This window comes from Gossypium arboreum, chromosome 10 (assembly GCF_025698485.1).
Source record: "Gossypium arboreum isolate Shixiya-1 chromosome 10, ASM2569848v2, whole genome shotgun sequence".
NCBI lineage: Eukaryota > Viridiplantae > Streptophyta > Magnoliopsida > Malvales > Malvaceae > Gossypium > Gossypium arboreum.
In genome coordinates, this window is record NC_069079.1 from 128,809,801 (window position 1) to 128,881,889 (window position 72,089).

The 72,089-nt window shown below is 32.7% G+C and overlaps 2 protein-coding genes, 1 long non-coding RNA gene and 1 pseudogene across 3 annotated transcripts; all 4 read left to right on the top strand.

The window, feature by feature from the left end:
* The first annotated feature begins 4,271 nt into the window (after positions 1-4,271).
* Positions 4,272-7,303, top strand: LOC108452282 (cytochrome P450 81Q32). The gene is made up of 2 exons (XM_017750058.2): positions 4,272-5,205; positions 6,468-7,303. Exons 1-2 carry the CDS (start codon positions 4,321-4,323, stop codon positions 7,074-7,076), a joined length of 1,494 nt encoding a protein of 497 aa, XP_017605547.1. The 5' UTR covers positions 4,272-4,320; the 3' UTR covers positions 7,077-7,303.
* A 10,503-nt stretch (positions 7,304-17,806) lies between these two features.
* On the top strand, positions 17,807-41,036 carry LOC108451602 (cytochrome P450 81Q32-like; annotated as a pseudogene).
* A 5,758-nt stretch (positions 41,037-46,794) lies between these two features.
* On the top strand, positions 46,795-47,362 carry LOC128281555 (uncharacterized). Its single transcript, XR_008271786.1, has 2 exons — positions 46,795-46,988; positions 47,080-47,362. It is a non-coding gene; the product is annotated as an uncharacterized LOC128281555 (long non-coding RNA).
* A 6,294-nt stretch (positions 47,363-53,656) lies between these two features.
* On the top strand, positions 53,657-55,433 carry LOC108452101 (uncharacterized). Its single transcript, XM_017749847.2, has 6 exons — positions 53,657-54,075; positions 54,265-54,292; positions 54,509-54,678; positions 54,815-54,890; positions 55,030-55,084; positions 55,194-55,433. The coding sequence occupies exons 1-6, from the start codon at positions 53,969-53,971 to the stop codon at positions 55,232-55,234; spliced, it is 477 nt and encodes a 158-aa protein (XP_017605336.1). The 5' UTR covers positions 53,657-53,968; the 3' UTR covers positions 55,235-55,433.
* The last annotated feature ends 16,656 nt before the right edge of the window (positions 55,434-72,089 follow it).

Consider the following 72,089-nt stretch of genomic DNA (forward strand, 5'->3'; position numbering starts at 1 on the left):
TATTTTATAATAATATAATATTTTATATATGTCATTGATTATTACAATATATTTTCTTATTATAAAATAAATTTTGATTGTTAAAAGGAAATTGCACTATAATATTTTATAACAATTATATTTATGTCGTGTTTGTTTTACAAAGAACGATTGTAATATATAAATTTATATATATAAAATAAACTCAATTAAACAACGAAAAGATGAGAAAATCTCAAATGTATGTTTGTTTCATTTAAACGACTTTTATGAAATATTTTACAGATATCTTCCAAATAACAATAAAATATTTTACACAGATTCGTTCAAACACCATAAAATATTAGCTTTACCGTAAAAGTAAGTCATTTTCCATAAATAATTTTCCGAAAGTCATTTTTAGTAAAACAAACGGAGTCTAAAAAACAAATGCATTAATGAGTAATAACCTTTTACCTAATTCAATACTTATAAAAAAAAGGTTTAATGATAAATTTGGCTACTAACATTTGCATGTTTTGTCAAAACGATCCTAATTGTATTTTTGAGCTTTTTTTGCCATCAACTTTTGTTCTTTTTTCCAATATGCTTTTTCTAACAGATTTAATGAATAAATTCAAGGTTTCAATTTTTCTTTTCTTTTAAAAGGTTTCAATCTTTCATACATATGTTTACTAGAAGTTTTTCTATTGAGTTAATTTTTTTAGATGATTATGTTTACTCTCTTTAAATTAAGAGTTTTTTTTTAATTTAATGTATTATTTATTTATTTTATTATTTTCCACATGTAATTATCTTATTGGGTTATCTTATTAATAAATTACATCGCATTAAAAATATTCCACATATAAAATTCCATATCATCCCGTTAATTTTTTAATGGTACTTTCATTAAATATGTTAGAAAAAGCATATTGAAAAAAGAATAAAGGTTGATGGTAAAAAAGGCCCAAAAATAAAATTAGGGTCATTTTAACAAAATATACAAATATTAATGGCCAAATTTGTCATTAAAAAAAGCAAATCACAACCATTTTCATTCTAACTAAATAAGGTTTCTAAACATTAATTAATAAATTTTAAATTTTTATTCTTTTTAATTTTTTGACACATGGCAGCGTACTATTAGTTACAAAATGATATTAATAATTTTTATAACGAAATTTGGAGTGAGGCGACAAAATATACAAAAATAGATTGAAAAAAATTATACAAATATCAAAGTGATAATTTAACTACAGGAGGCAAAAAAGATATTAAGCATAATAAATGTTCCAATTGGCAAACTATCCATCTCAATTTAAATTAAAAAGCGAATGCATTAATGAGTAATAATACTTTACCTAATTCAATACTTGTAAAAAGGAAAAAGCAAATCGCTGCCCTTTTGAGTTCTAACTAAACATTAATTAACGTAATAAGTTCACTAACCACCTAACTATTTAAATCAAATCATTACAAAACATAAATTGATAAAGAACTAAAATATAACCAGACAATATTCACACATGGAAATTATGCATACTAAAACTGAAGAAGTATAACTGGACAATTATAAAGTATAGCCCAAACGACATTACAATAAATAAGTTAGTGACGATAACGAACTTGAATGCCAACACAACCCATTAAATAATAGCAGTTAAGTACAAACATGCAGAACGTGTCTGCAATGAAAAACTCAACGAAAAAGAAATATAAATGTCAAATACAGTGGCAGAGCCACATTGAGGCCCAGGGTTCATGGCCCCCTGAAGTTTTTTTTTTTTTTCAACTTAGTCTTTTGTAAATTTACACTATAGCTCTCCAAAAAATATAAATAGACTTCTCAAAGTTTAAGATTTTTGTAATTTTCTCTTTTTATATATATTATAGCCCTCCTAAAAAAACAAATAGGCCTCTCCAATATTTTATAGGATTAAAATAATATTAAAAATTTATTATTGATAAAAATAAAGAGAAAATTTTATTTAAGGAACTAAATTAACTTTTGAATAATATTTTTGTTAAATAATAAATTAATGTTTATAAGTAATATAATAATATATATAAAAGAAAAGATGAAGAGACTTTTATCGTATTTCTTCTTCATATTGGTGCTTAGCAAGGAAAGAAGAAAAATATTCTCTTGATCATTTTTCCTCCAAATTTGAAGTATAAAGTATGTTTTTCTTCAAACTTTTTATAGATTTTGAATATTTGAAACTTGTTTTATATATATGTATCTAGAGGTGATCATGGGCCGGGCCGGGTTCGGGCCGGGCCCATACAAATTTTTAGGCTCATCTACTAGGCCCAGGCCTGGCCCGGCCCGAAATATGGGCCTAAAATTTTGCCCAAGCCCGGCCCGAAATAAAATTACGAAGCCCGAGCCCGGCCCGGCCCGACCCATATTAAAATTTTTTTATTTCATTAAATAAAAATTAAAAATATAATAAATCAAATATATTTAAAAACATAAAAACAAATATTAAAACAAATAAAAATAATACTAAAACAATTCTTAAAACAATACACAAATTAATAATATAATAAAAAATAGTTATATTAAAAATTTAAAATAATTAAAAATAAAATAAAAAATATATATTAATATATAATTCGGGCCGGGCTGAGCCGGGCTCGGGCCAAAAAACTCTTACCCAAGGCCCGGCCCATTTTCTAAACGGGCCTCGTTTTTTTGCCCAAGCCCATTTTTCGGGCCTATACTTTTACCCAAACCCTCCCATTTTTCGGGCGGGCCTTCGGGCTGGGCCGGACCGCCCAACCCATGATCAGCTCTATATGTATCAATAGTTTTTTATTTTATCAAGTATATTAAAAATTACCATTAAAGGATATTGATGGAACTTGGAAGCTTATAAAATTAAGTGAAATGTATGTTTTTGGATGGAAAATGATTAGGAGACGGTTTCTAACTTGTTAGAAGTGTAAAAATAAAAAAAATAATTAGATAATATTATAGTAAGTTTTGGCCAAAGTGAAGGGGAGGAAGAAAACCTTGGTCACTTTTTTAAAAATTATGTCAAACGATAGCTTATGAAGTAGTGAGCCTTCTTGTGAAAACGGAAAAAAAATGGTTAACCGAGTCAAATGATAGCTATTTTGTCTTAATTGTTGGAATATTGCTTCTTATGAATATATTTTTTATATGTTTAAATCGAATGTCATGTTGGAATACTTCTTCTTTTGAATCGATTATTTATACATTTAAATCTACTGTTACATAACAATTCTAATTTTAGCTTGCCCCCAAGATTAATATCCTGGCTCCGCCACTTTTCTCGTATATTTATGGGAAAATTACTATGATTTCAATACCCATAGTTGTTGAAGTTACTTATGATGTACTTCCTCTAAACATCTTGAGCACAGAACTAAACTAAAAAAAATTGACTTTCTATAATGCAAAAAAAAAAAAAAAGAAGAAGCTAAAATTGGTAAATAATGAAAAAAGTAGTTTAGAAAATAACAAGGTGCCATATTTCTATAACTTTATGTTTGGTAGAAGTATTACTTTCTAGTATGTAGGAATTAGTAATAAACTAATTTCGTTGATAATATTTAATCATTCTCATGTTTTATTTTTAATAAGGAGCTGAAGAAATTTTTTTGTTTATTTGAAGATGTATTATTTTTATAAGAGTTTTACTCATCATTTTGATATCGAGTTTAAATTTATACTAATTATTCTTTATTTTATGTCCAACCCTTTAACTTATGCGTATTAAATAAGCTTTTTTCTCGTGTTTTACATTAGAACCAAACATCACATAAAAAATTAAATAATCTAATTTAATGATTATATTTTATTTTAAATATAATTATAAAAGATAAAAAATAATTAAGATATAAAATTAAAATTTGGATTATAAAATTTCAAAAATGTTGTACCGACTAAAATTACAAAATGATATGCAAAGGTAAATATTGATTGAAATGAATTCAACTTAGTGATTTAAAATTGAAATGATAACACGGACTAATACGAGCATGATACTCACGGCTAATTACTTTAGTGATGCATACATGTAATGTTGCTAAACACCTAACATTTTGGACCATTACTCACCCCTTTACATGTGAGAAAAATGTACTATAATTTGCATTAAATCATATTTTGTTAAAGGTGGGTTTGGAAGCACAGTGGGTTGGGACGGGATGCGTTTAGTTTATTTTTTATCTTATATTATAGTATGGTTATAGTATTTAATTTTACCGTTATCGCTATTTTTACACTAATCACAAATAAATACACCACCCATCCAAACCCACCCTAAAACTTTATAAAAGGTCCTTAAATCCTAAATTGATCATCTCAAAGTCCCTTTCCTACATATCATGTTTAACATGGAATTTATTGAAATATATTTCCTTATATTTCTTCTTTTAATCCTTGTTATCACCAAGCTCTTGAATCGAACAAGATGTAAACACATGAATCTCCCACCAAGTCCACCAACTCTTCCAATTCTAGGCCATCTCCATCTGCTTAAGGAACCCTTCAACCGATCCCTATTTGCCCTCTCGCAAAAACACGGCCCAATCTTTTCCCTCCGGCTCGGTTCACACCTTGCGGTTGTCGCATCATCCCTGTCGGTTGTCGAGGAATGCTTAACAAAAAATGACGTTGTTTTCGCCAACCGTCCTTACTTCTGGGTCGGCAAGTACATTGGCTACAACTACACTACCGTCGGCTCGTCCCCTTACGGTGACCATTGGCGAAACCTTAGACGAATATGCAAGCTCGAAATCTTCTCCGCGAATCGTTTGAACTCGTCTTCGAGTATACGACGAGACGAAATCAAGAACTTGTTGCGGAAACTGTATTATTCTTTGAGTGACGATAACTTCGTCAAGGTAGAGTTGACCCCATTGCTGTCAAAGCTAGCGTTTAATATAACAATGAGGATGATTGCTGGCAAGCAACATAAACCGAAAGCAGCAAAGCTTCATGATCTCCTACAAGAGCTTTTGAAACTGGGGGTCTCACCAAATGTAGGAGATTTCTTTCCATTTTTACAGTGGGCTGATTTCTTTGGATACAAGAAGAAAGTGGTGAAATTAACGAGAGAAATCGATGGATTATTGCAAGGTTTGGTCGATGAGCATCGAAGGAACAAAGATGGTTTCGAGGAGGAGGATACGGTGATCAGCCATTTGCTTCGTTTGCAAGAATCGGAAGCTCGGTATTATACTGATGAAATTATCAAAGGGATTGTCCAGGTTATATACGAAATCATTTCAAAATCATATATTTAAAAAATTTAAAAATAAAAATACGTATAGGATTAGGGGTATAAATGAGATACTGGTCCTCACAAACTTTTCGAGTTCAACTTGAAAAAAATTCAAACTCGATTCGATAATTATCGAGCCGAGTTTGAGCTATCGATTGAGCCGAATTCGAGCTTAACAATACTTAACTCGAATGGTTTGCGAGCTTTATTAAGCTTTTCATATTCATATATTATTAAATTCCATTTTTGCCTTTAATATATATTATTAACGTTAAGTTTAATTATTAAACTGGGTTTGAGCTCAAGTTCAAGCTTGAGTACAAAAAATAGTAAATGAGCTTAATCGAGCTCAAGTACAAAAATTAGTCAACGAGCTTAATCAAGCTCGAGCTTAAAAATAGATGTTTGATTGAGCTTGGTAGTATTCGAGTTTGGCTCAGCTCAATTGCACCCCTAATAGGCCTAAATGTAAGATTAGTTATTTACAAATATAAACCGGCTTCGACAAAATTTCAGATCCACATATGAGTTCAGTCAAACTTGGGTAATTATATTTAGTGTTGAACTTGATGTCATAAATGAGTCGATTTGACTATGCCCAAGAACATCTTTAGTCATCGAACAACTTATGTTAAGAAGAGTTTAGTCACCAAGTGTTGGATGTGGTGGTAAGATATATTGTATTCTCAAGGAATGAACACTGGTCCGAATCTTGAATACGATATTGTTGCGAGGGGTAGCCATGAACCCTGAATACAAATCGTAAAATAAATATGAAAAAATAAAGTAAAGGAATTTTAAGATGATCCATGCAAAGTTTATGGTTTATGATTAGATTAATATTCAAGCTTGTAAGCATTAAAAATTTGGGTATAAGGTTTAGAATTTACAAAAAAATAAATAGATTAATTTATTTTTTTCTTCTATAAAAGTTGTATTTTTATTTAAAAGGTTACGAAGAAAGAACCATACCCAAGTCTAACAAGGGGGGACTTACACACACAATGAAAATAGATACAGGGAGACTTACGCTTTGTCTTATTCTTGTAATTAAAAAGTAACATTTTAAGATTATCATAATCTAAGTTAATATCGAAAAAAATTTGAGTTTAAAATTTAGAAATTCGGGTTACCTGAAATAGTTAATTTCCTTCTAAAGTTTAACTTGCTGAGTTTTATTGTCTCACTTAACCAAACTCTATTAATGATTTTCTCTTCTTTTTTTTTTTATATATAATTATCACGCAGGATATGTTACTTGGTGGAATCAACACCGAATTTATAACATTAGAATGGTCCATGTCTCATTTACTCAACAATTTAAACACATTGCAGAAGAGTAAATCCGAAATAGACTTCCACATCGGTCACGGTAGATTGCTAGACGAAACCGATCTTCCGAGACTAGATTATGTACAAAACGTAATCTCAGAGACCCTCCGACTGACTCCAGCGGTGCCACTCCTTATTCCTCACGTCTCATCAGATCGTTGTAACGTATTAGGGTACAACATTCCCAAGGGTACAATATTGCTAGTGAATGTATGGGCAATCCATAGGGACCCAAAGGTATGGGATGAAGCAACAAGTTTTAAGCCGGAAAGGTTTGAGAACGGTCGGATCAAGGGTTGTAAGACAATGCCATTCGGGTTAGGAAGAAGGGGTTGTCCCGGAATGGATTTAGGCCAACGTATTGTGGGGTTGGCTTTAGGGTCATTGATTCAATGCTTTGAGTGGAAAAGAGTAAGTTCAAAGAAAATTGATATGGCGGAAGGGAAAGGACTAAATTTACAAAAAGCTAAACGTTTAGAGGCCTTCTGCAAAGCTCGCAACACAGCAAAGGAGCTACTTTCATGAATAGTTATGGTATTAATTTTATGTCAGTCAAATTTTACTTTTAGTCCCTCTACTATATTTAAAATTTGGATTCAGTCCTTCTATTCTAATTTAGCATATAATGTCATTAAGTAATAAACATAAGGTTAAATTCTACTATTAGGCCCTGTACTTCGCAAAAATTGTGGGTTTAGTTCCAATACTTTTATTTTATCAATTTTAGTCCCTTTATTTTTTGAGTTGATCAATTTTAGTCTCTATACTTTTCAGTTTTTGAAATTTGAGTCCTGACGCAAACAATAGCAATTAAATTCAATTATTTGCTTTCTACTATGCATACAATTGTAAATTTTTTCCATCTTCTCCAATTGGAAAATTCTACGTCCCTATACTTTTCACATTTTAAAATTTCAATCTTGACACAAATGACAACCATTAATCTATTAATTAGATCTTTTTAGGGAGCAATATGTGGAAATAATAAGCCAACATGACATTACAATGATAATATGTTCAGCGCATCAAATTTTGGAAATGATAGAACTTAACTTAGGGTGTAGTTGATAAACTAAAAATTTAAGTATTGAAAAATTAAGTATTGAATTTTTACCGCTAAATTTTATAAGTGTTGAAATTATATTACAAAATTATTTGGTAAATTAGTAAATATAAGTTTTGAATATAACTATGTTGTATGATAAAAGTAAATATTGATTTTAAAAATTATTTATTTTTAATTTAATCTTATTAATATAATAATTTATATTATTTTGGGTAGTTCTGATGAAAAATAAATATATTACTTTGAATATTCTAATTTTTAATAAAACAAAATGAATTTAATATTTTCAGCATAAAGTGATTCGTAGCTACCTACCTACTTATCTTATCCAACACTTTTGTATTAAAAATTTTATATTAAGTAAAAATTAAAATGATTATTAAACACATTTAAAATACACAGAGTTTGAATTTTAGTCTATAATATGAACATAATACAAATTATTCATCAATTAGATTCGATTTTCAATCATTGATGTTTATTTTTCGTTTATACCGATTCTTTTATGCTTTTAATAACTCACTTAAATAATATATATTTTTATGAATAGCGGACTATATATGGAAAACTTTTACATTACTTCATATATACATTAACATAAACTTGAAGGTTATATATTAACATAAACTTGAAGGTTTTTTTCATAAAAGTATAGAGAACTTTTACATTACGTCATATATACATAAACATAAACTTGAAGTTTTTTTAATTTGCATTTATTAAACTTTGCTTTCATTAAATTAATAAGCATAAATGTCTATTAATATGGGAGTTACACACCTTTAACTAAAACCAATATTAAACAAAATTAATAAAATAAATTCTGGATTGAATCATGGAAAAAAAGAAGACCATTACTGGAGATAAAACTTAAATAATGGAGTTGATGCTATTTTTATAAGTATCTTAATCTTTGTACCTAACATTTTTTTTAAAATAATTTCGGTTCTGATCATATATATTTGTTTTTTTTTTACACAATGCTTAAAATTATTCATAGTCCCTCCCAAACCCATAAAATAGGAGGTTGATGCACTTCAACGAACTCGAATTCACATCCTCTTGCATTGATAATAATATACATACCAATCGAGACAAGACTCAACCGATACGTAACAATTATTTTTAGTCGATACTACTTGTGTGTTTCAATCCCATGCATAATTCTTTAGTAGATGATATATGTTTTTAATTGTAGATTTAAAGGGTTTTAGTCTTATATATTTGAGAGTTCGGTAAGAGATTTAAATTAAATCTTTGAAACTAAATATGTGTAAAAATAGAAGAAATTTTGATATTGAATAAATTGCTCCCTCTCAAAGAAAAATTGTTGTACTTTAATCCTTGTCAATTTCGAATGCGAGCAACTAAGGACAATTAATCATGGTGTTAATGTTTTCTGTTAATTGTACATAATTTTGATTTGTATAATAATAAATTTAGCCCTAAAAGTTTACACGTTCTGACAATTTAATACCAATTTAACAAATTTAGCCAGCAACATTTGTGCAAATGTGTAAATGTTGAGGCTAAATTTGTTGATTTTTTTAGAATCAAGACCAAATTAACAAAATATGTAAACATCAAGAGCTAAATTTGTTATTATACAAATCAAAAGTATGTACAATTTATAGAATACATTAACGTCGTGATTAATTGTCTTTAGTTGCTCACTTTCAAATTTGACAAGATCTAAATTACTCCAGTTTTTATAGGGCTAATTTGCTTAATATCAAAATTTAGAGAGACTAGAGAGGTCGCTCCACAAATCACTTATAATCAACTTAGAGAAAAGGATGTTCAAGTTCAAATGAACTTGGACAGCATTTAGTTCAAGTTATTTCGGACTTGATTTTTAATAACTTTTATTTAATTTATATTTTTTAACTTTTTTTCTGAGGTGGAACTTCTACTTTAGCAACCATTTCTGACATGGACTATCATGTCAACACCAAAATGACTAATTGAATAGTAGTTATCAAACACATCAGCACATTAACAATTAACAATGGAAACTATTAGTTAAAGTACTTAATTGATGTGTTGTTATCATTTGATAACTTAATTAGGTGTTTTTGGTGGAAAAGCTTAATTGATTCTTGATAATACTCTAAAATGACATTCTTTTATATGTTAATTGCATATATATATTGGGTATGATCCTATTAATTTGGGTTTTTTATGTTTTTTTTTCTGTAGAGACTAGATTGAAGGAAAAAAAAATTTGGGGGCAAAAAGCATGAATTTAAAGACAAAATGGGTCAGCAAGCGAAATAGGAAAGAAGTGGTGCCGAAAATGCAAAGTACGAAAGACTTGGGGCAAAAATTCAAAGAAGAGGTTTATGAACAGAAGACTCTATTCAAGTTCAAATTTTGCTTTTAGGATTATTGTTAGGATTATTATGATCTTATTTAGCTTTAATTTCAGATTATATATTTATTTATCTTTTAGAGTTCAAATAGGAACAAATTAAGTTTTCTATGTACGGTAAATAGGGGATAGAGTGACATGAATGTTCACTTATCATATTCTATAAGCACACCCTCTTCCTAAGGCTCTAGCCTTTTTGTTCCTTCTATTTTTCAATAAAAATTCCATTCCATTAAACTTATTTCTCTTTTCTCAAAAAACATGAGCCACTAAACTCATCTAGCCAAAGTTTGTTGAGATTCTCCAAAAAAGGTTCATGAGGCTTAGAATCGGCACTTAGCCTTCTCAACGAGTATTTATTGTTTCTTCGCAGTACGGGATTTGTAGCACCCCAAACCCGACCCAGAAGTTATGGCCGGATCCGGCATGCCACATCAAAAACGTAAAAAAAAAATTTCCATTCTAAGTCTAGAAAATCGTACTTGATGTTCAAAAGATTAATTCATTAAGGGTTAAAGTGAATGGAAGTCATGCACCGTAGGAAACCAAAAAGAGGTGGTGAGTCCATCGGATCGCTATACCAACCTCCTTCGGATCCAATCCTAGACATGCATACCGCCATTGCCACACCTTAACGTCATGGATATTTCTAGGAAACCGATTCGATTAAGTCATTTTTAGGAAAAGTGATTAATTTTGGAAAATACTTTCATTGGAAGCTTTGCTTGTTGTCGTGTTATTTTGGAATCAATCGTTGTTTTTGAAAACGCGCCTAAAGCTATCTAATTTCAACAGTTAAAATAAGTATTACCTATCTTAGTAATACATATTAAAACCATCAAAAATAAATAAGCGGCCTTATTACATTTAAAAGCCCAAAACCTCAAACGTAATTAAAAGGATGTCCAGTTCACGTAAGAAAATCAAACTTTCGAACGGTGGCCACTTGAATTCCCTCACGACTCCAAGCCCACTATGGTTGGGGATTTCTGCGTGGATGAAAATAAAAGGGTGAGTTTGGGCAAACTCAGTGTGTAAGGAAAACCCATTCAAAGCCCAAGTCACTCAAGCCTATTGGGCCTAAGCCCATTCAGTAATAGTGGTCTGGGCGAGCCCTTTCAGATTACAATAAACGGGCCTTAGCCCTTATTCAGATAATGATATGGCCCATAGGCCCATTTCAAAATACATGCAACATTAATAACATATGCAAGCCCATTTGGGTAACAGTGGTATTGGGCCCGAGCCCTTTTCAGATTACAATAAACTGGGCCTTAGCCCCTTATTCAGATAACAGTATGGCCCATAGGCCCATTTCAAAATACATGCAACATCAATAACATATGCAAGCCCATTTGGGGAGACTACTCAACCCACCAACCACTACACTCCACCCGTACCAGCCATACACTCCATGTGGGGATAGCTCAACCCACCCACCCAACACTCCACAGTTGCAGCTTGCTGTGCTCAGGTTAACAGTAAATTGAGGCAAAGCCTCCAGTACGTGGACAAGCCACTTTCAGTACTTCCTCCGTCAATATCCCAGTCCATGCATCAGATAATAACAACATGGCATGCAGTAAATAACAACAGTCAAACATGCATTTAGGTCAATTTAACCCTAGGGGTATTTCGGTAATTTATCTACTAGGGGTAAAACTGTAAATTTTCCACTTTTAAAGGTATTTCAGTAATTTATCTATTTTAGGGTTTTTCATGCATATTCCTACTTTTCACGTACTAACAGAATCACGTACCGAGGGTTCTTACCGAATTGGGCCCGTTGACCCATCATTCCAATTTTGGCCCATTAAGCCCAAAAATATCGAGGGCATAGAAATCATGCACTTTGCAGTCCAAACATTGCAACTTACCAAAAACATTAATCGATTTACCTCACGAGCATTCGCACACTCGCAAATCTACAAAATACCGCTTTTCGGCATTTCGCATTTCGACTTTTGCCGATCTAGACTAAGAAAGAGGGTGTTAGTTACACACATGCTTGCGACGATATCTTGACGAGATCCACACACGAACCGCCTACAATTGGATTACTAACACGTTAATCTAACTATTCAAATACAAACTACGATTAACCCCTTACAATATTCGCCAACCACACCTACAGATCATAGTAAGCTTATAAGAAATCAATAAGCAACTCATTAACAAATTTTTGTCAATGTTTACCACATAATCATAATTTCACTGCAAGCTGTCTTCCTGAGCAACAGTCACTAAATTATTTATAACTGGAGCTACGAAACTCCAAATCAAGTTCCGTTAATTTTCCTTGAAAATAGACTCATATATCTTCTATCCATAAAATTTTCAGAATTTTTAGTTTAGCCAATGAATACCAGATTTTTCTCAAAGTTTCCCATGTTTCACTGTTTGACTAATCTGACCACACTTCATTACGAATCAAATTTCTCATTGTGCAGAATTCAAAATATGTTCTCGTTTATTCCATTTGAAACTAGACTCATTAAGCTTTAATTACATAATTTATTAAGCTTCTAATTCATCTCCCACAATTTATGGTGATTTTCCAAAGTCACGTTACTGCTGCTGTCCCAAGCAGATTTATTACCAAATCACTCTTTCATACACCTATCTTGCATGCATGTTATTTAAACATGTATATCACCAATCAATCATCACATATCTATGATTTTTACTTAAGCATAATCTCCATTTCATCATTTTAAAGCACAACATGTTAGCCGATTTTTCCCTTTAGCATCTAAGGCACATGCATGCTCATTTGTTTGGCTCAACTTCACCTATCTTCCATTTTTCATCAAAAGAACATGAAACAACAACCATTTCCTTCATTTTAATTCATGACTAAATGCTCACAACACAACTAAAAATCAAAATATGCTTCAAGAGTTAAGATAGAATCAAGAAGAACTCATGAACATCAAGATAGAAGCAAACTACCATGAACTTACCTTCAATTTTCTTCCCCAAGTGACCGAACATTTAAGAGCTTTCTCCTCTCCTTTCTCTTCTCTAACTTTAGGCTAGGATGAACAAAGATGGACAAAACTTTGTTCTTTTCACCCCTTTTTCTTTTAATAAAACTTCATATTTCATCCATTTAATTCTTTAATACAAAAGACATGAATTTCTTATCATGAAACATTTACCTAAACCATTATCATGAAACATTTACCTAACCCATTATCATGGAATATTTACCTAATCCATTATCATGGAACATTTACCTAACCCATTATCAATTTGTATCAATTTGTACCATAAATTATGGATATCAAGTACTCATATTGTCTACAACAACATGATGGCTAGCCACTTCATGTAAAATGGGAGGTTTGTCATGCAAATCCTCCTATTTTGCACTCCTATTTATTTGGCCACCTCAATTTAGCCTATAGCATTTTCAAACATTTTCACATAAGTCTTATTTCATAATTTCACTCCCTTTTTCTTATGGAACAAAAATTAACTAAACTTGCCGGGTTCTATCTTAAGCTTGGGCCTTCTAGAGGCCCACTAACATAATTAAACCTATGCCAACATTCACAGGATTCCCGAAAATTGGGGCGTTACAGGATTGACACTTCCATCCATGTCCTTCCAAAAGTGATCTTTTCATCTTGTGCAAGGAACAGTCGCTTTGTATGTTTTGGGAACGTTGCACAGTCGATTCGCTAACTTACTGCGTCAGTGGTTGTCGAGCCCAAGAGACGAAATGGCGTGGTATTCGCCATTGAGAAATGATGATCTAGTATAAGACAATCCCACAAAAGTGATGGTTGGCTAGAGTCAGGTTCCTTTAAATCATAAGTCTAAAATCTAAGTGGAGCTGGTGGTCGTAGGCGTCCTCTTCCACTATAACTAGCTTATTTTGTTATAAGAAGGATCACCTAAAAACCAACCCAGGGAGAATCGAGACAACTGGAAGCTGGAATCCCTTAAATCAAAGAATCCCTTTCCTCAATTCTGTTCTTTTTTATAATTTCAATTTCAATTCATACAATTTCAATTTGTCCATATTTTTAATTTTGTCATTGTTATTTTTCCAAGTACGCCGTTTTTCTTGGGAATGACTGTGCCCAAGATTTCGATTAATAAGAATTTCTAGCAATCTAGTCCCTGAGGATTTGACCCTACTTCCGTTATATTATTCTTTTCGTCATTTCATAGGGATAGGTTATTTTTTGTGCTTTCAACGACACACCAATTCTTTAAAAAAACACTTTTTAAAAACTTTAAACCTATATAATACTATAATAACTTAATTAAACATAATAAAAAATGCATTACCTACTAATTCAGGATGATACAAAAGCGTTCCAATTGGCAAACTAATCATCTCAATTTTAAATTAAGGCTTCATTGTTTAACTCAAAATGATTTTAGGAAAATATTTTCTATACTTTTCTATATTTGTTTCATGGAAAATAACTTGGTCAATGAAAAATGATTTACATGTCAACGAAAATAAGCCATTTTTCGTAAAATGACTTACCTTTTCAAAAGCATAAATCATTTTCTAGAAAAGAGTTCCTTTATGGGTGATTTTATTTTATATAAAATTAACTTAAATCAAGCTTAATATTATAATAATAAATTTTATTATTTCAAAAATATTTAAAATTAATAAAATATTAATATAAAATATTATATTTTTCAATATTATTAAAGATAAATATTTAATTATCTATATCCAATCATATAATAAATTATTAATATAATTTTAATAAGTTATTTAATATTTCAATTTTATTTTAATAATTAATATTTATTACAATTATAATTAAATTAATCCCTATACTTTTATTTTCAAGAATTTAGTTCCTTTACTTTTCAGATTTAAAAATTAAGTCCAATTGTTAACATTGTTAAATTCTTTTGTCAATTTTGTTGATGTCACATTTTAAATAAAAATATTTGGTATTCATGTAACTAAAAATGACATTATAATGAACATGAATTTAACAAAATATTTTTAATAATCCTAACAAGTGAACCTGAATTTTGATATCTGAAGAGTAGATCTAATCCAAAAGAAAGGTACATGGACTAAATTTCAAATTTACGAAGGGTACAATGACCTATGGCATGTTTTAACCCAAAGATAAAAATATGATTATTTTAATTATATAAATATGAGTATTTGTTTAAATAATGCTTAGCTTCATTTATCCCTTACAACTCTAATGTGTCGATATGAACTCACATATATGTAATATATGTAATTTAAATTAAGTTTTAATTAAACATTATGATTATTACAAAATATTTTCTTATTATAAAATAAATTTCGATTCTTAAAAGGAAATAACACTATAATATTTTATAACAATTATATTTATGTCGTATTTATTTTACCAAAAACAATGTAAAATATAAATTTATAAATATATAATAAACTAAATTAAACAATGAAAAGATGAAAAAAATCTCAAATGTATATTTATTTCATTGTAAACAACTTTTATGAAATATTTTCAGTATATTTGCCAAATGATTAGAAAATATATATCCTGAAAATATTTTAAATATATTCATCTAAATACTAAAAATATTAGCTTTATCGAAAAAGTTAGTCATTTTTCAAAAATCATTTTTAGAAGCGATTTTTAATAAAACGAATTGTACCTAAAAAACAAATGCACTAATGAGTAATAACCCTTTACCTAATTCAATACTTTTATATATACATATATATATATATAAATATATATATATATATATATATAAAACAGATCATAACCATTTAATTTCTAACTAAATAAGGTCTTTAAACACTAATTAATGAAGTTTAAAAAAATTATTTTTTAACTTTTTTACACATGACAGCATGTTATTAGTTACCAAATGATATTAATAAATTTTGTAATGAAAATTTGAATGGAAGCAATAAAATATACAAAATTAAATACGATAATTTAACGATCCATCTCAAAAAAAATTTTATGAATTATAATAATAGGACGAAATCTAAACAACAAGTACGATCAGCATGACTCGAACCCAGGCAGACTATCTATCTCAATTTTAAATTAAAAAGCAAATGCATTAATGAGTAATAACACTTTACCTAATTCAATACTTGTAAAACAAAACGCAAATCACGACCATTTGAGTTCTAACTAACCATTTAAATTCTAATTTAAAGCAAGGTATTTTCTTGAGAGTTGCATTTATAAATAGAATATAATTATAAATATATTTTTAAATAATTATAAATTACAATCAAATCAAAATAAAATATAAATTAGTAAAGAATCAAAATATAATCGGACAATATTCACACATGAAAAATTGTGCATACCAAAACTGAAGCAATATAACTAGATAATTATAAAGTTAGTGAGAGTAACAAAATTGAATGCCAACACAACCCACTAAACAATAATATTTAAGTACAAACATGAAGAAGCGCCAAATTAAAAAAAAATGGCATTCAAAATTGTATATTCTCGTCATTTTAACAATTGCATGTCATGTCTGTCGTGAAAAACCTAACAGAGAAAAAATATAAATCACAAATACTATTCAACTTATGGTACCAAAAAACTACTAGAAATTCACCAACATAATCAAATAGTAATAACAATAGCCTAGCCCCGACCACTAATAACAACATCCTAATCTGCTTATTTGAAAATGTAATATTTTTTTACAAGAGTTTTACTCATCATTTTAATTTTAAGTTTAAATTTGTATTAATTATTTTTATTTTATGTCCAACCATTTTAATTTATAAATATTAAATAAAAATTTTCCTCATGTTTTTATATTAATAGCCAAATGTAACATAGAAAATAAATTAATTAATTTAATGATTATATTTTATTTTAAATATAATCATAAAAGATAAAAATTAATTAAAATAAACAAATTAAAATTTGAATTATAAAATATTAAAATTTCGTACCAGCTAAAATTACATGTTGGTATACACCATTACAAGTTAGTATTGGTCGAAATGGATTGATATTGCTGAAAGACATAGAAATTTTAATCAAAATGGAACTTAACGTATTTAATACTAATTTAAAACTGAAGTGATACTCACGACTAATCAAATAGCGATTCATACATTTAATGTTTCTAAATACCTAACATTTTGGATACACGTAATCATGGTTTGGGTCACCCGTCAAGGTTCAAAAGTCCGCTCAAAAAGTAGAAAGGTTTGGATAAAAATATATGCTCAAAAAATAGAGTTTAACAAAAAAAATAAGGCTGATTTACAAAACGGGCTGGGCCTCAGGCAAACTTTTTTTGCTCAGGCCCGACCCGAATTTGACAGAAAACAATTATGTTGTTGTTTGGTGTTGTTTACTGCTATTATGTTGTTGCTTTGTTACTGTTACGTTATTGTTTATTTAAGTATAAAAGTATTTTTAATTTTAATGTATTTTCAATTTGTTGGGAAATATTTATTTTAATATTTTTAGCCTATTTAATGTATTATATTTTTTAAATTTATTTTCATATAAAAATCTAAAAAAATTTAATACGGGCAGGTCAGACTCGGATTAGGCTTTGACAAAATTTTAGACTCAGGTTTGGCCGGACTTAAAAAATGAACCTGATTTTTTGCACTAACCCGAGTCAAGCCAACCTATGATCAGCTCTAATTTCAAACCTGATTTTTGCACTAACCCAAGTCAACCCAACCTATGATCGGCTCTAATTTCAGACCATTACTTATCCCTTTACGTGTGAGAAAAATGTGCATTTTTACAATTTTGCATTAAATAAGAGAATTTTCCATTTTGCTAGGTCTTTATAAAAGGGTCCTTCAATCCTCAATTGATCATCTCAAAATCCCTTTCTTACATATCATGTTTAACATGGAATTTATTGAAATATATTTGCTTATATTTCTTCTTTTAATATTTGTTATCACCAAGCTCTTGAATCGAACAAGATGTAAACACATGAATCTCCCACCAAGTCCACCAACTCTTCCAATTCTAGGCCATCTCCATCTCCTCAAGGAACCCTTCAACCGGTCCCTCTTTGCCCTCTCGCAAAAACACGGCCCAATCTTTTCCCTCAGGCTCGGTTCACGCCTTGCGATTGTCGTATCATCCCCGTCGGTTGTCGAGGAATGCTTAACCAAAAACGACGTAGTTTTCGCCAACCGTCCTTACTTTTAGGTTGGCAAGTACATCGGCTACGACTACACCACCCTCGGCTTGTCCCCTTACGGCGACCATTGGCGAAACCTTAGACGAATATGCAAGCTCGAAATCTTCTCCGCCAATCTTTTGAACTCATCTTCGAGCATTCGACGAGACGAAATCAAGAACTTGTTGCGGAAACTGTATTATTCTTCGAGTGACGATAACTTTGTCAAGGTAGAGTTGAAACCATTGTTGTCAAAACTAGCGTTTAATATAACAATGAGGATGATTGCAGGCAAGCAACATAAACCGGAAGCAGTAAAGCTTCATGGTCTCTTACAAGAGCTTTTGAAGCTGGGGATCTCACCAAATGTAGGAGATTTCTTTCCATTTTTACAGTGGGCTGATTTCTTTGGATACATGAAGAAAGTGGTGAAATTAACGAGAGAAATCGATGGATTATTGCAAGGTTTGGTCGATGAGCATCGAAGGAGCAAAGATGGTTTCGAGAAGGAGGATACGATGATTAGCCATTTGCTTCATTTACAAGAATCGGAAGCTCAGTATTATACTGATGAAATCATCAAAGGGATTGTCCAGGTTATATATGAAGTCATTTCAAAATCATATATTTAAAAAAAATTAGAATTAAAAATATGTTTAGGCCTAGGGGTGTAAATTTGACATTGGTACTCACAGGCTACTCGAATTCAACTCGAAAAAAATTCAAACTCAACTCGATAATTATCAAGCCGAGCCTAAGCTATCGACCAAGTCGAATTTGAGCTTAGCAATACTTAACTTGAATAGCTTGCAAACCTTATTGAGCATTTCATATTTTTTATATTATTAATGTAACGCCCCAAATTTTGAGAATTCTATGAATGTTGGCATAGGTTTAATTATGTTAGTGGGCCTCTAGAAGGCCCAAGCTTAAGATAGAACCCGACAATTTTAGTTAATTTTGGGGGCAAGCTAAAATTAGAATTGTTATGTAACAGTAGATTTAAATGTATAAATAATCGATTCAAAAGAAGAAGTATTCCAACATGACATTCGATTTAAACATATAAAAAATATATTCATAAAAAGCAATATTCCAACAATTAAGACAAAATAGCTATCATTTGACTTGGTTAACCATTTTTTTTCCGTTTTCACAAGAACTGTAATGCCCCAATTTTCGGGAATTCTGTGAATGTTGGCATAGGTTTAATTATGTTAGTGGGCCTCTAGAAGGCCCAAGCTTAAGATAGAACTCGGCAATTTTAGTTAATTTTTTTGTTCCAAAAGAAAAAGGGGGTGAAATTATGAAATAGAAACTATGTGAAAATGTTTGAAAATGCTATGGCTAAATTGAAGTGGCCAAATAAATAGGAGTGCAAAATAAGAGGATTTGCATGACAAACCTCCCATTTTACATGAAGTGGCCAGCCATCATGTTGTTGTAGACAATATGAGCACTTGATATCCATAATTTATGGTACAAATTGATACAAATTGATAATGGGTTAGGTAAATGTTCCATGATAATGGATTAGGTAAATATTCCATGATAATGGGTTAGGTAAATGTTCCATGATAATGGTTTAGGTAAATGTTCCATGATGGGAATTTCATGTCTTTTGTATTAAAGAATTAAATGGATGAAATATAAAATTTTATTAAAAGAAAAGGGGTGAAAAGAACAAAGTTTTGTCCATCCTTGTTCATCATAGCCGAAAGTTAGAGAAGAGAAAGGAGAGGAGAAAGCTCTTGAATGTTCGGTCACTTGGGAAGAAAATTGAAGGTAAGTTCATGGTAGTTTGCTTCTATCTTGATGTTCATGAGTTCTTCTTGATTCTACCTTAACTCTTGAAGCATATTTTGGTTTTTAGTTGTGTTGTGAGCATTTAGTCATGAATTAAAATGAAGGAAATGGTTGTTGTTTCATGTTCTTTTGATGAAAAATGGAAGATAGGTGAAGTTGAGCCAAACAAATGAGCATGCATGTGCCTTAGATGCTAAGGGGAAAAAAACCGGCTAACATGTTGTGCTTTAAAATGATGAAATGGAGATTATACTTAAGTAAAATCATAGATATGTGATGATTGATTGGTGATATACATGTTTAAATAACAAGCATGCAAGTTAGGTGTGAAAGAGTGATTTGGTAATAAATCTGCTTGGGACAGTAGCAGTAATGTGACTTTGGAAAATCACCATAAATTTTGGGAGATGAGTTAGAAGCTGCATAAATTATGTAATTAAATCTTAATGAGTCTAGTTTCAAATGGAATAAACGAGAACATATTTTGAATTCTGTACAATGAGAAATTTGATTCGTAATGAAGGGTGGTCAGATTAGTCAAACAGTGAAACATGGGAAACTTTAAGAAAAATCCGGTATTGATTGGCCATACCAAAAATTCTGAAACTTTTATGGATAGAAGATATATGAGTCTATTTTCAGGGAAAATTAACGGCACTTGATTTGGAGTTTCGTAGCTCCAGTTATAAATAATTTAGTAACTGTTGCTCAGGAAGACAGCTTGCAGTGAAATTATGATTATGTGGTAAACATCGACAAAAATTTGTTCATGAGTTGCTGATTGATTTCTTATAAGCTTACTCTAACTGTAGGTGTGGTTGGCCAAATATTGTAAGGGGTTAATACGTAATTCGTGTAACGCCCCAATTTTCGGGAATTCTGTGAATGTTGGCATAGGTTTAATTATGTTAGTGGGCCTCTAGAAAGCCCAAACTTAAGATAGAACCCGACAATTTTAGTTAATTTTTGTTCCATAAGAAAAAGTGGGTGAAATTATGAAATAGGACCTATGTGAAAATGTTTGAAAATGCTATAGGCTAAATTGAAGTGGCCAAATAAATAGGAGTGCAAAATAGGAGGATTTGCATGACAAACCTCCAATTTTACATGAAGTGGCCAGCCATCATGTTGTTGTAGACAAAATGTACACTTGATATCCATAATTTATGGTACAAATTGATACAAATTGATAATAGGTTAGGTAAATGTTCCATAATAATGGGTTAGGTAAATGTTTCATGATAATAGGTTAGGTAAATGTTCCATGATAATGGGTTAGGTAAATGTTCCATGATAATGGGTTAGGTAAATGTTTCATGATAAGAATATCGTGTCTTTTGTATTAAAGAATTAAATGGATGAAATATGAAGTTTTATTAAAAGAAAAAGGGGTGAAAAGAACAAAGTTTTGTCCATCTTTGTTCATCATAGCTGAAAATTAGAGAAGAGAAAGGAGAGGAGAAAGCTCTTGAGTATTCGGTCATTAGGAGGAGAAAAATTGAAGGTAAGTTCTTGGTACCTTGCTTCTATTTTAAGGTTCATGAGTTCTTCTTGATTCTACCTTAACTCTTGAAGTATATTTTGATTTTTAGTTGTGTTGTGAGCATTTAGTCATGAATTAAAATGAAGGAAATAGTTGTTGTTTCATGTTCTTTTGATGAAAAATGGAAGACAATGAAGTTGAGCCAAACAAATAAGCATGCATGTGCCTTAGATGTTAAAGGAAAAATCAGCTAACATGTTGTGCTTTAAAATGATGAAATGGAGATTATACTTAAGTAAAATCATAGATATGTGATGATTGATTGGTGATATACATGTTTAAATAACAAGCATGCAAGTTAGGTGTGAAAGAGTGATTTGGTAATAAATCTGCTTAGGACAGCAGCAGTAACGTGACTTTGGAAAATCACCATAAATTGTAGAAGATGAGTTAGAAGCTGCATAAATTATGTAATTAAAGCTTATTGAGTCTAGTTTCTAATGAAATAAACAAGAACATATTTTGAATTCTGTACAATGAGAAATTTGATTCGTAATGAAGGGTGGTCAGATTAGTCAAACAGTGAAACATGGGAAACTTTGAGAAAAATCTGGTATTGATTGGATAAATCAAAAATTCTGAAAATTTTATGGATAGAAGATATATGAGTCTATTTTCAGGAAAATTAACGGCACTTGATTTGGAGTTTCGTAGCTCCAGTTATAAATAATTTAGTGACTGTTGCTCAGGAAGACAGCTTGCAGTGAAATTATGATTATGTGGTAAACATTGACAAAAATTTGTTAATGAGTTGCTTATTGATTTCTTATAAGTTTACTATGATCTGTAGGTGTGGTTGGCCGAATATTTTAAGGGGTTAATCGTAGTTTGTATTTAAATAGTTAGATTAACGTGTTAGTAATCCAATTGTAGGCGGTTCGTGTGTGGATCTCGTCGAATATATCGTCATAAAATGTGTGTAATCGACACCCTCTCATAGACTAGATTGGCAAAAGCGAAAAGCGAAATGCCGAAAAGTCGGTATTTTGGGAATTTCTGATGTGCGAATGCTCGTAAGATAGTTGGGTTTGTATATTTGGTAATCTAAAGTAATAAAGCTGCGACACGCGATTTAGTACATTTTGATAATTTGGGCTTAATGGGCCAAAGATCGGGTTCATGGGCCAATGGGCCCAATTCGAAAAGTATCTTGTGATAAGTGTTCGATAGTACGTAAATAGTTAGGATATGCATGAAAACGCTAAAAGTAGCTAAATTACTATAATACCCTATGTATGGAAAATTCTTTATATACCCCTAGGTGAAAATTACCGTTATACCCCTAGGGTTAATTTTGACCGAAAAGCATGACGATCGATTACGTATGATGTATGCCATGATTATATATCATTGCATGGGGACATGGGTTATATTAAGAAGGAAGCGTTCTGGTGGCTATGCCACAAATATCTAATCTGGTGGCTCTGCCACAAATATCTGATCTGGTGGCTCTGCCACAAATATCTGATTTGGTAGCTCTGCCACATATATACGTTCGGTGGCTCGCCACGATTATCTCATATCTGATGACTCTGTCACATTATACATTACAGCGCACCATGCTGCAAATTACGTGGTGTGTAGTGGTTGGGTGGGTCGAGTTGTCTCCCCACACAGTGTAAGGTTGGTACGGGGGTGTTATGGATGAATCTGGGTTGGGTTTCTGCATAAACATGTAAAATCTGCCACATATACTTATTTTAACTGTTGAAATTTGATAGCTTTAGGGTGCGTTTTCAAAAACAACAGTTGATTTCAAAATAACACGACAACAAGCAAAGCTTCCGCAATGAAAGTATTTTCCAAAATTAATCACTTTTCCTAAAATGACTTAATCAAATCGGTTTCCTAGAAATATCCATGACGTTAAAGTGTGGCAATGGCGGTATGCATGTCTAGGATTGGATCGGAAGGAGCTTGGTACTTAGCGATCCGATGGACTCACCACCTCTTTTCCGGTTTCCTACCGGTGCACGACTTCCTTTCACTTTAACCCTTAATGAATTAATCTTTTGAACATCAAGTACGATTTTCTGGACTTAGAATGGAAAATTTTTTTTTTACGTTTTGATGTGGCACGCCGGATTCGGCCATAACTTCTGGGCCGGGTTTGGGGTGCTAAATTTAGTGGTATCAGAGCTTAGGTTGCAACAACACGGCTGTGGAATGGGTTTACAAAAAACAAAGATTTTCGAAAGCGAAAATTTTATAAAGAATGCGAAAAACTCGATTTCCAAAATTTAGATCTTAAGAAGGTGGCATTCCGAATCTCCGGCTCAAGCCTGTAAGTATTACTCTGAACTCTTCTGAATATTTTTCTGAATTATCTGTCTGTACAGAAACCCTACTAGGATACTCTAGATAGGATGATTCTGAAACCATAGGAAAATCTCATAAGAGATTGAAATTGTAGCTAGACTTCGATTCTGCGAAAACAAACTCTGAACTACTGTCTGATTCATAAAACATCTATAATAAACACTGGAATATTAATTGATGCATAAAAATTCATAATCAAGATAATACGATATGAGTACAAGAGGCCGTGGACGGAGCTGAGGAAGTGCTCGAGCGAGATCTTCGTCTTCGAGACATATGCCATCGGTGGATGCACCGGTACCACCGGCAACAGAGGTAGAGTCTCATGACCGCTGTACCGAGGATGATGCCCTGTCACAGGCACTGTTTCGTGTTCTGGAAAGGGTTGCCGGAGCAAGTTCGGGCAACAAAATTCAGGGATCTATTTCTGAATGACTTCGGGACTAACGGAACGGAGATCTTTAAGGGTGTGTCTGGTATAGCCTCGAATGTGGTGGAATATTGGTTGGAGGCCACAGAACGGATTATGGACGACTTGGACTGCTCTGAGGAGATTGTGAGTGGGGTATCTATACTAAGTCCCTTGGGTCACTCGGTTAGGGCAGACAAACTGTATAGGAATGTACCCTTAGAAACTCAAGGCAATGTTTTTCCTGAAGATCTGATGGAGTTACCGTTCGGAGAGTTTGACCTCATTCTGGGAATGGATTGGCTTGTTAAGCATAAGGCGACTCTGGATTGTGCTTCTAAACGAATGGTGTTAAGAACTACAAAGGATGAGGAGGTTATGGTGATAGGTGAGAGAAGGGATTATTTGTCCAATGTGGTGTCGGCATTAAGAGCCGAAAAGTGGATTCGAAAAGGTTGTGAGGCCTAATTGGTATTTGTAAGTCAGTCGGAAGAGGAGGGACTGATAGTGGATAAGGTTAGGACCGAAAAGGAGTTCCAAGATGTTTTTCCGGAGGAGCTTCCAGGATTGCCTCCGAATCGAGAAGTTGAGTTTGGAATAGACTTGTTGCCTGGAATGGCGCCTGTGTCCATCGCACCGTATAGGATGGCACCGAAGGAGTTAGTGGAGTTAAAGGCTCAAATTTAAGAGTTGTTGGACAGGGACTTCATTAGGCCAAGCGTGTCTCCATGGGGAGCACCGGTGCTATTCGTGAAAAAGAAGGATGGTACGATGCGGATGTGCATTGATTATCACCAGTTGAACAAACTGACGATTAAGAATAAGTATCCACTGCTAAGGATTGACGATATATTCGACCAGCTTAGAGGAGCTTCTGTATTTTCCAAGATCGACCTTCGATCTGGATATCATCAGTTAAGGGTCAAGGAGGCAGATATCCAAAAGACGACATTCAGGACTCGGTATGGTCATTACGAGTTTCTGGTTATGCCATTTGGACTAACGAACGCTCCTGCAGCGTTTATGGATCTGATGAATCATGTATTCCAATCATTTTTAGATCAATTCGTAGTCGTCTTTATTGATGATATCCTGGTATATTCTGAAACTAAAACAAAACATGATGAGCATCTCCGTATAGTGCTTTGTAAGTATTAAGGAGAAGGAACTCTTTGTGAAGTTCAAGAAGTGTGAATTTTGGTTGAGGAGGTAACTTTCTTAGGACATGTGGTCTCTGCTGAGGGATTAAAGTGGACCCTCGGAAAATTGAAGCGATTTTGGAATGGAAGCCGCCTAGGTCGAGGTCGAAATACGGAGTTTCCTAGGGTGGCGGGATACTCTGAAGGTTTGTAGAAGGTTTTTTCGTGATGGCAGCACCTTTGACAAAACTCATAAGGAAAGGAGTACCGTTTGTATGGACTAATAAGCGTGAAAGCTTTTGAGAAGTTGAAGAAAGTTACATTGAAGCACTGTGTTAATTCAAATGAGTCCAGGAATGATTTTCTTGTGTGCGATGGACGCATCACACGTGGGTTTGGGCTGCGTGTTAATGCAAGAGGGTAAGGTGGTTGCATATGCATCACGATAGCTTAAGCCTCATGAGGGAAACTATTTGACTCATGATTTAGAGTTGGCAGCAGTAATATTTGCACTTAAGATTTGGAGACATTACTTGTACAGAGAAAGGTGTATTATATACACTGACCATAAGAGTCTTAAGTATTTGTTGACTTAGAAGGAACTGAACCTTAGGCAAAGGAGATGGATTGAGTTGCTTAAGGATTATGGCTGTTCGATCGAGTATCACCCAAGCAAGGCTAATGTGGTAGCCGATGCTCTAAGTCGTAGAACAGATTCGATCCGAGAGCAATGTTTGCTCGTCTGAGTCTCAGATGATGATGGAAGCTTTGTTGGTGAGTTGCAAGTGAGGCCAACCTGGTGGATCAGATTAAGGAAAAACAGTTGAACGATGAGTCTTTTGGTCGCTCGCTTTCAACAAGTTAAGGAAGGGGAAACTTCTGAGTTTGGGAGCCAGAAGAGAGGATGCAACAACAATACCCTCATCTGCTTGGATTAGGTAAATTTCGAGGACGAAATTGCTTTAAGGAGGGTAGAGTTGTAACGCCCCAATTTTCGGGAATTCTGTGAATGTTGGCATAGGTTTAATTATGTTAGTGGGCCTCTAGAAAGCCCAAACTTAAGATAGAACCCGACAATTTTAGTTAATTTTGTTCCATAAGAAAAAGGGGTGAAATTATGAAATAGGACCTATGTGAAAATGTTTGAAAATGCTATAGGCTAAATTGAAGTGGCCAAATAAATAGGAGTGCAAAATAGGAGGATTTGCATGACAAACCTCCCATTTACATGAAGTGGCCAGCCATCATGTTGTTGTAGACAAAATGTACACTTGATATCCATAATTTATGGTACAAATTGATACAAATTGATAATAGGTTAGGTAAATGTTCCATGATAATGGGTTAGGTAAATGTTTCATGATAATAGGTTAGGTAAATGTTCCATGATAATGGGTTAGGTAAATGTTTCATGATAATGGGTTAGGTAAATGTTTCATGATAAGAATATCATGTCTTTTGTATTAAAGAATTAAATGGATGAAATATGAAGTTTTATTAAAAGAAAAAGGGGTGAAAAAACAAAGTTTTGTCCATCTTTGTTCATCATAGCTGAAAATTAGAGAAGAGAAAGGAGAGGAGAAAGCTCTTGAGTATTCGGTCATTAGGAGGAGAAAAATTGAAGGTAAGTTCTTGGTACCTTGCTTCTATTTTAAGGTTCATGCATTCTTCTTGATTCTACCTTAACTCTTGAAGTATATTTTGATTTTTAGTTGTGTTGTGAGCATTTAGTCATGAATTAAAATGAAGGAAATAGTTGTTGTTTCATGTTCTTTTGATGAAAAATGGAAGATAGGTGAAGTTGAGCCAAACAAATAAGCATGCATGTGCCTTAGATGTTAAAGGGAAAAATCAGCTAACATGTTGTGCTTTAAAATGATGAAATGGAGATTATACTTAAGTAAAATCATAGATATGTGATGATTGATTGGTGATATACATGTTTAAATAACAAGCATGCAAGTTAGGTGTGAAAGAGTGATTTGGTAATAAATCTGCTTGGGACAGCAGTCGTAACGTGAATTTGGAAAATGACCATAAATTGTAGAAGATGAGTTAGAAGCTGCATAAATTATGTAATTAAAGCTTATTGAGTCTAGTTTCTAATGAAATAAACAAGAACATATTTTGAATTCTGTACAATGAGAAATTTGATTCGTAATGAAGGGTGGTCAGATTAGTCAAACAGTGAAACATGGAAAACTTTGAGAAAAATCTGGTATTGATTGAATAAATCAAAAATTCTGAAAATTTTATGGATAGAAGATATATGAGTCTATTTTCAGGGAAAATTAACGGCACTTGATTTGGAGTTTCGTAGCTCCAGTTATAAATAATTTAGTGACTGTTGCTCAGGAAGACAGCTTGCAGTGAAATTATGATTATGTGGTAAACATTGACAAAAATTTGTTAATGAGTTGCTTATTGATTTCTTATAAGTTTACTATGATCTGTAGGTGTGGTTGGCCGAATATTTTAAGGGGTTAATACGTAGTTTGTATTTAAATAGTTAGATTAACGTGTTAGTAATCTAATTGTAGGCGGTTCGTGTGTGGATCTCGTCAGCATATCGTCGGAAATGTGTGTAATCGACACCCTCTCATAGACTAGATTGGCAAAAGCCGAAAAGCTGAAATGCCGAAAAGTCGGTATTTTGGGAATTTGCGAGTGTGCAAATGCTCGTAAGATAGTTGGGTTTGTATATTTGGTAATCTAAAGTAATAAACTGCAGTACACGCGATTTCATACATTTTGATAATTTGGGCTTAATGGGCCAAAGATCGGGTTCATGGGCCAACGGGCCCAATTCGAAAGTATCTTGTGTAAGTGTTCGATAGTACGTAAATAGTTAGGATATGCATGAAAACGCTAAAAGTAGCTAAATTACTATAATACCCTATGTATGGAAAATTATTGTTATACCCTAGGTGTAAAATTACCGTTATACCCCTAGGTTAATTTTGACCGAAAAGCATGACGATCGATTCTATATGATGTATGCCATGATTATATATCATTGCATGGGGACATGGGTTATATTATGGAGGAAGCGTTCGGTGGCTATGCCACAAATATCGATCTGGTGGCTCGCCACAAATATCCGATCCGTAGCTCGCCACAAATATACGTTACGGTGGCTCGCCACGATTATCTCAGATCGATGACTCTGTCACATTTATGGCAGCCATGCTGCAAATTCCGTGGTGTGTAGCGGTTGGGTGGGTCGAGTTGTCTCCCCACACGAAGTAAGGTTGGTGAGGGTGTTATGGATGAATCTGGGTTGGGTTTCTGCATAAACATGTAAAATCTGTTTTGTTCTGTTATGGGCCTATGGGCTTTATTCTGAATTCTGTTCTAGGCTAAGGCCAACTTATTCTATTTCTGTGGTTTAAGCTGATATAGGCTATGGTTGGGTTAATTTACACAGAGTTTCCCCAAACTCACCCTTTTATTTTCATCCACGTAGGTAATCCCCAACCATAGTGGGCTTGGAGCTGTGATGGAATTCGGAGTGGCCACCTGTTCTGAAAGTTTGATTTTCTTCTAGTGAACTGGACATCCTTTTATTTACGTTTGAAGTTTTGGCTTTTAAATGTAATAAGGCCGCTTATTTATTTTGATGGTTTTTTATATGTATTACTAAGATAGGTAATACTTATTTTAACTGTTGAAATTGGATAGCTTTAGTAGCGCGTTTTCAAAAACAAAGCAGTTGATTTCAAAATAACACGACAACAAGCAAAGCTTCCGCAATGAAAGTATTTTCCAAAATTAATCACTTTTCCTAAAAATAACTTAATCAAATCGGATTCCTAGAAATATCCATGACGTTAAAGTGTGGCAATGGCGGTATGCATGTCTAGGATTGGATCCGAAGGGAGCTTGATACTTAAGCAGTCCGATGGACTCACCACCTCTTTTCCGGTTTCCTACCTGGTGCACAACTTCCTTTCACTTTAACCCTTAATGAATTAATCTTTTGAACATCAAGTATGATTTTCTGGACTTAGAATGGAAATTTTTTTTTTTTACGTTTTGATGTGGCATGCTGGATTCGGCCATAACTTCTGGGCCGGGTTTGGGGTGCTACATTTAGTGGTATCAGAGCCTAGGTTGCAACAACACGGCTGTGGAATGGGTTTACAAAAACAAATATTTTCGAAAGCAAAAATTTTATAAAGAATGCGAAAAACTCGATTTTCGAAATTTAGATCTTAAGAAGGTGGCATTCCGAATCTCCGGCTCAAGCCTGTAAGTATTATTCTGAACTCTTCTGAATATTTTTCTGAATTATCTGCCTGTACTGAAACCCTACTAGGATACTCTAGATAGGGTGATTCTGAAACCATAGGAAAATCTGATAAGAGATTGAAATTGTAGCTAAACTTGATTCTGCGAAAACAAACTCGAACTCTTTATCGATTCATAAAACATCTATAATAAACACCGGAATATTAATTGATGCATAAAATTCGTAATCAAGATAATACGATATGAGTACAAGAGGCCGTGGGCGGAGCCGAGGAAGTGCTTGAGCGAGATCTTCGTCTTGAGACATATGCCGTCGGTGGATGCACCGTACCACCGGCAATGAGGTAGAGTCTCATGATCGCTGTGTTGAGGATGATGCCACATCACGAGCAATTGCTTCGTGTTCGGAAAGGGTTACCGGAGCAAGTTCGAACAGCGAAATTGAGGATCTATTTCGAATGACTTGGGACTAACGAACGGAGATCTTTAAGGCGTGTCTGGTATAGCCTCGAATGTGGCGAATATTGGTTGGAGGCCACAGAACGGATTATGGACGACTTGGACTGCTCTGAGTAGATTGTGAGTGGGGTATCTATACTAAGTCCCTTGGGTCACTCGGTTAGGGTAGACAAACTGTATAGGAATGTACCCTTAGAAACTCAAGGCAATGTTTTTCTTGAAGATCTGATGGAGTTACCGTTCGGAGAGTTTGACCTCATTCTGGGAATGGATTGGCTTGTTAAGCATAAGGCGACTCTGGATTGTGCTTCTAAACGAATGGTGTTAAGAACTACAAAGGATGAGGAGGTTATGGTGATAGGTGAGAGAAGGGATTATTTGTCCAATGTGGTGTCGGCATTAAGAGCCAAAAAGTGGATTCGAAAAGGTTGTGAGGCCTAATTGGTATTTGTAAGTCAGTCGGAAGAGGATGGACTGACAGTGGATAAGGTTAGGACCGAAAAGGAGTTCCAAGATGTTTTTCCGGAGGAGCTTCCAGGATTGCCTCCGAATCGAGAAGTTGAGTTTGGAATAGACTCGTTGCCTGAAATGTCGCCTGTGACCATCGCACCGTATAGGATGGCACCGAAGGAGTTAGTGGAGTTAAAGGCTCAAATTCAAGAGTTGTTGGACAGGGACTTTATTAGGCCAAGCGTTTCTCCATAGGGAGCACCGGTGCTATTCGTGAAAAAGAAGGATGGTACGATGCGGATGTGCATTGATTATCGCCAGTTGAACAAACTGACGATTAAGAATAAGTATCCACTGCTAAGGATTGACGATATATTCGACCAGCTTAGAGGAGCTTCTGTATTTTCCAAGATCGACCTTCGATCTGGATATCATCAGTTAAGGGTCAAGGAGGCAGATATCCAAAAGACGACATTCGGGACTCGGTATGGTCATTACGAGTTTACGGTTATGCCATTTGGACTAACGAACACTCTGCGGCGTTTATGGATCGATGAATCATGTGTTCCAACCATTTTAGATCAATTCGTAGTCGTCTTTATTGACGATATCCGGTATATTCGAAACTAAAACAAAACATGATGAGCATCTCCGTATAGTCTTTGTAAGTATTAAGGAGAAGGAACTCTTTGTGAAGTTCACAAGTGTGAATTTCGGTTGAGGGAGGTAACTTTCTTAGGACATGTGGTCTCTGCTGAGGGGATTAAAGTGGACCCTCGGAAAATTGAAGCGATTTTGGAATGGAAGCAGCCTAGGTCAGTGTTAGAAATACGGAGTTTCCTAGGACTGGCAGGATACTACAGAAGGTTTGTAGAAGGTTTTTTCTGTGATGGCAGCACCTTTGACAAAACTCATAAGGAAAGGAGTACCGTTTGTATGGACTAATAAGCGTGAAAGCTTTTGAAAAGTTGAAGAAAGTTCGATTGAAGCACTTGTGTTAATTCAAATGAGTGCAGGAATGATTTTACTGTGTACAGTGACGCATCACACGTGGTTTTGGGCTGCGTGTTAATGCAAGAGGGTAAAGTGGTTGCATATGCATCACGATAGCTTAAGCCTCATGAGGGAAACTATTTGACTCATGATTTAGAGTTGGCGCGATAATATTTGCACTTAAGATTTGGAGACATTACTTGTACGAGAGAAAGGTGTATTATATACACCCCATAAGAGTCTTAAGTATTTGTTGACAACCTTAGGCAAAGGAGATGGATTGAGTTGCTTAAGGATTATGACTGTTCGATCGAGTATCACCCAAGCAAGGCTAATGTGGTAGCCGATGCTCTAAGTCGTAGAGTCAGATTCGATCCGAGAGCAATGTTTGCTCGTCTGAGTCGTATGATGATGGAAGTCTGTTGGTGAGTTGCAAGTGAGGCCAACTGGGTGGATCAAATTAAGGAAAAACAATTGAACGATGAGTCTTTGGTCGCTCGCTTTCAACAAGTTAAGGAAGGGGAAACTTCTGAGTTTGGGAGCCAGAAGAGAGGATGCAACAACAATACCCTCATCTGCTTGGATTAGGTAAATTTCGAGGACGAAATTGCTTTAAGGAGGGTAGAGTTGTAACGCCTCAATTTTCGGGAATTCTGTGAATGTTGGCATAGGTTTAATTATGTTAGTGGGCCTCTAGAAAGCCCAAACTTAAGATAGAACCCGACAATTTTAGTTAATTTTTGTTCCATAAGAAAAAGGGGGTGAAATTATGAAATAGGACCTATGTGAAAATGTTTGAAAATGCTATAGGCTAAATTGAAGTGGCCAAATAAATAGGAGTGCAAAATAGGAGGATTTGCATGACAAACCTCCCATTTTACATGAAGTGGCCAGCCATCATGTTGTTGTAGACAAAATGTACACTTGATATCCATAATTTATGGTACAAATTGATACAAATTGATAATAGGTTAGGTAAATGTTCCATGATAATGGGTTAGGTAAATGTTCCATGATAATGGGTTAGGTAAATGTTCCATGATAATGGGTTAGGTAAATGTTTCATGATAATGGGTTAGGTAAATATTTCATGATAAGAATATCATATCTTTTGTATTAAAGAATTAAATGGATGAAATATGAAGTTTTATTAAAAGAAAAAAGGGGTGAAAAGAACAAATTTTTGTCCATCTTTGTTCATCATAGCTGAAAATTAGAGAAGAGAAAGGAGAAGAGAAAGCTCTTGAGTATTCGGTCATTAGGAGGAGAAAAATTGAAGGTAAGTTCTTGGTACCTTGCTTCTATTTTAAGGTTCATGAGTTCTTCTTGATTCTACCTTAACTCTTGAAGTATATTTTGATTTTTAGTTGTGTTGTGAGCATTTAGTCATGAATTAAAATGAAGGAAATAGTTGTTGTTTCATGTTCTTTTGATGAAAAATGGAAGATAGGTGAAGTTGAGCCAAACAAATAAGCATGCATGTGCCTTAGATGTTAAAGGGAAAAATCAGCTAACATGTTGTGCTTTAAAATGATGAAATGGAGATTATACTTAAGTAAAATCATAGATATGTGATGATTGATTGGTGATATACATGTTTAAATAACAAGCATGCAAGTTAGGTGTGAAAGAGTGATTTGGTAATAAATCTGCTTGGGACAGCAGCAGTAACGTGACTTTGGAAAATCACCATAAATTGTAGAAGATGATTTAGAAGCTTCATAAATTATGTAATTAAAGCTTATTGAGTCTAGTTTCTAATGAAATAAACAAGAACATATTTTGAATTCTGTACAATGAGAAATTTGATTCGTAATGAAGGGTGGTCAGATTAGTCAAACAGTGAAACATGGGAAACTTTGAGAAAAATCTGGTGTTGATTGGATAAATCAAAAATTCTGAAAATTTTATGGATAGAAGATATATGAGTCTATTTTCAGGGAAAATTAACGGCACTTGATTTGGAGTTTCGTAGCTCCAGTTATAAATAATTTAGTGACTGTTGCTCAGGAAGACAGCTTGCAGTGAAATTATGATTATGTGGTAAACATTGACAAAAATTTGTTAATGAGTTGCTTATTGATTTCTTATAAGTTTACTATGATCTGTAGGTGTGGTTGGCGAATATTTTAAGGGGTTAATCGTAGTTTGTATTTAAATAGTTAGATTAACGTGTTAGTAATCCAATTGTAGGCGGTTCGTGTGTGGATCTCGTCGAGATATCGTCATAAGCAGTGTGTAATGACACCCTCTCATAGACTAGATTGGCAAAAGCGAAAAGCGAAATGCCGAAAAGTCGGTATTTTGGGAATTTTGATGTCTGAATGCTTGTAAGATAGTTGGGTTTGTATATTTGGTAATCTAAAGTAATAAACTGCAGTACACGCGATTTCGTACATTTTGATAATTTGGGTTTAATGGGCCAAAGATCGGGTTCATGGGCCAACGGGCCCAATTCGGAAAGTATGTGCGGTAAGTGTTCTGATAGTACGTAAATAGTTAGGATATGCATGAAAACGCTAAAAGTAGCTAAATTACTATAATACCCCTATGTATGGAAAATTACTGTTATACCCCTAGGTGTAAAATTACCGTTATACCCCTAGGGTTAATTTTGACTGAAAAGCATGACGATCTGATTCTGTATGATGTATGCCATGATTATATATCTATTGCATGGGGACATGGGTTATATTATGAAGGAAGCGTTCTGGTGGCTATGCCACAAATATCTAATCTGGTGGCTCTGTCACAAATATCTGATCTGGTGGCTCTGCCACAAATATCTGATTTGGTAGCTCTGCCACATATATCTGTTCTGGTGGCTCTGCCACGATTATCTGTATCTGATGACTCTGTCACATTATCTGTTCTGGCAGCCATGCTGCAAATTCTGTGGTGTGTAGTGGTTGGGTGGGTCGACTTGTCTCCCCACACAGTGTAAGGTTGGTACGGGGGTGTTATGGATGAATCTGGGTTGGGTTTCTGCATAAACATGTAAAATATGTTTTGTTCTATTATGGGCCTATGGGCTTTATTCTGAATTCTGTTCTGGGCTAAGGCCAACTTATTCTATTTCTGTGGTTTAAGCTGATATAGGCTATGGTTGGGTTAATTTACACACTGAGTTTCCCCAAACTCACCCTTTTATTTTCATCCACGTAGGTAATCCCCAACCATAGTGGGCTTGGAGTCGTGAGGGAATTGGAGTGGCCACATTCGAAAGTTTGATTTTCTTACGGTGAACTGGACATCCTTTTATTTACATTTGAAGTTTTGGGTTTTAAATGTAGTAAGGCCGCTTATTTATTTTTGATGGTTTTTTATATGTATTACTAAGATAGGTAATACTTATTTTAAGCTATTGAAATTGGATAGCTTTAGGCGCGTTTTCAAAAACAACAGTTGATTTCAAAATAACACGACAACAAGCAAAGCTTCGCAATGAAAGTATTTTCCAAAATTAATCACTTTTCCTAAAAATAACTTAATCAAATCGGTTTCCTAGAAATATCCATGACGTTAAAGTGTGGCAATGGCGGTATGCATGTCTAGGATTGGATCCGAAGGAGCTTGGTATAGCGATCAGATGGACTCACCACCTCTTTTCCGATTTCCTACCGGTGCACACTTCCTTTCATTTTAACCCTTAATGAATTAATCTTTTGAACATCAAGTACGATTTTCTGGACTTAGAATGGAAATTTTTTTTTTTACGTTTTGATGTGGCATGCCGGATCCGGCCATAACTTCTGGGCCGGGTTTGGGGTGCTACATTTAGTATTTGAATAGTTAGATTAATGTGTTAGTAATCCAATTGTAGGTAGTTCGTGTGTGGATCTCGTCAGCATATCGTCGCAAACAGGTGTGTAACTAACACCCTCTTTCTTAGTCTGGATAGGCAAAAGTCGAAAAGCTGAAATGCCGAAAACCGGTATTTTGTAGATTTGGGAGTGTGCGAATGCTCGTGAGGTAAATCGATTAATGTTTTTGGTAAGCTGCAAAATTTGGACCAAAGTGCATGATTTACGTGCCTCGATATTTTTGGGCTTAATGGGCCAAAATTGGAATGATGGGCCAAGCTGCCCAATTCGGTAAGAACCTCAAGACGTGATTCTGTTAGTACGTGAAAAGTAGGAATATGCATGAAAAACCCTAAAATAGATAAATTACTGAAATACCTTTAAAAGTAAAAATTTTACAGTTTGACCCCTAGTAGATAAATTACCGAAATACCCCTAGGGTTAAATTGACCTAAATGCATGTTTGACTGTTGTTATTTACTGCATGCCATATTGTTATTATCTGATGCATGGGATTGGGATATTGACGGAGGAATTACTGAAAGTGGCTTGTACACGTACTGGAGGCTTTGCCTCAATTTACTGTTAACTGAGCAACAAGGTTGCAACTGTGGAGTGTTGGGCTGGGTGGGTTGAGTTATTCCCCACATGGAATGTAGGGCTGGTACGGGTGGAGTGTAGTGGTTGGTGGGTTGACTAGTCTCCCCAAATGGGCTTGCATATGTTATTGATGTTGCATGTATTTTGAAATGGGCCTATGGGCCATACTGTTATCTGAATAAGGAGCTAAGGCCCAGTTTATTGTAATATGAAAATGGCTCGGTCCAAGACCATTTATTACTGAATGGGCTTAGGCCCAATAGGCTTGAGTGACTTAGGCTTTGAATGGGTTTTCCTTACACATTGAGTTTCCCAAAACTCACCCTTTTTATTTTCATCTACGCAGGTAATCCCCAACCATAGTGGGCTTGGAGCTGTGAGGGAATTCGGAGTGGCCACCCATTCTGAAAGTTTGGTTTTCTTATGCTGAACTGGACATCCTATTATTTACGTTGGGGTTTGGGTTTTTAAATGTAATAAGGCCGCTTAATTATTTTTGATGGTTTTAATATGTATTACTAAGATAGGTATTACTTATTTTAACTGTTGAAATTAGATAGCTTTAGGGCGCGTTTTCAAAAAAAAACAATTGATTTCAAAATAACACGACAACAAGCAAAGCTTCCGCAATGAAAGTATTTTCCAAAATTAATCACTTTTCCTAAAAATGACTTAATCAAATAGGTTTCCTGGAAATATACATGACGTTAAGGTGTGGCAATGGTGGTGTGCATGTTTAGGATTAGATCTGAAGGGAGCTTGGTACTTAAGTAGTCTGATAGACTCACCTCCTCTTTTCCGGTTTCCTACCTGGTACACAGCTTCCATTCACTTTAATCTATAATGAAATTATCTTTTAAAACACTAAGTAGGTTTTTCTGGATCAACAATATAAAATGTTTTAAACGCTTCGATGTGGCATGTCGGATCCAGCCATAACATCTGGGCCGGGTTTAGGGTGTTACAATTAAATAACGTTACTGCTTTTAATATATATTATTAACCTTAAGCTTAATCATTGAAAACAAGCTCGAGTTGGAGCTTGAGTACAAAAATTAGTAAATGAGCTTAATTGAGCTTGAGCTCGAGTACAAAAATTAGTAAGTGAGCTTAATTGAGCTTGAACTCAAGTAGCTCGAGCCAAACTCGAGATTAAAAATAGATGTTCAATCGAGCTTGACAATATTCAGGCTTGACTTTGTTTGATTACACCCCTAATAGGCCCAAACATAATTTAGTTACTTATAAATATAAACCGGCTAAGAGAAAATTTCAAACTCATATATGAGTTCGATCAAAGTTGGATAATTATATTTAGTGTTGAACTTGATGTCATATATGAGTTCAGTCTAACCAGGCCCAAGAATATCTCTAGTCATCAAACAACTTATGTTAAGAAGAGTTTAGCCATTAAGTGTTGGATGAAGTGGTAAGACACATTGCATTCTTAAGGAAGGAACATTGGTTCAAACCTTGGAGATGATATTATTGCGAGGGGCAGCTATGAACCCCGAACATAAATCATAAAATAGATATAAAAAAAAAGTTAAGGAATTCAAACTGTGTTAAGATGATCCATGCAAAGTTACCATTAGATTAGAAATTAGGGTTTCCTGAAATAGTTAATTTCCTTCTAAAGTTTAACTTGCTGAGTTTTACTGTCTCACTTAACCAAACTCTATTAATGATTTTCTATTTTTTTTAATAATTATCATGCAGGATATGTTACTTAGAGGAACCAACATCGTAGTTATAACATTAGAATGGTCCATGTCTCATTTACTTAACAATTTAAACACATTGCAAAAGAGTAAATCCGAACTAGATTTCCACATCGGTCACGGTAGATTGCTAGACGAAACCAATCTCCCGAGACTATGTTATCTATGTCGTAACCATTTTTTTGAAAAAAAGGGAAATGACTTAGATTTTTAAAATGAAAACAAAAAACGGGAGTCGCCACCAATCCTTTTTGACGAGGTGTGATCGGGTCACCTCGTAAAAGTGGTTGTTTTTAATAAATAGTTTGATTTATTTAAACAACAATTTTGGTCTACGCAAATCAAGAAAACAGGTTCAGGAGTCGATTACGCACGAGGAAGGATTAGCACCCTCGATACGCCCCAAATTGGTACCTAGTTGATTAATTAGTGTCTTAGTGTCGAAGATTGAAAACTTGGAAGACTTTTGAAATACGATCCCTCTTTGTAAAGAAAATGCTTAAATATTAAAGACCTTCTCGTCTCAAAATATGAAATGTCACATCCAGTGAGTTAGGACACAACATCTTGAATTTTTGAGAGCGAGCTTGCCTTTTATAAAATCTGTGTATTTTATTAAAAGGGTATTCGATTATTTAGAGTAAACGAGAGAAATCGAAACCCAGTAAGTTAGGGCACGTTTTCTCAAATTCTCAAACATCGAATATTGCCTTTATTTCAAAACAAATTCTTATTTCGAGATGACAAAATGTCATACCCGGTAAGTTAGCGCACAACACTTCGCATCTTCGAGACTAAGCATTTTTCAAAACTCGTATAGTGATTTAAAAAGAATATATTCTGTTATTTAGGTTAAATGAGAAAAGTCGAAACCCAGTAAGTTAGGGTACGATTATCTCGAATTACCTAATACGAGATATTACTTTTATAAAAGAATCATTTTTAACATATTAAGTAAAAACGTGATTTATAGTAAAATATAAAGCAAATTAGGGTATTAATATGTATAATAACATAATGATTGGTGTGATAGTGTCAAAAAAACAATAACATGAGCAGTTATAAGTGATGAATAAATAGAAATGTTAGTAATATATAAATATAAACAAATGCACGAGGAAAATAAAACGATTGAATACATGAGTAAATAAATGAAAATGAATAAAAACATGGCAAAATAAAAATAGCGATGATAACGTGAGCGATAATAATAGCGATAACATAAATAATAATAATATAAAACAATGCGTAGATATATACATAGATGCATTGAGATATATACGTAATAATAGAAATAAAATATATACGTAGTATTAAAAAAGAAAATATACATAATATACATATATATATATGTATATATAAAATATATATGAGATATTAAAATGTATATACATGGTAAAACATAATATGATATTTACAATATATAAAACTATAATAAAATGAAATACACGATATAATATTAAATTACATGGGCATAATATGAAGTATAATATATAAATATATATTAAAAGTATGTATATATGACACAAATGTATTAACAAAACAATAATATCAAAACTAATAATAACAATAATATATAAATGTATAATAATAAAATAATATATATTAAAGATATATAATAAAACATATATTAATATTAATAATAAACATAGAGGTAAAAATAGATATAACAAAATGTATATAATAGAGTATTTAAATATGTATACATAAAACATATATTAGGAACAACAATAGTAATATATATAAAACAACTATAAGAATATATATAAAATATATATATGTAGTATTAATTAAAAATGTTTAAATAATAATAAAATATGTTAAAAATAATAATACAAGAATAGTAAAATAGAATAATGAATAATATTAAAATAATAAAGAGTAAAAATAATATAGAAACCGTATTAAATCTGAGAAAGGGACTAAATTTAAAACAAATATTAAGTTTTGGAGCCGATTTAAAAAGCTAATAAAGAGGAAAGGGACTGATTTGAACACGCGAGCAAACAGGAGGGCCTAAAGGAGTAAATATCTCGACCTCCTAAAACAGCATCGTTCGCATAGGTACTAAATTGAAAACGAAATAAATTATAGGGCCAGATTAAGATTAAGTAAAACATAATTGTGAAGTCATGAAAAAGCAGAGGGCCAAGAGTGCAAATAACCCCTCCGCCTCAAAAACACGCAGATCCCAGGGTACTACGGGTCGAGTCTCCAGGTCGGCGCCTAAACGGCGCCGTTTCAGCATTTTAAAATGGCCGGGCAAAATGGTGCGTTTTGCCGGCCTATATAAGCCATTTATTTTTTTTATTTTTTCATTTCTCTTCTCCCTCTTTCAAAAAAAACCCTCAAATCCTCTCCCCCTATCGGTCTTAGGCCTTCGTCTCCGGTCCCTAGGCCAATAGACGACCACCGCGCCCTCCGCCGTGCCGGCCACCGTGTAGATCGAAAAAAGGTAAAAAAATTTTATATTTTTTTATTTTTAAAGCATATATATATGTATATGTGGATAAAATAGGTTAAAAAAAAAAAAGAGAATGAAGATAAGGATGAGAATCACCTTCGGCTATTAGCTTTTTATTCTCTGTTTGGACTGTTTTATGCTTTTGATGTTGCTAGGGTTTGTGTTTTGCTTTGTATTTTTTTTAAAATCTAATATTATTTCTCATTTCACAAAAGGCCGAAATGTTACAATGGTTTTTTGATTTGGCTTTATATAGCCATTACAAATCCTTTTTTATATTACATTGTCTTTTCTTTGCAGGAAAATGGGTGGTGGAGCAAAGGCCATTTGCGCTGTCGACGTGACTGGGGCAGTGGGAGTCAGAGGCGGTGAAGGCAAGTGGTTTACGGTTTCAGATTCTGAAACCCTAAACTTGGGGCTAGTTGGGTTTGGGCTTCTGTTTAAGGGTTAGTGGGTTTTGGGTAGGTTATTTGTTTTGGGTAGATTATTTGTTTTGGTCCCAAAATTGGGCTTGTACAATCTACAGAACATAATCTCAGAGACCTTCCGGTTGAACCCGGCAGTTCCACTTCTTGTTCCCCACGTCTCATCTGATCGTTGTAACTTATTAGGGTACAACATTCCCAAGGGTACAATGTTGCTAGTGAATGCATGGGCGATCCATAGGGACCCAAAGGTATGGGATGAGCAACATGTTTTAAGCCAGAAAGGTTCGACAACGGTCCGGCCGAGGGTTATAAGATGATGTCGTTCGGGTTAGGAAGAAGGGTTTGTCCCGGAATGGATTTAGGCCAACGTGTTGTGGGATTGGCTTTAGGGTCATTGATTCAATGCTTTTGAGTGGAAACGAGTAAGTTCAAAGAAAATTGATATGGCGGAAGGGAGAGGACTAAATTTACCAAAAGCTAAGCCTTTAGAGGCCTTTTGCAAAGCTCGCAACACTGCAAAGGAGCTACTTTCATGAATAGTTATGGTATTCGTTTTATGTCAGTCATTTGTTTTATGTCAGTCATCTTTTAGTTTTAGTCCCTCTACTATATTTAAAATTTGGATTTATTCCTTGTATTCTAATTTAGCATATAATGTCATTAAGTAGTAAAAATAAGGTTAAATTCTACTATATATTAGGCCCTATATTTTGCAAAAATTATGGGTTTAGTTTCGATGCTTTTATTTGATCTTTTTTTTTTTTTTGCTTCATTCAAACTGATCTGTTGTAAATAGAATAAGAACAACATTTAAAGGAACAACTTACAAAATACCACAATAAAACATTTCCTACAATTAAAAACTAATATATGACATCAAATGTAATACTCACCACCAAGCTTTAAACATGTCAGCACGATTAATACCTGCTACAATTATTTGATCAATTTTAGTCACTATTCTTTTCAACTTTTGAAATTTGAGTCCTGACAAAAAAAGTAGTAGTTAAATTTGTTTAGTTAAATTCAATTATTAGTTTTGTACTATGCATACAATTGTAAATTTTGTCCATCTTGTCCAATTATTTGATCAATTTTAGTCACTATACTTTTCAACTTATGAAATTTGAGTCCCGACAAAAAAAGTAACAGTTAAATTTATTTGGTTAAATTCAATTATTAGTTTGTACTATGCATACAATTGTAAATTTTGTCCATCTTCAATTAGATAATTCTAAGTCCCTATACTTTTTACATTTTGAAATTTCAGTCTTGACACAAATGACAACAGTCATTAATCCATTAACTAGATTTTTTTTAGTAAATGATATGTGGAAATAATAAGTCGACACTGCATTACACATAATAATATGTTTGTTGCATTGAGTTTTGGAAGTGATAGAACTTAACTTAGGGTGTGTTTGATAAACTAAAAATTAAATACCTTATTTTTACTACTAAATTTTATAAGTGATGAATTTATATTACAAAATTGTTTGGTAAATTAATAAATATGAAGATTGAATATAATTTTCTTTGTATGATCAAAGTAAATATTGATTTTAAAATATTATTTATTTTTAATTTAATCTTATTAATATAATAATTTATATTATTTTAGATAGTTTGGATGAAAGATAAATATATTAATTTGAATATTTCATTTTTTTAAAGAGAGGATAATTTATTTTAATTTTTAATAAAATAAAATCAATTTAATATTTTCTATGTTAAGTGATATGTAGGTAAATGGAATATATAGAATTGTGATCAATCAAATATTGCAAAGCCTTGGTATCTATCTATCAGAATTGGATCATAACGAAAATTTGGTCTATACTTGTACCATAATTTGGGATTTTTTTTGGGGGGAGGTTAGAATTAGAGTGATAGAAAAGCAAAGATATGGGCTTGTGTAAGTAGGAAACAGAAAATATCTATTCTAGTTCTATCATCAGCTATGGATTCGAATCTAAGAGAAATTCTAAAGAATGTTTGCTACCCTGAGATTTTCTTGTCTTTCTTGACCGATAAGGAAAAAGAAATTCGGTCAAACAAAAATGCCATTTTGGAGTTTTATCAACAATTTTCTTGTGTAGGCAGAAATTTGGTATTTTCTGAATCCTTGTGTAAGAAATTACAAAAGAAATTCTTTCAGCAAAGATGTGAATTAGGAAAGATTGGTTGACAAAATATGAACTAGAGATTGAATCTTAATATACCTTAGAAAAATACATTTTTGTTACCGCGAGATATATTGGCAGCTGCGAATTGTTTGATTAGAATGGGTACACTTGACTATATGAATCATTTGAAGAATAAGACTTACTTATTTTATTCAACGCTTTTGTATTGAAATTTTATATTAAGAAAAAATTAAAATAGTTATCAAACATATTTAAAATATTAAATGTTAAAATTTTTATTTTCAATTAAATGAAATTTTATTTTTCAATGGTTTATCAAATTCACTTTTAATGAATTTAATAGATACCTTTTAGTGAAGGTTAAAATTTTAAAATTTAAAAATACATAAATTAAATTTGATTAAATAAAAGTATAACGACTAAATCCAAACCTTAAGTAAAATACGGGGACTAATATCAAAAGTTAACCTACAAATAACTAGTCCCATTAACTTTTCCGATAAAAAAAAACTTATTTAAAAACTCTCTTTTCAATAATATGAGTTAGAATGGATGCTCTTTTTAACCAAGTTTGTCAGTAAGGTATTAATTAAGTTATCAATAGAGGGATTAAATTATGATAAATTAAAATATAAGATTAAAATATAGTAGAGGGACCAAACCGGAATTGGACCATTTTATGTAAAGGGCCGGGAAATCTTCACCCAGTAAGTTTGGGCTGCTTGGGCTGATTTGTGATTCGAATTGGTTACTCGTCAACACCACTATTTTTTTAATATTAAAAATTATATTCTATTATATTTTTAATCTTTTAATTATATTTAAATAAAAGTAAATTTTTAATTAATAATTACTAATCCGAGTGGGACCGAGTTGACTTAAAATACACTGAGTTTGAATTTTGGTCTATGGTATGAACATAACGCCACTTATCATTGGTTTCATTGGACCGTTTGCTATAAAGCCAAGAGTGTGACTTTCAATAATAATAATAATACTATGTTTGAGTTTGATGTTTGGATTATTTATTTGCAATAATAATTAATTGCTGATTTTTTTCTTTGTACTTGAAAACAATTTAATTCCCATTTTAATTTGAAAAAATGACTTTTTATCATTTAATATTTTTAAAAAAGCACTAATCTCTCTCTCTCTCTTTAAATTTTTGTCTTAGATTGGATTAGGTTAGATTAAGTCGAGACTTGATTTTAAAAAATAATTTCACGAAAAAAGCTTGAGTTTAGCTCAACAAAATTTATTCAAATAGTTCATTTCACTGTTTAAAAATAATAAATTATTAAAAATAAAATTTTATATTAATATTTATGTATTTTTATAATTAAATTTTAGTGGGTATTTAGTACATTAGCTATATATTTTTTTATTTCATAAGCAATCCTAAAAATTTAACATATGTCTTTCTTGTTTTAAATATTTTTTAAATATTTTATTATATTCCTATAGAACACTTGTCAACTCTTGGCACTGCTTGTGAAGTCTAAAAACTCGACAGTATAACAAATATTTTTTTCATTAATTTTAAATAAAAATTTAAGTAAAAAAGGTCAGCTCGAGAATAAGAAAATTTTATCTAAGCTTAAGTTAATCAAGCCGAAATACCCATGATCAAGTCAAAATACAATTAAAATAAATTGGTTTTTTTCCCTAATATCTATAAGGTAGAAGTTGTTTCATAAAAACTCATACCCCAATCTTTATACTTTTCAAAGTTTTGAATTTAATTCTTCTATATTTTGGAAGTTCCAATAGAATTAATCATTCCACTTTAAATTTCAAATAAAACTTCTAACAATAAAACATAATGTTACATGTTGAACTTCAATAAAAATTCATAAAAATGCAATCAAGAAGTAAAAAGGACTAAAATTTAAAAAATAATAAAGAGATTAAATTTCAAAAATCTAAAAAGTATGGTAACTAAAGCCGTATTTAAACATAGGAACTCATCTTGTTATCGGCTTTATGTTAAATTTAGACGAAGTCATGAAGAATTAAAAAAGGAATATCCACAAATTTGATTTCACCCTACTCAAAATCCACAAAATTGATTCTAAATTTCTACATTCTCATGCAAGACAAAGAGTCATCTTTCTAATACCCCTTAAAAGAAGTCATGGATTTCATTTGATGGATGAATAAAGTTTCCAAGAAGAAATTCTCTGGAATGCTTTAAACATCTTCCAGAAATGAATAAACCCGTGTGCAAAAATCTGCTGTATTTGTTGCGGCTGGATCAAAATTTTAAATTGAGTATTCAAATTTGAAGTTTATCATATATAATTATATTTATGAATTTTAATCTTATAATGTGTTATTATTACGTGTGGGTTTTAAGTTAATTTAGTCGACATTAATCTACATTATTTTTAATTTTTTATTGATTTGTGTTGTAATAATTTATATTCAAAGTTCACCCTTTCTGACTATAAGCAATTGATTATAAATTAAATCCTTAAAAACATTATACGAGTATAATCTTAGTACTTTTATAAGATGAGGCTTATGGATGTTTTAATGTTTGCCGCCACCTGCAAGTGTCACGTCAAGAACTCTAAAAAAAATGGCATTGTGTAATCACACATTGAGAAAAAAAATTATCCATATATAGACGGGTGCACTGCAGATAGGGGTGTAGCCTGAGTGAGAGTGGTAAGGGATTCGGTTACTTCTAAAATAATTTTTTTATTTAAATATTATAAAACTTTTAAAATTTTAAATTAATAAATATATAAAATTATTAAAATAATAAATTTCTATTTTTATTATCGTAAAAATTATAATTTTGGCTTCTACCCTAATTATAAATTCTATCTTGTATTTTGAGAATAGAATAATGACTTGCGGTGGGTAGTATATCAGATCAATAGTTGTGTGTTTGATTTCACATTAAGTCCTAATGAGGACAAATAAATTGGACCAGTCGTAACGAAAGCATAGTAAATCAAAAGATAAGGTTGAGCACCCAAACGAGTGGGCCAAGAGATTAGACTAACTGGAATGAGAGGTGTGTGCATCACAAGAATGAGTAGGAAAAGAGTATCACCGAAATATCTTAGAAATTTGATAATATTTTCCCTAAATTATGTAGACTATTATTCTTTTAATTAAATAAAATTTACCTTTTCTTTTCAATTTGCTTTCTAACCCATCCCCATTCTAACACATTTCCCTAATAAATAGTCTTTTTCACACATATTCTTCAATTAAAAGGATTGGGCCCGATTAACAAGTTTGACAAAGTCACGTAAAATTATTACAAAAAGCTATACTTTCAACCTACGAACACGTTATTAACGATTAGTGAATAATTAAACCTGCGATTAAAATCACGCTGGTTCTAATTTTTCCCCCAAAAAGACTTTGCATTTTGACTCAAATTTGTATATATAAAGTTTAAACGAAAGAAAAAATAAACAAAATTAAGCATAATTTAGATAATTTATTATCCTAAAGAAAATATATGGAGTTCTCCAAAATTTGGGATCAGTTGAATATTGTGAATTATTTTATTCAAAGTAAGGTTCCAATTTAATTCCAAATCAATTAATCACCAATCAATTTTCATAAATGAAGTTACAAAAATATATATTCAAATTTTCAAGTTTTTGAAATTAATTCGATGGTCGAACTCATTAGACAATTGATTTCCAATCTGATCGGTTCAACTAATGTATCCGCTTTAAATTAAATAAATTGTTAGAATTTAATAAAATAAAAAAATTATAAAATGTGGTTCAACTGATTTTTTAGCCCCATTCAACTAGTCTGATTAGTTCATGGGTCAATCATTTTTCTTTGCCTCTCTTTACACCAATACCTTAATCGATTCTCGATCTGACTAATTGATCTGATTTGATTATAAAAATATTGATTGGAATCAATCTCGGATTCAATCTATGAACAACCTCTATCTCTACTCTCTATAAATAAAACTCCAAATCAATTATTCATTTTTAAAATAATTTTGTTGTGCAAACTTTAATATTATCTTTTAATGTGTGGGAAAAAATCATAGGTATTGAGAAATCACCTTTTTTACGAGACTTTGAAGCAAATGAAAACGCGTGGACGTGATCATACCCTAAAACCTTTATAAAGGAGATCAATTGAAACACCATCCCACAAACACATTTTTTTTGTTTCTAAAGTCTTTCCATAATTATTAAAGAATTTAAGCAAAGCATTATTGAAACTATAGTTTCAAAAGCTTCCTAAACATGGCTAAACATTTAGGGTTCTTCATCTTTCTCATTGTGGTGCTAACATTTTCGAATTTCAAACGTGTTGAATGTGGAATCCTCAAACGTGTTCATCGACGAGGTTAGTAATAAATCATTTCTTTTGGGTTTATTTCATTTTTAATTCTTTTTACATAAATTCTGAAAGAGTATCGATTTGTTTATGATATTAGGGTATGCAAATTTGGCCACCCTTGGAGTTGTGTGCAAATGTTGTGATGGTGAGGGAGGTGAATGTAGGAGCTCATGGGATGCTTCTTATTCTTGCCCAAAGCTTAAATGTCTTCCATGGAAGTATCAGTAACCATTTATATGAATATATGATTAATATTACTATAAGATTAAAGCTATGTCTTTTACTATAAATATCAATTTCAGATAACGAATTGATGATGATACCCTATATTAGTTATTTTTAAATACAATAAAATAAAACATTTCAAGTTTTACTTGTAATTTTCATGTTGATTTTCATTTTTTCAGAATAGTGGCACAAATGGGTTTTGTTTTTTCATATTTGAGTTATATATATCACCCAATAAAAATATTTCAAAAAATAGTTGAATGCTATTACAGAAAAATATTAAAAAAGATGGTTGAATTAGTGTAAATGAGTGATTTTTTTTAAAACTTTTTACTCTCTGTGAATTTTGCTTTGTTAGAAAATATTTAAGAATTACTAGATTATGATATGGTAAAAGAAATTTATATAACAATTATATTTATAAAATAGATTGATATAAAATATAAATGAGGTTTTAGTTGAAATGGTAAAGTTAAGATATTGAAAATTATGGTGCTTTAGTTCAAATCTTGTCAAATGTGATTTTTTTTAGATTTTACCCTCATAATAATGTTTTTTGTTTTATAAAAAGAATGGATTTTTAGTAATTTCTCAACTGAGTTGGATCTCAATTGTCTTTGTTGATGAGTGATACTAACTCAATTAGCACTAAATAATGATATAGATTAAATTAACTTTCTACCTAGAATATAAAATGACAAAAATATCGTCATAATAATGTTCCTTATTTTATAAAAATGGGTTTTTCGTAATTTCTCAATTAAGTTAGAACTCGGTTGTCTCAATTGATGAGTGATACCAGCTCAACAACCCTAAATATTAGTAAAGATTAAAATAACTTTCTATCCTAAAATATAAAATGACAAAAATATCGTCATAATAATATTCTATATTTTATAAAAATGGGTTTTCCGTAATTTATCAACTAAGTTAGAACTCGGTTATCTTAATTGATGAGCGACACTAATTCTGTCAATCCTAAATATTAGTATAGATTAAATTAATGTTCTACCTATCCTCAATTATTTATATTAACTTTTATTTTTTTCCAACTAGATTATCTCCATTAATTAAGTAACACCAACAAAATAAAATATTTAAATAGTAATATTCATCATGTAAAACAAAATAAAGTATACACTTGTAAAGCTTTTTATACCATTTATACTTCAACATGGACAATCATATTTTATGAGAATTTGAAAACATGAAAAGTTAGGCCATAGATTCTGACTAGCTAAGAATGTTCTCTCTTTCTTTCACTTTGTACGCAAATTGACTATTGGATCAAATTCTCAAATGTGAGGTTTTGAATTTCTAGTAGAATTTATGTATGTAAATTGGTAAACTAGTTTCAATTGAATTGGGAATTAATTACAAGCATTTATACTTTTGACATTGTGAATCTACAAGGTTTCTTGATATGGTTGATAATTCTCTAAAAACCATTAATTCTTTTTAAGATTTCTGTATATTATATTTAAAATAATTTATTGAGTTAATGTCACGAGTCAATTCAAGATCAATTCAGTTGTGAAATTATTAAAATATTTTTACTTTAAAGGGCAATCAATATATCTATTATATAAAATGGCTTACTACTCCACTAATAATCATTGGTTAAAAATAATTTTATAAAAATATATTTTAATATAAAATATGCATGATAAAATTTAATATATATAAAATTTATAATTTCACTGCCAATGTGAAATTAAAATTTTGTTTATATAAATTTATTTTCAAGGAAAAATTTTAGAAATCTTATGCTAAAAGGTTTAAATTGGATTATTAATTTTAGTTAAAAATATAAATTTTCAAATGGGCGAAGTCTTTGTCTACCCCTACCTTCGTCTCATAAAAGCCTTTGTTTTATAAAATGGTGTAATTCATTTTAGTCCCTCTAGGAAACTAATAGTTCAACATAGGCTTTTTTAATATAAAATTTCTGGTTTTGACCCCATAATTTATAATTTTTTATCTTGGCCCTTAGAAACAATTTTTAAATTTTCCTATAAATTTAAATATATATATATATAAAAGATTATTCTTCCAAATTGATTATATAAAATTTATTAATTGTCAATCTTGTCAAAAGTTACTCCTTTCATCACATATAGAAATTACTAAAAACAAGGGAACACCAGTGGAGAATATATATAATCATAAAGTAATTTAGACACATTTTTAGGAAACAAATTTATGCTTTTGAAATTTAACACTCAAGTTGTTTGCAATAATTTAGAGAAATTGGCATCCATTGCCTAACATTTTGATTGAATTATCAAGGGAATCCTTTTACAGTTTTAGTATATTGATTAATCATAGAGGATATGTTTGCTTGGTGCTCTCAAAAGGGTAAACTATACAGATAGTCATCCAATTATTAAAATTTTTTATTTTAGACATTAAAAATAAAAAGTTTGTAATGTAAGCGTTCACATACATAGTTCGGAATCACAAACAACAAGCTAACATAACAGTTAAATCATCGGTATAATAATAAATTTAGTCCTCAACTTGTTAATGCAGTAAACAATTATACTGAAGCGTATTAGAACTTGTGTCAGGACCATGGTACCGATTAGAGTTCAATGAAAGCATTGCAACGGGGAATTGGCAACCAGATGCTTACACAATCAACAGTCATCGGATGCAGCAAGGGTATGCAGCAACCAGCTGTTGGTTTTTACATCAAATTATACCATCTGCATGACATGAATTTGGATGTTTGCAACAGACACAACATATGCGCAACAAGTAGATTACCAAGGTTACTACCTGTATCGTATAGTAAATGCAGTGGCCAATGAAGCTATGGTGTTTGGCATCGCATACCATAGCTTTACAATCGGGACGAAACGGGGCTTACACCCCACGCTCTTTTGCCAATTCTCTGACATTAGCCCCATGCCACACTTTGGACGTCTTGTTCTACGCTAACCAAAATCTTGCCCATTATTACATAGGTCTGGTGGGGGAGAGGAAGAGGGAGAGGGCCGAGGTGAGGAGGGCTTTTTACTTTATTTTATATTAAGATTAAGATTAATATAAAATTTAAATTTATTATTATATTTTTTGAACATATCTATGAATTTTATATATTTCTTTGAATTTTTAGAATTAGGATCAAATTGAAGACAATTGTAAATTTTGAAGTTTAATTTTTAAAATTATGACTAAATCGATATAATATATAAAAGTTGAGAGGTAAATTTGTTATTATAAAAAATTTTAATTGTTTGTGATTTTAACGGAGTTATCAAAATGATCGAACAATGTACCATGAATACTTAAATTGCAAACTTTTTATTTTGAGTTCCTAAAATGAAATTTTTTAATAACTATCTTTGTAACCTACCCTTTTTAAAAATGTAAAAAATAAAACCATCCAAATGGAACATTATTAGATTCATGATTTTATTTTCTATACTTATCATAAAACTTTTTATCGAGTTGGTTTAATAGGTGAACTGTGTATGAATTTAGTTAAAAATATATATTCTTTCTTTTAAAGGATACTACTTTTTATCTTATCATATTTTTATATAATTTTAAATAAAATAATTAAAATCACATATTCAAGTATCGAGCATTTGTATATAATGTTTATATATAAATTTTTATCATTACACCAATAATGATTGTTGAATAAATTTCAAAAAATATTTTATTTCACCCTCATAGTGAATGTGATGTAGTCTAAATTTTAAAGACTTTAGCATATGTTACAAGTATATTAATTTTTACAATATTAAAATTAAATATATACAATAAAATTTAGTAAAAATTTATAAAAATCATAAAGATAATTATAAAATTGAAACCATTCTCGACCCAACTCGAAAATTTTAACGGTAAAAAATCTAATTTTATAAAAATAAATATATATAAGTAATTGTATGTTTTCTTTTTTTTTTGTGTGTGTGGATGATTTGAACCTTGCTAGTCCACATATATGTTCCAAAATTCATTGAAACAATTCATTGTACTTCTCACATGTTAAAGGAGGCTCCCTATGCTCAAAATTAGGAATAAGAATCTTATGATAGACTTCAACAACACTGTTTTTCAGCTTTGATGTGGATTTCAAAATGACCAAATGTTCCACCAAATTCAATAACCAAAAATTGGAATTTCTAACTAAGAATGTTCATTTGATACATCTAATAATTCATACATTTGTATTAGGTTAAATTATGTCTCTATTTTTCAAAAATGTGAAATTTAATCTCTTTATTTTTGCATTTTAAAAACCAGGTCCGATGATTAATAATGTTAAATTTAGATTGATTATGTTAGAATAATTATATTTTGATATGATAATCGTTTATATGATGTAAATTTTAAAAGTGGAAGGGATTTACTTATCTTGGTACACCCTTTCGTATATTTTGTATGACTAATATTCTAATGATCTAACTGTCATATTTTATATTCTATTCATATAAATTATACATATCAAATTTGATGTAAAATAAAATTTGTCGACTATTTATTTTATGTAAAAAACTTTCAATACTTCAATAAATATTAATATATATAATATTTTAGATCGATTCAAAATTTACATACATGACAAGTACAAATATATTGATGAATTCAATGGTTAATTAGTTAAAATATTAATCATACGTGTACTAATTTTAAATATATTAATTTAATTATTTTTGGTAGCACGTAATCAAAATATTTTTAATTAAAGATTGCATATTCTTGGGCATATATACTTAGCTATCAAAATGGAACCCAATGGAACTGATAATAAAGTATATTTGCTTTTTTTAAAAAGTTAGATACATAAAAACAGAGGTGGCGACAGAGGCTGTCAAGTATTTTTTGCCTCCCTCACAAATAGAAATAAAAATAATTATTCTTTAATTTATAAAAATTGAAAGCTATAACAGTAGTACAATAATAAAATTATATTATAATATTTTCAAAATTTTATAATTCAATTTTAGTCCTTCCATAAAAATTTCAAAAAGGAAAATATGTTCACTTCTTTTTGAATGTCTCAAAACTTGCATTACGCATAAAGTTATAGATTTAATCTATTCTTTCGGATGAATCATTCTTAACCTATAGACTTTCCAAATTTCAATATTGACGCAAATAACAGTCCTTACATCCATTAATTAGCTTTTTTTTGTAAATAAATGTAAAAAAATTAATAAATTGACATTATATTGCATATGCGATCATATGTTTGCAGCATCTTATTTTGAAAACAATAGAACTTAATGAATCTAATAGCTATTGTTTAGTCGGGACTAAAATTTTAAAATTCGAAAAAGTATATGAACTAAAACTGATCAAATTAAAATATAAAGACTAAACCCACAATTTACACATAATACAAGAACTAATTGCAAAATTGAACCTATATTAAATTTTTTAGAAAATCAGTACATTTATATTCTGCTTTTCCTGAAAACAATATATTCGGTCATTGATTCTTGAAAGATATGTAAGGAAGATAAATAGATAGATTGCTTAATATACCCATTGCATTGGATGAGGGTGTCATCTGTGATTCTTCCAAAAGTTGAAACAAAACAAAATAAGATAAATAAATAATTTTTTAAATTCAATAAATATAAATAAAGAGATGATGTTGAAAAGACTAAAGGAGTCAACTGTTAATTAATTTTACAACATAAAGCATATCCCCACACATCAAACAAAAATGAAAAATAATAAATTAAAAGGAAAAGTATTTTATATAAATTTCACAAACAAAAGTAAAGGTGGGTTTGAATAGGCGGTGTATTTATTTGCGTTTATTGTAAAAACAACAATGACGGTGAGATTAGATACTGTAATGATACTGTAGCGTGAAAAAAAAATAAACTAAACGCACCGCGCCACACCGCTCATCTAAACCCACCCTAAATGAGTCTATATTGTTTGTAGAATATAAAATTTCACATGAAAGATTTATTTTAGAAAAACATTCAAGTCTGAAGTTGGGTCAAATATTTTAGTAAGTTTCGATAAAAATGTTCAAACAGTCTAAGACCTAATCTCCTGTCGCAAACTATCTTGACAAGTTCATCTATGGTTTTATTTTCCTCATGAGAGAAAAATAATGTGGATTATTATGCGGGTTGCAATATATAAATATTTAATATTTGACTTTTTTTAAAAAAAGATCAACGGTCAAATTTATTCTTTTTTAAAAAAAGATTGAGGGTCAATTTTATCTCAAAAAAATAAAGATAAAATTATCAAACGACATAAACATTAAGTACTAAAATTTATCATTATGCTTACTTTTAATTATTTTATTTAATCATTTCATAGAAAAATAATTAAAAATGAAAACACCGTTTTATTAACATTAATTGCTTTACTAAAATTGATTCTAAATGAATCTCGAATTGACTCAGTGATAGCAACTGGATGAAACATATTTATTATAATAGTAGTGGAGTATTATTATGGTGTCTTCTTGTGATTTTATTTATAAAAGAAAGAAAGAAAGAAAGAAAATGTAGTCATATTCGTGCCCATGCTTCCTAAATGGCTTATAAATAGCTTTAGACGGTTTGCCAACTTCCACATCTTGCAGTCTTTCGCACTCTGTTTGCCAATTCCTCTATGTTTGTGTTTGGTCTCCTCTTTTGAGGGACTTTTTACTGTTAACACATCTTTCAAACATCAGACCTTTGGTTGACAAAGAAAGCTTTTTTTTTTTCTTTTTTTTTTTCAATTTCTCTTTTAACAATCTGATATGGAAAACAAAAGTCAAGTGAATGGCTCTTCTTCTTCTTCTTTACATCATCTCTTTTCTCCTAAGGACTCTTCTTCATTATCCTCCACTAGTGAGATTCTTGGGAGTATTTTCCCACCTCCACCACCGGTAAAACACTTTTTTTTTTTTTTTAAATACCCTTTACTCTTTTGGCAACTGTTATGCCTGCAAATATGTGAATCTTTGGTGGGGTTTATGTATTTTAAGTTAATGATTGTTTAAAAGTATGTATATCAAATGTTTGACTATATTCACTGTGCTGCAAATGTCTAAATTATGTTCTCTTTCTGATTTCAGGTTCAAGGGAAGGACTCTATTCACTCAGGTATTAGGGGTACATGGAATAATTGCCTTTCATTGCCTCGTATGCTTGTTTCTTAGATGAAAACTATATATATATGTGTGTGTGTATGGAGTCAAATTAATGGTGATAGCTAAGTCACAAAGTTTGCTTTTTTGCTTGATTCTCAAGCAACTTAATGACATATGAAGTTGGATGAGGGAATATAATTCAAAAGTTGCAAAAAATGTTATGTTGTAGATCATACCACATATAGAAAGGGACAAAGCAATGGCACAACCAGCAATGACAAGAGTCCATCCATTTATCACAGTGAAACAATGGAACCTTGCTATCTCAGCTCATCTATCTACTATGGAGGCCAAGAATATTATTCTCCAAAGCAGCAAACCACTGATGCTCCCCTATATGTAAGTGTATTTACACATAACAATATTCCTTAAACTGATACCCTTTTACATGCCAAACTTGAGAGAATATTGTGAACTTTACACAGAGGTTCTGCATCTTCTTTTATACTCAATTCTTGGTCTTTTTCTTTTACAGTTCAGGAAGGAAGGGGAAGAAGGTGATCCCATTGGAATCAATTCTAATGGTGCTTCAAGGGGCAATTGGTGGCAGGGTATGAAGCTATGAAATTCTTTTACGCATTAGCGATAGCTGTGTTACTGGTATTCATGCCTGACATTCGCAACCGAGTTGGAGTAACATAGAATGATAGTACGGAATAGTGTTTAATCAACTATTGTTTCTTTGAACAGGCTCACTGTATTACTAACGTCTCCATCCAAAATAATGCAAATGTGTCAACTCAAGGTATAAATGAAAACTTTGTCATCCCATTCTGTTATGCATTTTGAGCTTATATGTTATTATTTTAATGTGGTTTAGGTGATTAAATTCATGTTTATGAACCATTTTGCAGGAATGGTAGAGCTTGATCAACCTTATTATTATGGACAATAAGCTAGTAGATAGCTAGCATAATAGGAGAAGCATATACATGTATATGTATATGTATTTGAATGTATCTAGGTCAGTGTGTGTGGCATCTTGTTCTTCTACTTTTGTTTTGGTTGACTAGTCTTATCTTTATGTACTGAACTATGCTTGTGGGAATTTTTCCCACTAGGAAATCTATTAATATAGCTATAATATTAACGTATACATTATCTTTAATGTTCATGCTATAGTTGAACATCCATGTCTAACGCATATCTAGACATGAGTATCGAGATACAACTCCAAAAACCCTTCAAAAATATGGAAAATTAAAAAAAAATAAAAGGATCAAATATGTTCGTGCTCAAAATCGTATCTAAGTACACTAACAGTCAATTATGACAGAACATATATTTATTACATTTAGGCATAAGGTAAAGAGCAAAAACAACAATAATCTTCATTCAAGTTTCTAATTACAAAATTTGCATAGTTATTACGACTTCATAAAATATTCAGTATGAAATTATTTATATTATGTATATAAGAAAAAAATTGAGGATGAAAGACCAAGTTTGACAACAATCGATGCATTATTTGTGAGGTATGCGTAGGTGGCAAGGTTAAAATTTAGTAATTAGAGATTAATTGTAGTTGTGAGGTAAAAAATTTCACCGCATCACAGATGTAGTGAATCCAAAAACGCTTAATACCATCGTATCTAAGTTTATAAAAGATATAAAGACTCTTAAATCAACCACCACAAAAAGTTAATCAAGGATCTCTTGTGCCATCGCCGTGGTATTCCCAATCATGTTATTCAGCACTTAAAAGTGAATATAACTCAACTTGGTACATAAAATTAAAAGGTGGATGTTCAAAATTACTATAAACAAAAGTATAGAGTAACAAATCGTATAACTTCGTAGAATAATGTAAACACAATACTTCATTGATGTCGAACTAGTGGAATCTTATGACTCCATGGTTAAGACAATCACCAATGGAGTTCATCTCACTTGACTACAGACGACTAAACTACAAGCATCCACTTTAGAGTCCATGTTTGTTGGTTTATTTGTAATTGCAATTAGGAACTGGATTCCCAATAGGCAGAGGAATACAGCTACCAAGAAAATGACCACTCTCTTGTGGAAGATTTATGATGCCACACAGTTCAATTTGGGAAAACTCATCTTTCAGAAGATCATCAAGCATGCGGATAGAGTGTACGCCAGGCTATGTCTTCCTTTCCCTCCAATTTTTCAGAATTTGTTTAAGCAAAATTCTAAACTTGTGTTAGCCACTAAAAAGTATGAGAGGAAGTTTGCAGATTTTAATATTCTTACAAGTGGCTTGAAGGGAAGCACACCAAGGCCAATCCAAGAACCGTGCCTCCAGATAAAATACGTTCTGGAGAAGCAGTGTCTGCACTAGTTGGCACAAAGAGCGGCACTCTTGGGCAATTTTCAACCTTTGAGCAGAGGATGTTGCAACATCTCACTGCTGAAATTGCCACACAAGAACAGTTCATTTAACAACTTGAAGCCAATGTTCATCGAGCAAAGGCCTTGAGGAATGATTTTTCTTTGGCAAAATGGTTGTGGCGGAGTTCCCAGTGACCACAATGGAGTTTTGAAAGCTTTATTCTCTAGTACGTTGGGAGACATCGAGCAAGGACAAGCGGAGTTGATGGCGATCTCCCAGGCAGTAGAGTGTAGGCACTAGAGTGTTCTATCCAATGAAAAGGCGATGACTCGCATGGTCTCTATTGGAACCCACCCATTTGAACATTGTTTGAACTTGATTAATATACTGCAAGTTTAACAGTTGAAGAAGGCACTACCAAGTATTGTTGTCAAAGGCAGAAAGAATTGTGTAAAGATAAGATTATCCTAATCAAATCTTCAAAGTGGAGATTATTGGAACCCACCCATTTGTTTGAAAAGTCAAAAAGGGTGGGCACCGAAAGTAGAAAGTAATATTGGTTGGCAAGTTGGGTTAAAAGTTGGCATGGGATAATTATAATTTTGGTCCCTAATTGTATAGGGACATTGCAAGTTGATCCTTGAACCTCAACTATAAATAGACCTAACCATTTCTTACTTTTATCATCCCATAATTGCCATTCTCTACTTAAGGCATTATTCTCTCTCTCTATTTGTAAATTTCACTTGTAATTTTTGGAGTGAAATATATTTGGTAGTGCTCGAGGACGTAGGCAAAATTTGCTGAACCTCGTTAAAATTCTGGTGTTCTTTATTATTTATTTTGCATATTTTGTGAATGTGATTGTAGTGATTTATTGTGCTATTAAATTACGATAGAGGGATATTCTGGCTAGGAAAGACTTGGTATTTAAGTGATCTTCGTGATCTACCGCTCTTTCCTGGGAATTGAACTTAGTGTGATTTTTCAGTACAATAATTTTACTCTTTCACACGCTTCTGCACAACAGTCTCATTATTGAATCAGATTCTGCCCGTGCAATTTCTTGGTGCTTAAACAATCAACTTTGCCCAAGCTTGTATTGTATGATCCTGAATTGTATTGATGCTGATGTTAGTCCTGAGATGAGAAGGTGGGCTGGTTTCTTGGAAAAAGTGGGGGCTGATCGTACTGAATCCTTTGTAGCATCTGTTCAAGTTTTCTGGTAATCTAGCTTGTATTCTCCTGATTTTTAAACAAAAAGAAGACGAAGAAGAAGAGGAATCAACTTGGAAGAGCGATATAGAGATGTGTTAAGGAAGGTAGTCTCTTGGGGGGTTCGTACTTTGCTTAAGAGTATATCCAAAAAGGGATTTTTTCCTACCGAATAGTCCACAAGGACAAAAACTCATTGCTAAAGTCATGTTATTCTCTGGGAAACAAAATAACCAAGCAGATTGCTACTATATTCTCAATAATATTCGAAGTGATTAAACACCAAGGAAACCACAATTCATAAATCTGCAACTAAAAACAAACCAAAACCGAAATACCATAATTAAAGTAAAGAAATGTCTTAAAAATCGGAACATAATTCTCCAAACCTACAAACCAGGAAAAGGCTAACATCCCAGACATATTATACAACCAATAACAGCAATATTAAGAAGCTCACAAGTAATAATTCTTATGCTCTTGCATTCCATTGATTGAAACTAGGCTCTCAACATAAACAAAAAGGGATTTGGACTCTCGACGATGATCAAGGTAAGTACAAATCCCAAGCACCTTAAGCTCTTGGGATAATTTGTTTAAAAGAAACATTTCACCATTTTTCCGAAAAATCCTAATGTTTTGACAACTCCAAGAATAGAATACTAAATTTTTTAGTCCACACTCCATTCATAACCCATAAATAAAAAAAAATGTTAATTCTTTCCACTGTGTAAGCAAGAACATCAAGCCATCCATTAAACACCAATACCTGAAGGATATATTGTGGGTAGAACCCGATAAATTCTGGGATAGGTGAGATAAAAAAATTCTCATTAGTAATGTCAAATGAAAGAATCATGTCTTTTTCATCGGGATAGTACCCCATCGTTGTTTTTCAATAACAAAGTCCATCTAAGTAATTATTACCCAAATCTAAACCACTTGAGAGTATAATTAGGAGATAAAATTTCCTTCCAAGAATCGTGATTTTAAGAGAATAAATTCAACTTGGGACATAATAGCAGGAGTTGAATAATAACTCTTCACTATCAACATAATAAAGAGTAACAAATCGTATGAATTTGTAGTCATCAGTTTTACAATCAAACTTGAATGAACTGTAGTCGAAAGTAACACGATCACAAGTAAGGCCTGGGTAAGTAGGGCGTTGGACTGAGGATGGAGGAAGGATTTTAAATTCTCTAGTTGATCGGTTTCAAATGACAGCCATATCCGATAAAGAACTATGTAAACAGAATAATTGTTGGGGTTTTGGAATAAAACAAAGGAGAATTGAAGCAAAGAGAAAATGAAAGCAAAGAGAATTGATCAAGATAAAAACTGAGAAATCTGATTACATATCAAATTTCATTAAGTCAAAAAAAGGCAGTTACCTAATGTATAACTGCTCCCACTAATTACTTTACTAAAAACATAACTTAAATTACACACAAAATAAAGCTGACTTATCAGCTATTACATCACTTGAACATCATTCAAATCAACAACTAATCTTACTGACTTTAAAGACAAATTACAAAAGAACTAAAGCTAGTTACATATTAAACAAAATGTACCTGCTGTACTGGTTGAGCTTCAAAGCTTCCCTGCTGTTGCATTGCAAGCCAAAGTTCAACGCTCCTCCTTGGACTGTATGCAACAAACACCAATACTTTTTTTTAAGTTATCAAACCTTGTAGCACCGAGAGACTTAGTTAAAATGTCAGCAAGTTGGTTTTTTGAGCTGCAATGAATCAGATTAACTTCCTTTGATTGTTCAGTCTCTCTAACAAAATGATATTTAATCTTAAAATGCTTTGTTTTGCTATGAAATACTGGATTTTTTACTATGGCAACAGCTGACTAATTGTCAACTCTAACCTCTATAGCTTCAACTTGACTTTCATTCAAATCACATAAGAGCTTCCTAAGCCAAATGGCTCGATTAATAGCAGCAGCAGCTGCAATGTACTCCGCTTCTACTGTTGATTGAGCTACGGTTTGTTGTTTCTTTGAACTCCAACAGAAGACTGCTGAACCTAGAGTGAAAAAATAGCCAAACGTGCTTTTCATATCATCATATTATAATGGACATCAACTAATTTTTGAAGCTTTTTAGGCTTGAGCCTGTTTCTCTTCTTTGTGTGGATTAAACTAAATGTACTCTAATTGCGCTCACAATTTGAAGATGAAGTTGTTTGGCTCAAAACTCTAACAACAATGCATTGAAGTTGAGGCGCACAACCTCCATAATTAATCCACCATTTAGCTACACAAAAAATATAAATAATAAGATGCAATTTGTAAAGTATCTATAAATATATTTTTATTATCTACAAAACTATAAAGGTAAAATTCTTTTTTACCAGGATTAGTTTTCAGAATTGCAGCTTGAGCTAATGGTGTTCCAAAAGAAACCACTTTATCTCGATATAACAACAATTAAAAATAAATAATTCAGTAATTACAGTATAAGAATTTATAGGTTCTTTTACAAATTTAGGTATATAAATATATACCTGATTCATTGTCAAAACTTGATTACTCATGTTAGGCTTTAATTGTTGTATAACATTTCTAGCTCCATTCGTGGTTTCACAAAGCACATGGTTTGTGGAATTGCCTCCATACAGAAAATGTGGATTTAAGAAATATCTTGTATAATGAATACTATAGTAGATATTTAAATAAAACACTTTACAAATTAAAATATTTAAAAGTTTTACGACATACTAGCAGAATGTAAATCATTATGAAGTTGATTACTCCATCTCTTATCAATGATATCCCAATATTTCTAGTAAATAGCGATAATCTCTTTGAATTGCCAACTTTGCTCGATCCATAGCTTCATAAATAAAATCCATAGTTGGTTTTTCATTGCCATCACACATTTTTAACACTTTAACCAACGGTTCTTGGATCTTTAAGACATCAACAGCCTTTTTCCAAAACTCACTTGAGTTAATGACTTCCATCATTTCTAGTCCAGCTGGTTTTCTTGCATATGTGGACCTTTTCCATGCTGAAGAAGTCACCATTTCCTTTAGTTCTTGTTTACTTCTAACAATACTCTCCAAAGCAATAAAATTTGTAGCAAATCTAGTGATCTTAGGTTGTAAGAGTTCTACACACTTGATATATTTTTTCATATAATCAATTGTCCAAGTATGATTGTATACGAAAGAAGTTATCTTTTTTGCCTCATCTAAGACCTTTTTCACACTTTTTCTATTACCAATTTCTTCCAAAGTAAGATCCAAGCAATGAGCAGAACATCTAGACTAATACAAGTGCTTTCTCTTTTGCATCAACATATGACCCCCAGCTTTGATAGCTGCTTCATTGTTTGTAACAACCTTAACAACAATTTTTTTTTATCAATTTCACTGACCATTTTGTCCATCAAACCAAAATAATACTCAGCAGTACAGAAGGTAACACTGCTAGCATCAATGGATTTTTTAAAAATATTACCTCTTGTACTATAAATCAAGAAATTGATTATATGTTGATTAGTTGCCCCTTTCCACCCATCACACATAATGGTCACCCCTCTTTCTTCCCATATAGGCCTAAAGCTATTTACCCATTCTTGTATCTCTTTATACTTGTCTTACAAATACACTCCTGTCACCTCATAAACTGAAGGACCCCTAATCAATTTTGCAACTTCTGTTGCAATTTGAAGTGCAGGTTGGAGAAATGGTGACTCTACGATTCTTGCAAGTAAAGCTTTATGCAATATCAACTTGGACATTGCTTTCCCTAGCTTAGCTTTTGCATTTTTAAGAAAGCTCAAACTAAGTTTTGATTGCTTTGAACTTGTTAATCTTTTCAAAATAGGATCCATGTTTGCTAATCTAGCTCTAGGAGATTCAAGATTAGTCCATTGATGTTCCCTCCCACTTCTTTCAGACTTACGGACACTAAATGATCGCCTAATTCCTTAAGTTCCAAATTTACTACCTCCTCCAATTTCAAAAACTGAACCTTGACCAGTTCTTGCTCTTCGACGTTGCCTTTCTTCGCATTCAACTTGAGATCTCATATTCGCACGTCTTGCGATAGTTAACTCTTCATCAGCATCATCACTAGATAACTCTTCATCAGCATTATCACTACTATCACCATAGTCTCCATGGCCTCCTAATTTTATTCTTTCCTCAAATTCTTCTTTCCTCCTCTGCATCGCAGCTTTTTCACTATGATATTCTTGAAGCTGTTGGCAATGGTTTTTCTAACTTCTGTCGAGATATGTGGACAAGGTGCTACATTCCTTTTTTTTTTTTTTGTAGCGATATGCTCTTTCAACCGTGTTATTCCTCCTTGAATAATTCTTCCACAAAATCTGCATTTGACATTATTACGATTACCGTCAATAGCCACCTCTAACCATAATCATCACTAAGAGCTACATCTTCTTTATTTGTTGACATTTTTTCTTATATTTGCACGAAAATTATTATTAATCATTACTTGAGTTCAAAACAACTAGTAAAAGACTCAGAAAAATGAAACAAAAATTGTAGACTTAAAACTAACAATAAAAATATTCACCAAAATGAAACAAAAATAATAAGACTTAAAACTAAAACAAATGGAACAAAATTATAAGACCTATAATTAATAATACAAAAGATTCACAAAATATAAAACTTATAATTAACACTACAAAATATTTACAAAATTCAGATAAAATTCAATATAAATATAACTAATTATTAATTAAATATGTAAAAATAATAATTACATAGCAACTCTAAATTAAACTAGTAAGACAAATATATTTTGAACTAAGTAATAAGCAAAATAATAATATTTTAGAAATAATAATTACATAACTTTCTTGTATTTCTTGCTTCACAATTGAGTTGAGATGATGTCGATTCCTCACTATTAACTCACGAACACAACTCTTGAAATAGAAAACAGAAGAAATAGCTCTTAAATGTTGAAGAGAATAGTTGAGATAATTTGAAATTCAATACTCCTACTCTTTCACCCGAAAATGTTATTCTGTAGTAGACTAGTAGTGTAAAAAAAAAAAATTGGACCTTTTAAATTTCTGCTTTAAAGCTTTTAGCTGAACTTTAGGAGAAAAGGAAAATATATATATATATATATATATATATATATATATAAAATACATTAGTTCCTATTCTTACACAAAGCATGTGATATTGTCATTTCATTTCATTTCACAGACAACTTTATTTTGTAAAAATTCAAAAGAAAACTCAATACCTACATTCTTAGTTCCTACCAAAATAATTGTACACGTATGCACAACTCTTCAATATAATAATTGATATAAAAATTTGACCAAAAGTTCAAAACTAAAAATCTCAGTTAAACTAAAAAAAAGTTTTACAGCTTACATGAAACATGATCTAGATCTGTCTACTTTTAACAAATTATATTTATACATTTTATGAGTTTTATTTAATTTTCAAGAACATGAAACCTAATCATTTTAATTGCTTTATTGTATCTTATTAGGGGAACTTAGTTTTCAAGTCTCTTACAATGTCTACAAGTTTCATGCTTGCTACTGTCATAATATTAATGATTCTTTCTGGTTTTTACTTTAAAATTCTCAAGATTTAATGTTGTTATCATTTTGATTCTCTTATTCTTTTGACCCACAGACAAGTATCTTTGGCCATTGATTATCTTGGTGGTTGCCTACTATAGTTATCCTGTTATAGCCTAAACATTGAAAACTCCAACATTAGTTTATAGAAGCTTTAAATTTAATTATTAGATGTAATTAAGTTTGCAATTAAGCAAACAAAGTTCTAAATGACCTGTTACAGTGCTGATGCGGTGTTGCACCACTTTTTAATAACTGTTGCGGTGTTACATAATGGATTTTAATTGCAATGATCATGATGTGATTTTTTTGATGTGTTGTGCTGATATTTCACCTTGGTAGTTTCCATTTCTGTTACAATGCGACTGTTAGGTTGTGTTGCAGCTGCAATTTACCACTATGCCCATACTTTATGATAGATCCAAATCTAAATAATCACCACACAAAACGATGCAAATGAGAGTGCCTGTTAAATGGGAAGACATAGCTTGTGCAGGCTTATGAATCTCAAGATGAATCATATCAGCATTACAGATTCCAAAAATTACGTAAAAAAAATCGTATCAGCATTATGGATCCCAAGAACACCCATGCGTCCAACCAAATGATCGCTTCCACAAGCTCCTTTCATCGTTAAACTCAACAAAAAATAGAAGCAAAAAATTCCATGAACCAGTGACAAAAGCTAGTCAAGTGATAAACAAATCATCGCATAAAGCCCAAAGCCACTACCAAGTCCTGAAAATGGTACAGAGCAGAAGTGTTGGTGTTTGACACACTTTATCCGGATGAAATATGAACTTCAGTCTGGATCTTAAACAACAGCGTAATATATCCGGATGAAGAATGAAGAAAACTTGAGAATCAGTGCAGGTTTTTAAGCAAAAGCGAAATGCAATTGAAAAGCAAACAAAATAAGCAAAGGAAATGGAGAGGATATTGAATGAAAAATATGATAATTTTTTCATTAATTGAACATTGGCAATCTGCCATTACATATATCAAACATGAGATGATCATTACAAGTCAAAATGTTGCCTAAACATTTATCTAACACCACTTAAAAATATTGAAAATTGTTAAACTAGCTTGCACAAGTTGCTTTGTTAAATTTTCAGTCAATCAACATCTAAAATACATCAAAAGATTTACCAACTAAGTTCTAAAGGAACTAAGTTACAAACTATGAACTTAAGGTAACCAAAATGAGTTGAAATCAGACAGCATTAGTAAGCTTCTACTTCTGTCTATTGGTCTCAAGCTGCATTGCCACCTTTTCTGGTTTAAGATGCATATTTCACCCGGTAATAATACAAAAGTTTGATCTCTTTTCTTTACAGCTGCATGCATGGCTCCAGCTGCTTCTTGACACATTGGCTTCTTCATATGCTGCATGCAGGCCAACTTCAACACTCTTTATTAGCTTGTATGCTGCAAACTCTTATTCTTTAAGTATTCTCCGATGATTTGGTTCACTAAATCATTTTTCTCATCTCCTTTTTCTTCCAAATCTCTTTGAAGGTCCTCGACCATTTGCTTCAACTCTGATTTTCGATTCTCTATTTCATTCAATCTTTTGGATGACTTTGTTTCTTTCTCTAAAACTGCAATTCCAGTTTTGCCTTTTGGATATGAAGGGATTCCAGTTGCTGCTGCAATGTGTTTACCTCTTCCATTAAACTCTATACTCGATTTGATGCTTCATTACCTTCAAATGCCAAATTTTCTTCCAAGAGAGCCTTCTCAGCTTGCAACGTCTCCTTCTTTGATAGCAGATTACCTGAGCAGTCAAGTTCTTTATACCAGATAATGATTCACTGTTATCATCCTCAAGTTTCTTCGTGAGAATAAAAATTTCTTTTTCTCTCTTTTCTAACATGAGAATAAAAATTTCTTTTTCACTCTTTTCTAACATTATTTCGAGTTCTGAAATGCGGGATTGGAGTCCTATATTTTGTTCTCCCAGTTGTTTTGCTTCACTTGTTTTGTTCTCTAGCTACTCCGCCATATCTCTGTTAGTTGCTTGCAATGATTTCAACTCAAGTTCCAAGCTAGTTACATGTGCCTTTAATTCTTTTATCTGAGCAGATGATTGATTCCCATGCATATCATGCACTTATTTGAGTGTCAAAAGTTTCCTTTCTTTCTCAACTGAATTAGTGAAATTCTCAACCAAATCTTCTTTGGTTTGCTGAGCCATTAACTTGTAATTGGCATGGCTAAGCCTCTTGTGACACAGCTTGGATTCATCTACAATAGCTGTGTAGGCACTATCTAGACTCTTATTCTAGTCCACAATAAAACTTTTTTCTCTCATAGCTACTGTCATGAGCTTGGATCCACTTGGATCACTAATCAGACATTCTTTGCCTTTGAATACAACTGAATAGCCCTTCTCAAGCAGTTGAGCAATGCTAAGCAAATTTCTATCAATTTTAGGCACTAACAAGACATTTGTAACAAGTTTGGTACTTGTAAGAGTGTTATCAGCACATCTCCTTTGCCTTCAGCTTTGATGAAGTGTCCATTTTTGACATTCACATTTTTTTTGAACCTTCTGTCAATTGACTTAAAAATGCCAACATCAAGGGTCATGTGGTTTGTGCAACCACTATCTATCAACCATCCATTTGTGGCTTTTCCTTTAGCAGTTGAGCAAGAAATTGCAAAAACTTGTTCTTGTTGGTCATTGTCTTCTTCTACTATTTGAGCTTCAGCTCTTGGCTTCTGGGGTTGGTTGTGTCTTGGTCTGCCCTTGTTTTTGCAAACCCTTTCTATATGACCCATCTTCTTGCAGAATCTGCACTGCACATCTGGCCTGAACCAACATACTTCACCCGGATGACTGACCCTTCTGCAGTGTGGGCAGGGTGGATATCTTCCTGCACCATCTGCTTTAGGCTCGTTTGACCAGGCATTCTTGCCTTTGGAGGCAGAGATGCTCAAGGCAGACTTGGTTTTGGCTTGAAAGGCACCTTCTTAGTGCTCTTTCGATCTGCTGGCCTTTCTTTGCTCTTGTGCATATAGAGCATTGATCAGCTCTATTAAAGAGATGTTGGTCAGATCTCTTGAGTCTTCAAGGGATGATATCTTTGCCTCATACCTTTCAGGCAAGGTTGAGATCACCTTCTCCATGATCCTTGCTTCATTAAACTACTCACCAAGGAGCCTTATGCTGTTTACTACAGCCATAATTTTGTCTGAATACAGCTTGACAGTTTCTTCCTCCTTCATTTTCAAGTTCTCGAAGTCCATTCTTAAGTTTAGAAGCTGTTGTTGCCTTATTTTTTCAGTACCTTGAAACTCCTCCTTCAGTCTATCCCAGACCTGTTTTGGTGTCTCACAAGCCATAATCCTTGTGAAGATCACATCTAACACAGAGTTTTGAATGCATGACATGGCTTCACTACAGCAAAATTGACTTTAAGCGGCATTTTTTTAGGCCTTTAGAGGCGCTTTTAAGCACCACTAAAAATATTTGCGGCGCTATAGGTCATGGCCTTTAGCAGCGCTTTTCCCACAAATGCCGCTAAAGGTAATGAAATTTAAAAAAAAATAAAATATTAAAAAGATCATGAAAAATATAAAAAAAATTAAAATTCATTATCAAAATATTGAGAAGAATAATGTCCACGATTTAAATATAAAAATTTTCTATTAAAATTCATTATCAAATTAAAATAAAAATAAAAATATAGAATCAAAACTAAAATAAATAATAAAAATATACAAGCTGATTGAGAGCTTTTGTGTCCTCTGTAAGAGCAGAAACGATAAGCAGAAGTAATCATGATATGGTTCATATTTCTGTCCAACTTCATAGTGGAGAACTTGAAGAATGTAACGCCCCAATTTTCGGGAATTCTGTGAATGTTGGCATAGGTTTAATTATGTTAGTGGGCCTCTAGAAGGCCCAAGCTTAAGATAGAACCCGACAATTTTAGTTAATTTTTGTTCCATAAGAAAAAAAAAGGGGGTGAAATTATGAAATAGGACCTATGTGAAAATGATTGAAAATGCTATAGGCTAAATTGAAGTGGCCAAATAAATAGGAGTGCAAAATAGGAGAATTTGCATGACAAACCTCCCATTTTACATGAAGTGGCCAGCCATCATGTTGTTGTAGACAATATGAGCACTTGATATCCATAATTCATGGTACAAATTGATAATGGGTTAGGTAAATGTTCCATGATAATGGATTAGGTAAATATTCCATGATAATGAGTTAGGTAAATGTTCCATGATAATGGTTTAGGTAAATGTTCCATGATGGGCATTTCATGTCTTTTGTATTAAAGAATTAAATGGATGAAATATGAAATTTTATTAAAAGAAAAAAGGGTGAAAAGAACAAAGTTTTCTCCATCTCTGTTCATCATAGCCGAAAGTTAGAGAAGAGAAAGGAGAGGAGAAAGCTCTTGAATGTTTGATCACTTGGGGAAGAAAATTGAAGGTAAGTTCATGGTAGTTTGCTTCTATCTTGATGTTCATGAGTTCTTCTTGATTCTACCTTAACTCTTGAAGCATATTTTGGTTTTTGGTTGTGTTGTGAGCATTTGGTCATGAATTAAAATGAAGGAAATGGTTGTTGTTTCATGTTCTTTTGATGAAAAATGGAAGATAGGTGAAGTTGAGCCAAACAAATGAACATGCATGTGCCTTAGATGCTAAAGGGAAAAATCGGCTAACATGTTGTGCTTTAAAATGATGAAATGGAGATTATACTTAAGTAAAATCATAGATATATGATGATTGATTGGTGACATACATGTTTAAATAACATGCATGCAAGTTTTGTGTGAAAGAGTGAATTTGGTAATAAATCTGCTTGGGACAGCAGCAGTAACGTGAGTTTGGAAAATCACCATAAATTGTGGGAGATGAATTAGAAGCTGAATAAATTATGTAATTAAAGCTTAATGAGTCTAGTTTCAAATGGAATAAACGAGAACATATTTTGAATTCTGTACAATGAGAAATTTGATTCGTAATGAAGAGTGGTTAGATTAGTCAAATAGTGAAACATGGGAAACTTTAAGAAAAATCTGGTATTTATTGGCCATACCAAAAATTCTGAAATTTTTATGGATAGAAGATATATGAGTCTATTTTCATGGAAAATTAACGGCACTTGATTTGGAGTTTCGTATCTCCAGTTATAAATAATTTAGTGACTGTTGCTCAGGAAGACAGCTTGCAGTGAAATTATGATTATGTGGTAAACATTGACAAAAATTTGTTCATGAGTTGCTTATTATTTTCTTATAAGCTTACTATGATCTGTAGGTGTGGTTGGCCGAATATTGTAAGGGGTTAATACGTAGTTCGTATTTGAATAGTTAGATTAATGTGTTAGTAATCCAATTGTAGGCGTTAGTGTGTGGATCTCGTCGAAGATATCGTCATAAATAGGTGTGTAACTAACACCCTCTTTCTTAGTCTGGATCGGCAAAAGTCGAAAAGTCGAAATGCCGAAAACCAAGATTTTGTAGATTTGCGAGTGTGCGAATGCTCGTGAGGTAAATCGATTAATGTTTTGGTAAGCTGCAAAATTTAGACGCAAAGTGCATGATTTTTGTGCCCTCGATATTTTTGGGCTTAATGGGCCAAAATTGGAATGATGGGCCAACGGCCCAATTCGGTAAGAACCCTCGATGCGTGATTACATTAGTACGTGAAAAGTAGGAATATGCATGAAAAAGCCTAAAATAGATAAATTACTGAAATACCTTTAAAAGTGGAAAATTTACGCTTTACCCCTAGTAGATAAATTACGAAATACCCCTAGGGTTAAATTGACCTAAATGCATGTTTGATATTGTTATTTATTGCATGCCATGTTGTTATTATCGATGCATGGGATTGGGATATTGACGGAGGAAGTACTGAAAGTGGCTTGTCCACGTCTTTGGAGGCTTTGCCTCAATTCTTCGATAATCGAGCGATAAAGGTCAAAAGCGTGGAGTGTTGGGTGGGTGGGTTGAACTATTCCCTACATGGAGTGTAGGGCTGTATGCAGTGGAGTGTAGTGGTCGGTGGGTTGAGTAGTCTCCCAAATGGGCTTGCATATGTTATTGATGTTGCATGTATTTTGAAATGGGCCTATTGGCCATACTGTTATCTGAATAAGGAGCTAAGGCCCAGTTTATTGTAATCTAAAAAGGGCTCGGTCCAAGACCATTTACACTGAATGGGCTTAGGCCCAATAGGCTTGAGTTGACTTGGGCTTTGAATGGGTTTTCCTTACACTCTGAGTTTCCCCAAACTCACCCTTTTTATTTTCATCCACGCAGGTAATCCCCAACCATAGTGGGCTTGGAGTTGTGAGGGAATTCGGAGTGGCCACCCGTTTTGAAAGTTTGATTTTCTTCTAGTGAACTGGACATCCTATTATTTACATTGAGGTTTGGGTTTTTAAATGTAATAAGGCCGCTTAATTCTTTTTGATGGTTTTAATATGTATTACTAAGATAGGTATTACTTATTTTAACTGTTGAAATTGGATAGCTTTAGGGCGCGTTTTCAAAAAAAAAACAACAATTGATTTCAAAATAACACTACAACAAGCAAAGCTTCCGCAATGAAAGTATTTTCCAAAATTAATCACTTTTCCTAAAAATGACTTAATCAAATCGGTTTCCTAGAAATATACATGACGTTAAGGTGTGGCAATGGCGGTGTGTATGTCTAGGATTGGATCCGAAGGGAGCTTGGTACTTAAGTAGTCCGATAGACTCACCTCATTTTTTTTTCGGTTTCCTACCTGGTGCACAGCTTCCATTCACTTTAACCTATAATGAAGTTATCTTTTAAAACACTAAGTAGGTTTTTTTGGATCAACAATATAAAATGTTTTGAACGCTTCGATGTGGCATGTCGGATCCGACCATAACGTCTGGGCCAAGTTTGAGGTGCTACATTAAGTGGTATCAGAGCCTAGGTTGCAACAACTCGGCTGTGGATCGGGTCCAAAAAGGGTTTTCAAAACTTTATGAAAAAAAGAGGGTATTTTTTTTAAAAAAAACTGACTTTTGAAAATAAATTTCCTGTTTAAAGGAGATAATCTCTGAACTTTTTTTTTATACAAATGTTTGGAAAATGGATTTCAAAAAGCCTAAATCTTTTGAGTTTATCTGAAAAGTGATGAGGTGGCACACTGAATCCCCGGCACCAAGGCTATAAGTACTATTCTGTTTTATTTACTGAACTGTACTGTAGTTAGTACTAAACCTTAGAGATAGTACTATAGATAATATAGCGTAAAGGCTATGAAACTGAGACTGTAGGGTAAACTAAGCCCTAGGAAACTGAGACAGTAGCTAAACTATGGTTACACGAGAACAACTCTGAAACCTTATCTGTTCATAAGATATTTTGTAATAAACAGTGGAAACAGTAAACTAACTGCATAAAATTTGTAATCAGATAAATCGATATGAGTACGAGAGCTACTCGGGAAAGAGGCTGTGGTCGAGGCCGAGGTAGTACTCAATCTGGATCTTCGTCTTCTGAACACATACCCGCTGGAGTAGCACGACCACCACCGGTGGATGAGAATGGGCCGTATGATTAGGCCACGGGGGATGACGCTCTGTCCCAAGCCATGTTAAGAGTTTTGGAAAGGGTAGCTAGAGCTAATATCGGGCACATGAATAGGGGGTCCATTTCTGAGCGACTCCGGGCCAACGGAGTGGAAGTTTTTAGGGGTGTATCTGGAGTAGCCCCAAATGTGGTGAAATCTTGGTGGAAGCCACGGGCGGATTCTGGATGACTTGGACTGCTCAGTAGAGAAAAAGTTAAAAGGAGCAGTATCCTTACTATGGGACGAGGCGTATCAGTGGTGGATCACTGTGAGAGAGGGTACCCCAGTTGAGAGGGTAACTTGGGAGTTGTTTAAGCAGTCCTTCAAGGCGAAGTATGTTGGAGCTAGCTATGTGGATCTTGCCAAGGAAGGAATTCTGAACGACCGAGGTGGTAAGACCGTTGCTGAATATGAGGCAGAGTTTCTGCGATTGAGCCGGTATGCTAATGGTATTGTCTCTACTGAATATGAGCGCAGTGTTCGCTTTGAGGATGGCCTTAGGGATGAGCTAAGGGTGCTCATAGCTCTGCAAAGAGAGCGCGATTTTGCTGCACTGGTAGAAAAGGATAAGATAGCCGAAGAGGTGAAGCAAGCTGAATGAAGGAACCGTGATAGGGATCAAAATCAGTTCAGGAGAGATGCTGGACCAACTGGTGCTGTAAACCAGAATGTTAAGAGAGCTAGGATGGAAAAACCAGTTCGAGCGGTTCCGGTGAATACTGTTAGACCACAAGTTTGTGGAGATTGTGGTAGAATGCATCTGGAGGAATGTTGGAAACATTCTGCGGCTTGTCTTCATTTTGGATCAAAGGAACATAAGATCAGGGATTGTCCTAAGAGGCCAGCTCAGGCTCAAGTGGTTGAACAAAGGTCTGTGCAACCCGAGCAAACAGTGAGAGGTAGACCATCGCCGTCGAGAGGTCATGGTCGAGGTCGCGGTGGCAATGGCCATGGACGTGGGGCACCTGGCAAGGGTACTGTTAACACTGAGGCTCGTCAACCAGCTTTGGTATATCTTTGCTCGTCGCCCTTGAGGTGGCCTTTTGACGTCATAA

Coding starts and splice junctions, on each gene's coding strand:
- LOC108452282 (XM_017750058.2), top strand. CDS start 4,321: ATGTTTAACATGGAATTTATTGAAATATATTTCCTTATATTTCTTCTT. Junction 5,206..6,467: donor TTATCAAAGGGATTGTCCAG/GTTATATACGAA, acceptor ATTATCACGCAG/GATATGTTACTTGGTGGAAT.
- LOC108452101 (XM_017749847.2), top strand. CDS start 53,969: ATGGCTCTTCTTCTTCTTCTTTACATCATCTCTTTTCTCCTAAGGACT. Junction 54,679..54,814: donor CCACTGATGCTCCCCTATAT/GTAAGTGTATTT, acceptor TTTCTTTTACAG/TTCAGGAAGGAAGGGGAAGA. Junction 54,891..55,029: donor AAGGGGCAATTGGTGGCAGG/GTATGAAGCTAT, acceptor TTCTTTGAACAG/GCTCACTGTATTACTAACGT.